Source organism: Pseudophryne corroboree, chromosome 5 (assembly GCF_028390025.1).
Source record: "Pseudophryne corroboree isolate aPseCor3 chromosome 5, aPseCor3.hap2, whole genome shotgun sequence".
NCBI lineage: Eukaryota > Metazoa > Chordata > Amphibia > Anura > Myobatrachidae > Pseudophryne > Pseudophryne corroboree.
In genome coordinates this window covers 22,001,778-22,073,866 of record NC_086448.1, presented here as the reverse complement: position 1 = coordinate 22,073,866, position 72,089 = coordinate 22,001,778, and the positions used below count along the sequence as shown (strand labels likewise).

Sequence of the window (72,089 nt, the reverse complement as noted above, 5' to 3'; positions counted from 1 at the left end):
CAGTCACACCGGGCATTGCATGGAGAAAGTCAGGAGACAGAATATACTACTGTGCCGATATCAACACCTTGCGGCGATATGTAACTGACATATTCCCAAATCCCAAGTAAAACTATATAAACTTCGGCCTTTACTGAAATAACAAAGTAGAACATGGGAAAAGTCGTCAGGGTTTAATTATTTGTGTGGTACATGGGGGCCTATTTCTCATTAAATATTTGTACTATATTCCCGCAAAATAGACGTTTTTACTGGGTACCCGCAAATATTAAGCATCTTGCAGATGTACTATGGAGAGATCGCAACAAATATCACCAGTGGCTGCACACTGCACAGTGGTTGTAGGCCAAAGGCGTTTCTATAATGGGCTCCGTGTGTGGTGCGCATGGGCCCTTGGGTCAAGGGGAGCCACGCTGCTCACTCTGCACCCATATATTATACTTAGCCCTCCAGAGACTTACGGCGGCGGCTCAGCAGTGCAGACACAAATCACTTGGAAAATGTCTGCTGCGGCCATTTCCTAGAGATTTGCGCATGCGCAGCGAACATGTGACTGGGAACAAGGCACGGCCACCATGTTCCCGAAAACCTGCACATGCGCAGTATCCACAGTCTACCTGATGCCAGTAAGGAGGGAGCCTGCAATGGAGGCTGCATGCTGGTACCCTCCTCTCTTAAAACGCCCCTGCTGTGGGCATAGCCAGATTAAAGGGGGATGCAGGGCATACTGTACCCCGGGCCCCCTGTGTCAGGGGGCCCACTGGCCGGGGCACAGTGACATCACTAGCTCTCCAGTAGCAAAACCAGGGTTTCAAGAAAGTGAGCAGACAATATGCAGTGCAGGCAGAGACACAGGAGTATTACAGTTCATGAGCTACCGACAGAGCTTTCTGACCAGAGGAGAGATAGGAGGGTGGAGAGAGCTGTAATTGACACAGGGATCCCAGCTTCTCTTCCTCCCCGCCTGGGTCTTTTGTAATCTGTTATATAATGAGAGCATCTGGGTCTAGAGAGAGAGAGATACACACACACAGAGAGAGTCCTCCTGATTCCTATCCCAGTGTGTAAGTAGTACAGAGGCTGCTGCTATTCTACACGTGACACCATAGATGTAAGATTTTATTTTTCTATGTGCATTTTATGGTTGTTTAAGTTGTCTTTGTTCCACTACAAGAAAACTTTCTAAATAGTTGTCTCTCAGTTAGGTGGATTTATAACCAGTACCAGAGCCGGCCCTACCCAATATGATTCCCTAGGGAAGATTTTGGCTGGTGACCCCTAGCACCAACGCTAGTTCCGCCTCTGACCCTGCACCCTTTCCCAACACCATCACCCCTCACCCATAGCAGTCCTTATTTTGGTTTTCCTACCACCTGTAATTTAAATAAGAACAGTGTGCACATACGGCGCACAGCCCAAAAAGATATGTGTTTTTGCTGGGAAGGGGCATGGCCACACAATAGTACCCCCAATTCAAATTATGCCACACATTACTGCAACTTTGTTCGCAATTTATCATGCGATAGTGTCCCTTATTCACATTACATAACACAGTAGTACCACTTTACCTTATATACGTTACTCCTCTCTGTAGTGCCCCTCATTCACATAACATCACACTGAATTGCTCCTTATTCACATTACACCACACCCTATTGCTCTTTATTCACATTACACCACACAGTAGTGCCCTTTCTATACGTTACGCCACACAGTAGAGCACCTTATATACATAATGCCACACATTAGTAATTCATTTATACACATAATACCACACAGTAATGCCCATTGCACATATGACACACATTATTGTCCTTATAAACATAATGCACCTTACACATTATGCCAACCCTTATTAATGCCCTTATACACATAATGTCACTTACACATATGCCGCACATTATTAATGCCCTTATACAGATAATGACAGACATAATGTCCCTTACACATATGCTGTACATTACTAGTGCCCTTATACACATAGTGACACACATAGTGCCCCTTACACATATGTCACACATTATTAATGCCCTTATACACATAATGACACACATAGTGCCCTGTACACATTTGCTGCACATTATTAATGCATTTATACACATGAAACACATAATGACCCTTACACATATGCTGAACACTATTGCACAACCAACCCACTCACACACACACACACACACACACACACACACACACACACACAGCACTCACATGGCCGCTAACACTGTGACCTCTGCCTCTGCTTGGATACAGATGTGTCCTCATAAATCTTGCCTCCATACACCATGCAGCAGGAGATGCCTGGCGTGAGTCAGCTGGTAGCTCTGCTAATGTCAGGTGCCTATTTTTGATGAAAATGCATCTTATTTGCATTGCTATGTCGCTAGGATGCACAAGAAGCTTCTCCTGATTGAAATGATATGCGGCATGCCTATATACTGTGTGTGACTGTGGCTGTATCTGCATACGAAATGCTACACACACACAATATAGGCATGCCGCATATCATTTTAATCAGCAGGAGCTGCTTATGCCCCTAGGCATACCAGATGCCTTAGGCAATTGCCTAGTTTGCATATGCCTAGGGCCGGCTCTGGGCAGTACTCAGGTATTATTACACTATTCGTTTAAATCTAATATACACCATTGGTTTAAATTTAATATACACAATCTATACCTCCACCATGACCCATTCCAGGAGGGACAAAACGCTCTCTACCTGGACTTGCCTCTTAATTTATGATTGGCATCACCTGTGTTGAAGTTCCTTTCTTATCAATGAAATAGTTCAACACAGGTGACACCAATCATATATTAAGAGGGAAGTCCAGGTAGAGATCATTTTGTCCCTCCTGGAATGGTTCATGTTGGGATTTAATCTTATATACACTCCCCCCCCCTCCCACCGGGGCCCCCCTGTCTTAAGTGCCACCAAGGCTTAATATGGCCCTAGCTGTGGGCTGCATCGGGTTGGTTCACCCGGGATCTGCTTCTGGTGCATTTATGCTGGGACAGTGGTTAGAGGCACCTAGTTCTCTGCACTCGCACTTGCAATCACCTGCGATGCAGGCAGCAGGTGTAAAGAGCTGGGTGCTTCTAAACATTGCACCGGCATAAATGGACCGGAAGCGGATCCTTGGTCAGCCAGTATGTCGACGGCTGCCGGTGTCCCTAACCAGGAAGCAGAATGATTGTGTTATGCTATCACTAGGATGGCTCTTATCGGAGCCCGTCTCCTGGCAAGAGAAGCCAAAATATTCATTTACATGTCATGAATTTATCTAAGAAATAAATATACCCCATAATATACTGAATTATCAACTGTGCAATTATTGCTTCACAAATATAGATTTAGCTAGAGACAGAGGCGTAACTAGGGTTTTTGGAGCCCAGGGCAAGATCAATAATGGCGCCCCCCCCCCCCCTCCCCCCAAAAAAATAAACATTTTTATATAAATAATAAATTAATAAAATGATAATAAAAAAAATACAAAAGGAAAGTATGTGCAGACGCCACCGGTGTCACTGCATATAAAGATGTCAGGGTGTGTATGTATGTGTATGTAGGTGCAGTGGTCGAAGTTGAATTTTTGAAGGTGGAATGAAAGAGTGCAGATAGCAATTATGCGAGCGCCGCAGGCGCGCGCGCCCCGGAAAAGGGGCGTGGTCACTCAAAAGGGGCGTGTCCTTCAGTGTAGTAGGACCCCTTATACTATCTAGTACTGGTGCCCCTTTCACATTATAGCACACAGTATGAGCCGAAATTCACATTATAGCACACAGTGTGAGCCGAAATTCACATTACCCCACATGATATGAGCCAAAATTCACATTATAGCACACGGTATGAGCCGAAATTCACATTATAGCACATGGTATGAGCCAAAATTCACATTACCCCACATGGTATGAGCCGAAATTCACATTATAGCACATGGTATGAGCCAAAATTCACATTACCCCACATGGTATGAGCCGAAATTCACATTACAGCACACGGTATGAGCCGAAATTCACATTACAGCACACGGAATGAGCCAAAATTCACATTACCCCACATGGTATGAGCCAAAATTCACATTATAGCACACGGTATGAGCCGAAATTCACATCATAGCACATGGTATGAGCCAAAATTCACATTACCCCACATGGTATGAGCCGAAATTCACATTATAGCACATGGTATGAGCCAAAAATAAGAATTTACTTACCGATAATTCTATTTCTCGTAGACCGTAGTGGATGCTGGGAACTCCGTAAGGACCATGGGGAATAGCGGCTCCGCAGGAGACTGGGCACAAAAGTAAAAGCTTTAGGACTACCTGGTGTGCACTGGCTCCTCCCCCTATGACCCTCCTCCAAGCCTCAGTTAGGATACTGTGCCCGGATGAGTGTACACAATAAGGAAGGATTTTGAATCCCGGGTAAGACTCATACCAGCCACACCAATCACACCGTACAAGCTGTGATCTGAACCCAGTTAACAGCATGATAACAGAGGAGCCTCTGAAAAGATGGCTCACAACAATAATAACCCGATTTTTGTAACAATAACTATGTACAAGTATTGCAGACAATCCGCACTTGGGATGGGCGCCCAGCATCCACTACGGACTACGAGAAATAGAATTATCGGTAAGTAAATTCTTATTTTCTCTGACGTCCTAGTGGATGCTGGGAACTCCGTAAGGACCATGGGGATTATACCAAAGCTCCCAAACGGGCGGGAGAGTGTGGATGACTCTGCAGCACCGAATGAGAGACCTCCAGGTCCTCCTCAGCCAGGGTATCAAATTTGTAGAATTTAGCAAACGTGTTTGCCCCTGACCAAGTAGCTGCTCGGCAAAGTTGTAAAGCCGAGACCCCTCGGGCAGCCGCCCAAGATGAGCCCACTTTCCTTGTGGAATGGGCTTTTACAGATTTTGGCTGTGGCAGGCCTGCCACAGAATGTGCAAGCTGAATTGTACTACAAATCCAACGAGCAATAGTCTGCTTAGAAGCAGGAGCACCCAGCTTGTTGGGTGCATACAGGATAAACAGCGAGTCAGATTTTCTGACTTCAGCCGTCCTGGAAACATATATTTTCAGGGCCCTGACTACGTCCAGCAACTTGGAGTCCTCCAAGTCCCTAGTAGCCGCAGGTACCACAATAGGCTGGTTCAAGTGAAACGCTGAAACCACCTTAGGGAGAAATTGAGGACGAGTCCTCAATTCTGCCCTGTCCGTATGAAAAATTAGGTAAGGGCTTTTATAGGATAAAGCCGCCAATTCTGAGACACGCCTGGCTGACGCCAGGGCTAACAGCATTACCACTTTCCATGTGAGATATTTTAAGTCCACAGTGGTGAGTGGTTCAAACCAATGTGATTTTAGGAACCCCAAAACTACATTGAGATCCCAAGGTGCCACTGGAGGCACAAAAGGAGGCTGTATATGCAGTACCCCCTTGACAAACGTCTGAACTTCAGGAACTGAAGCCAGTTCTTTCCTCTGTAGGGGCCTTCCTGGCCTCACACCACGCAACATATTTACGCCAAATACGGTGATAATGTTGCACGGTTACATCCTTCCTGGCTTTGATCAGGGTAGGGATAACTTCATCCGGAATGCCTTTTTCCTTCAGGATCCGGCGTTCAACCGCCATGCCGTCAAACGCAGCCGCGGTAAGTCTTGGAACAGACAGGGTCCCTGCTGGAGCAGGTCCTTTCTTAGAGGTAGAGGCCACGGGTCCTCCGTGAGCATCTCTTGAAGTTCCAGGTACCAAGTCCTTCTTGGCCAATCCGGAGCCACGAGTATAGTCCTTACTCCTCTCCTTCTTATGATTCTCAGTACCTTGGGTATGAGAGGCAGAGGAGGGAACACATACACTGACTGGTACACCCACGGTGTTACCAGAGCGTCCACAGCTATTGCCTGAGGGTCCCTTGACCTGGCGCAATATCTGTCTAGTTTTTTGTTGAGGCGGGACGCCATCATGTCCACCTTTGGTTTTTCCCAACGGTTCACAATCATGTGGAAGACTTCTGGGTGAAGTCCCCACTCCCCCGGGTGGAGGTCGTGTCTGCTGAGGAAGTCTGCTTCCCAGTTGTCCACTCCCGGAATGAACACTGCTGACAGTGCTATCACATGATTTTCCGCCCAGCGAAGAATCCTTGCAACTTCTGCCATTGCCCTCCTGCTTCTTGTGCCGCCCTGTCTGTTTACGTGGGCGACCGCCGTGATGTTGTCCGACTGGATCAACACCGGCTGACCCTGAAGCAGAGGCCTTGCTTGACTTAGGGCAATGTAAATGGCCCTTAGTTCCAGGATATTTATGTGAAATGACGTTTCCATGCTTGACCACAAGCCCTGGAAATTTTTTCCCTGTGTGACTGCTCCCCAGCCTCTCAGGCTGGCATCCGTGGTCACCAGGACCCAGTCCTGAATGCCGAATCTGCGGCCCTCTAGAAGATGAGCACTCTGCAACCACCACAGGAGAGACACCCTTGTCCTTGGAGACAGGGTTATCCGCTGATGCATCTGAAGATGCGATCCGGACCATTTGTCCAGCAGATCCCACTGAAAAGTTCTTGCGTGGAATCTGCCGAATGGAATCGCTTCGTAAGAAGCCACCATTTTTCCCAGGACCCTTGTGCATTGATGCACTGACACTTGGCCTGGTTTTAGGAGGTTCCTGACTAGCTCGGATAACTCCCTGGCTTTCCCCTCCGGGAGAAACACCTTTTTCTGGACTGTGTCCAGAATCATCCCTAGGAACAGCAGACGTGTCGTCGGAATCAGCTGCGATTTTGGAATATTTAGAATCCACCCGTGCTGTCGTAGTACTACTTGAGATAGTGCTACTCCGACCTCTAACTGTTCCCTGGACCTTGCCCTTATCAGGAGATCGTCCAAGTAAGGGATAATTAAGACGCCTTTTCTTCGAAGAAGAATCATCATTTCGGCCATTACCTTGGTAAAGACCCGGGGTGCCGTGGACAATCCAAACGGCAGCGTCTGAAACTGATAGTGACAGTTCTGTACCACAAACCTGAGGTACCCTTGGTGAGAAGGGCAAATTGGGACATGGAGGTAAGCATCCTTGATGTCCAGAGACACCATATAGTCCCCTTCTTCCAGGTTCGCTATCACTGCTCTGAGTGACTCCATCTTGAATTTGAACCTTTGTATGTAAGTGTTCAATGATTTCAGATTTAAAATAGGTCTCACCGAGCCGTCCGGCTTCGGTACCACAAACAGCATGAAATAATACCCCTTTCCCTGTTGTAGGAGTGGTACCTTGATTATCACCTGCTGGGAATACAGCTTGTGAATGGCTTCCAATACCGCCTCCCTGTCGGAGGGAGACGTTGGTAAAGCAGACTTCAGGAACCGGCGAGGGGGAGACGTCTCGAATTCCAATTTGTACCCCTGAGATACTACCTGCAGGATCCAGGGGTCCACTTGCGAGTGAGCCCACTGCGCGCTGAAATTCTTGAGATGACCCCCCACCGTACCTGAGTCCGCTTGTAAGGCCCCAGCGTCATGCTGAGGACTTGGCAGAAGCGGGGGAGGGCTTCTGTTCCTGGGAAGAGGCTGCCTGCTGCAGTCTTTTTCCCCTTCCTCTGCCCCGGGGCAGATATGAGTGGCCTTTTGCCCGCTTGCCCTTATGGGGACGAAAGGACTGAGCCTGAAAAGACGGTGTCTTTTTCTGCTGAGAGGTGACCTGGGGTAAAAAGGTGGATTTCCCAGCCGTTGCCGTGGCCACCAGGTCCGATAGACCGACCCCAAATAACTCCTCCCCTTTATACGGCAATACTTCCATATGCCGTTTGGAATCCGCATCACCTGACCACTGTCGCGTCCATAACCCTCTTCTGGCAGAAATGGACAGCGCACTTACTCTTGATGCCAGAGTGCAAATATCCTTCTGTGCATCTCGCATATATAGAAATGCATCCTTTAAATGCTCTATAGTCAATAATATACTGTCCCTGTCCAGGGTATCAATATTTTCAGTCAGGGAATCCGACCAAGCCAGCCCCGCACTGCACATCCAGGCTGAGGCGATTGCTGGTCGCAGTATAACACCAGTATGTGTGGATATACTTTTTAGGATATTTTCCAGCTTCTTATCAGCTGGCTCTTTGAGGGCGGCCGTATCAGGAGACGGTAACGCCACTTGTTTTGATAAGCGTGTGAGCGCCTTATCTACCCTAGGGGGTGTTTCCCAACGCGCCCTAACCTCTGGCGGGAAAGGGTATAATGCCAATAATTTTTTAGAAATTAGCAGTTTTTTATTGGGGGAAACCCACGCTTCATCACACACCTCATTTAATTCATCTGATTCAGGAAAAACTACGGGTAGTTTTTTCACACCCCACATAATACCCTTTTTTGTGGTACTTGTAGTATCAGAAATGTTCAAAGCCTCCTTCATTGCCGTGATCATGTAACGTGTGGCCCTACTGGAAAATACGTTTGTTTCCTCACCATCGACACTGGAGTCAGTGTCCGTGTCTGGGTCTGTGTCGACCATCTGAGGTAACGGGCGCTTTAGAGCCCCTGGCGGTGTTTTAGACGCCAGGACAGGTATTAACTGTTTTTCCGGCTGTCTCATGTCGTCAACAGTCTTTTGTAAAGTGCTGACGCTATCACGTAATTCCTTCCATAAGACCATCCAGTCAGGTGTCGACTCCCTAGGGGGTGACATCACTATTACAGGCAATTGCTCCGCCTCCATACCATTTTCCTCCTAATACATGTCGACACAACGTACCGACACACAGCACACACACAGGGAATGCTCTGATAGAGGACAGGACCCCACTAGCCCTTTGGGGAGACAGAGGGAGAGTTTGCCAGCACACACCAGAGCGCTATATATATACAGGGATAACCTTATATAAGTGTTTTTCCCTTATATAGCTGCTGTATTTATTAATCTGCCAAATTAGTGCCCCCCCCTCTCTTGTTTTACCCTGTTTCTGTAGTGCAGGACTGCAGGGGAGAGCCAGGGAGCTTCCCTCCAACGGAGCTGTGAGGGAAAATGGCGCTTGTGTGCTGAGGAGATAGGCTCCGCCCCCTTCTCGGCGGCCTTTCTCCCGCTTTTTTAAGGAAAAACTGGCAGGGGTTAAATGCATCCATATAGCCCAGGAGCTATATGTGATGTATTTTTAGCCATCTAAGGTGTTTTTATTGCGTCTCAGGGCGCCCCCCCCCAGCGCCCTGCACCCTCAGTGACCGGAGTGTGAAGTGTGCTGAGAGTAATGGCGCACAGCTGCGGTGCTGTGCGCTACCTTATTGAAGACAGGACGTCTTCTGCCGCCGATTTCCCGGACCTCTTCTGTCTTCTGGCTCTGTAAGGGGGCCGGCGGCGCGGCTCTGGGACCCATCCATGGCTGGGCCTGTGATCGTCCCTCTGGAGCTAATGTCCAGTAGCCTAAGAAGCCCAATCCACTCTGCACGCAGGTGAGTTCGCTTCTTCTCCCCTTAGTCCCTCGGTGCAGTGAGCCTGTTGCCAGCAGGACTCACTGAAAATAAAAAACCTAATTTAAACTTTTACTCTAAGCAGCTCAGGAGAGCCACCTAGTATGCACCCTTCTCGTTCGGGCACAAAAATCTAACAGAGGCTTGGAGGAGGGTCATAGGGGGAGGAGCCAGTGCACACCAGGTAGTCCTAAAGCTTTTACTTTTGTGCCCAGTCTCCTGCGGAGCCGCTATTCCCCATGGTCCTTTCGGAGTTCCCAGCATCCACTAGGACGTCAGAGAAATTCACATTACCCCACATGGTATGAGCCAAAATTCACATTACAGCACACGGTATGAGCCGAAATTCACATTACAGCACACGGTATGAGCCAAAATTCACATTACCCCACATAGTATGAGCCGAAATTCACATTATAGCACACGGTATGAGCCAAAATTCACGTTACAGCACATGATATGAGCCAAAATTCCCATTATAGAGTTAGGGGATCCTACCCCCAGAATTAACATGGCCTGTGGGGCACTATGATGAGGGGAGCCCACCCCCTTAATAGACTAATTGCAGAGTTTAGCAGCGGAAGGGCTGCAGCGGTTTCTCACCCCAAGCTGCGGCGCTTCTGCCACCTCCGACACTCCACATCTTCGGCACCACCCGGGATGCAGAGCACCGCGCCAGGTATGCACCCTTTTCAGTGTGGTCTGCTGCGCTCCGAAGGGGTTCTTGTTTCATGCTGCAGGATCCCGATGTGCGCCTTCCTCCCCGCTGTTACTGTCACGGTAAGCATTAGTATCGTTTACCGCAGAGGCCATTTTCTGAGGCATATGTGTTAAACCTCAGGAACTGAGATGCCCTTCTCACCATACAGCTGTGTGGCCGAGCCGGGCGGGGGGACAGCCAGCAGCAGCATGCCGGATATCAGCAGCAGAGGGTGCGGGCTGTACATACTTGAGGCAGCTGGATATTCAACAGTGCTGAAAGCCTCCGGAGCCCGCACCCCCGGAGCTGCAGTACACCGGCAGAGGACACCCATCCCCCGAACCCTGCGTAGCCCAAAGCCGGAGATCAGCAGCATGTTGAACGCGGAAGCAGAAGCTGCTTATTGCCGGTCAACATGCTGCTGATCTCCGGCTTTGGGCTCCGCACGTGCATTACAGCCCCTACCCTCGGCTGCTGATATCCGGCATGCTGCCCCTGCTGCTGGCTTTCCGCCCGCCCGGCTCGCCCACCCAGCTGGATGGTGAGTGAGAAGGGCATCTCAGTGCCCGTGGTTTAATACATATCTCTCTTCGGTAAATTGCCATTAGCACATCCCACACACACTGATTACACACACACAGACTGGCCACCCCCAAATCCTACACACACCCACTCAGACTACACACACACATTCTCATACTTTCCTCTCCCCCACACACACACTGGACTGCAAAAATTTACACACACTGACACTGTTCCACACACACACAATTAACACACACTCACACTGTCCCACACACACAATTAACACACACGCACACTGTCCCACACACCAGTGGCGTGCGGTGAGGTCAGTGGCGTGCGGTGAGGCACTACAGCCATAATGTCTGCCGAATCCTGCCGATGACCCCTACCGCCACCGAGCCAATGCCCGCCACTGCCTCTGAGCCGATGCCCGCTGCCACCACCAATGGCTTACAAACTCGCCCACCATCAACTGACCCAGCCCTCCGCCACTAATTTGCAACTCAGTCCAAAGCCGCCAATGCCCGCTGCATGCCTGCTCATCATACTTGTGATATATTGTACATTTTTATAGAAAAAAATAATGATTTGTGTTTGGGACTGGGAAGGGAGTGGGAGGAGGACATGAATGCAATTTTGTTGTCCAGGGCTTCCATTAACTTAATGGAGAAGGGTCTGAATGGGTTAAAAATGTAAAAAAAAAACTGAGTGAGGTCCCCCCTCCTAAGTATAACCAGCCTCGGGCTCTTTGAGCCGGTCCTGGTTGTTTAAATACTGGGAAAAAATTGGACAGGGGTTCCCCGTATTTAGACAACCAGCATCGGGCTCTTAGTCCGGTCCTGGTTCCAAAAATACGGGGGACAAAAGATGTAGGGGTCCCCCCGTATTTTTAAAACCAGCACCAGGCTCCACTAGCCAGGGACATAATGCCACAGCTGGGGGACACATTTATGTAGGTACCTGCGGCCGTGGCATTACCCCCCCAACTAGTCACCACTGGCCGGGGTTCCCTGGAGGAGTGGGGACCCCATAAATCAAGGGGTCACCCCCCCTCCAGGCACCCAAGGGCCAGGGGTGAAGCCCGAGGCTGTCCCCCCCATCCGTGGGCTGTGGATGGGAGGCTGATAGCCATGTAAGTAAAAAAAGAATATTGTTTTTTGTTGTGGAACTACAAGGCCCAGAAAGCCTCCCCCGCTTGCTGGTACTTGGAGAACCTCAAGTACCAACATGCAGGGAAATAACGGGCCCGCCGGTACCTGTAGTTCTACAACAGAAAAAATACCCAAATAAAAACACAACTCACACACCGTGACAGAAAAAATTTATTAAAACACACTGACACACTCACACATACTTACCTATATCCCACGCCGGTCACGTCCACTTGTCCAGTAGAATCCAATAGGGGTAGCTGTAAAAATGAGAGACAGATTACTTACCTACATCCCACGCTGGTCACGTCCACTTGTCCAGTAGAATTCAACAGAGGTACCTGTAAAAATGAGAGACAGATTACTTACCTACATCCCACGCCGGTCACGTCCACTTGTCCAGTAGAATCCAATAGGGGTACCTGTAAAAATGAGAGACAGATTACTTACCTACATCCCACGCTGGTCACGTCCACTTGTCCAGTAGAATTTAATAGGGGTACCTGTAAAAATGAGAGACAGATTACTTACCTACATCCCACGCCGGTCACGTCCACTTGTCCAGTAGAATCCAATAGGGGTACCTGTAAAAATGAGAGACAGATTACTTACCTACATCCCACGCCGGTCACGTCCACTTGTCCAGTAGAATCCAATAGGGGTACCTGTAAAAATGAGAGACAGATTACTTACCTACATCCCACGCCGATCACGTCCACTTCTCCAGTAGAATCCAATAGGGGTACCTGTAAAAATGAGAGACAGATTACTTACCTACATCCCACGCCGATCACGTCCACTTCTCCAGTAGAATCCAATAGGGGTACCTGTAAAAATGAGAGACAGATTACTTACCTACATCCCACGCCGATCACGTCCACTTCTCCAGTAGAATCCAATAGGGGTACCTGTAAAAATGAGAGACAGATTACTTACCTACATCCCACGCCGGTCACATCCACTTGTCCAGTAGAATCCAATAGGGGTACCTGTAAAAATGAGAGAGAGATTACTTACCTACATCCCACGCCGGTCACGTCCACTTGTCCAGTAGAATCCAGTAGGGGAATCTGTAAAAATGAGAGACACATTACTTACCTACATCCCACGCCGGTCACGTCCACTTGTCCAGTAGAATCCAATAGGGGTACCTGTGAAAATGAGAGACAGATTACTTACCTACATCCCACGCCGGTCACGTCCACTTGTCCAGTAGAATCCAATAGGGGTACCTGTAAAAATGAGAGACAGATTACTTACCTACATCCCACGCCGGTCACGTCCACTTGTCCAGTAGAATTTAATAGGGGTACCTGTAAAAATGAGAGACAGATTACTTACCTACATCCCACGCCGGTCACGTCCACTTGTCCAGTAGAATCCAGTAGGGGAATCTGTAAAAATGAGAGACAGATTACTTACCTACATCCCACGCCGGTCACGTCCACTTGTCCAGTAGAATCCAATAGGGGTACCTGTAAAAATGAGAGACAGATTACTTACCTACATCCCACGCCGGTCACGTCCACTTGTCCAGTAGAATCCAATAGGGGTACCTGTAAAAATGAGAGACAGATTACTTACCTACATCCCACGCCGGTCACGTCCACTTGTCCAGTAGAATCCAGTAGGGGTACCTGTAAAAATGAGAGACAGATTACTTACCTACATCCCACGCCGATCACGTCCACTTCTCCAGTAGAATCCAATAGGGGTACCTGTAAAAATGAGAGACAGATTACTTACCTACATCCCACGCCGGTCACATCCACTTGTCCAGTAGAATCCAATAGGGGTACCTGTAAAAATGAGAGAGAGATTACTTACCTACATCCCACGCCGGTCACGTCCACTTGTCCAGTAGAATCCAGTAGGGGAATCTGTAAAAATGAGAGACACATTACTTACCTACATCCCACGCCGGTCACGTCCACTTGTCCAGTAGAATCCAATAGGGGTACCTGTGAAAATGAGAGACAGATTACTTACCTACATCCCACGCCGGTCACGTCGTCTTGTCCAGTAGAATCCAATAGGGGTACCTGTAAAAATGAGAGACAGATTACTTACCTACATCCCACGCTGGTCACGTCCATCCAATAGGGGTACCTGTAAAAATGAAAATGATACTTACAAACTTCAATCCACAGGAGGAGAGAGAGAGAGAGAGGGGGGGGGGGAGGAGGAGGGGGGGAGGGAGAGACTAACCTGCTGCTGCTGCTGGGGAGACCGGCACACACTGCCGGGCCACGATGGGAGGACGGAGCCGGCGGAGGAGGGGGAGAGCCGCACACCGCCGCTCCTGTCAGCGGCAGCGGAGGAGGAAGGGGCGCACACTACAGACGCCAATAACCGCCGGGACAATTAACACACACACACACACACACAATTAACACACGCACACTGTCCCACACACACACACACAATTAACACACACGCACGCACACTGTCCCACACACACAAATAACACACACGCACACTATCCCACACACACACACAATTAACACACACTCACACTGTCCCACACACACACACACACACACACACACACACACACACACACAATGAACACACCCACACAATTAACACACATTCACACTGTCACACACACACACACACACACACACACACACACACACACACACACACAATTAACACACTCACACTGTCCCACACACACAATTAACACACACTCACACTGTCCCACACACACAATTAACACACATTCACACTGTCCCACACACACACAATTAACACACATGCACACTGTCCCACACACACACAATTAACACACACACACTGTCCCACAAGAACAATGTCCCACATACACACACTTAACACACACACACAATGTCCCGCACCCCCTTCCCTCCCCTGTCCCGACACTGCAGGAAAGTATAAAGTTTACCCCGGCCCGCTCACCTGAGGCTGCACTGTTCAGGGGCCGCGCACCCCCCCCCCCCCGAGGACGCGCACGCGCATGCGCGCACCCCCCCCCCCTGAGGACGCGCATGCGCGCACCTCCTGCTGTGCCAGTCTATTGTGACAGGCACAGCAGCCGGGGAGACAGGGAAAGCGCCGCGGGTAGCGTCGGCGGAATCCCTGACGCATGGGGCGAGTGGACCGTGCTGGTGCCGGTGGCGCCCCCCTCTGTTGGGGCTGCCATGGCGCCCCGTGCTAGATACGCCTCTGGCTAGAGATGTCCGGTTTGGACCTCCAGAAATCCTAATTCACCTGAATTTTGTGGATCCGAACTCAATCTGGATCCCCAGAGAATATCAGATACGGAACAAGCTGGGATTTTAATCTTCCCGTGGTTCGGAATTGATTTTAAAACCGAATTTGGGTTTTGGATTGTAATAATTACATGATTTTAGCTGATTAATTTGATTTTTGTCCGTGATTAATGATTTTGTATTGATTATAAACGAAAACGAAATCTGAATCCGAACCAAAAACACTTGAGGGTGGTTCTGCCAAATCCAAAACTTGGGGTCCGTGTCTCTGCATTAATTACAATGTATCTGTAGTAGAGTCTCCGCATTAATTACAATGTATCTGTAGTAGAGTCTCTGCATTAATTACAATGTATCTGTAGTAGAGCCTCTGCATTAATTACAATGTATCTGTAGTAGAGTCTCTGCATTAATTACACTGTATCTGTAGTAGAGTCTCTGCATTAATTACAATGTATCTGTAATAGAGTCTCTGCATTAATTACAATGTATCTGTAGTAGAGTGTCTGTACTAATTACAATGTATCTGTAGTAGCGTCTCTGCATTAATTACAATGTATCTGTAGTAGAGTCTCCACATTAATTACAATGTGTCTGTAGTAGAGTGTCTGCATTAATTACAATGTATCTGTTGTAGAGTCTACGCATGAATTACAATGTATCTGTAGTAGAGTCTGCATTAATTACAATGTATCTGCAGTAGAGTCTCTGCATTAATTACAATGTATCTGTAGTAGAGTGTCTGTACTAATTACAATGTATCTGTAGTAGCGTCTCTGCATTAATTACAATGTATCTGTAGTAGAGTCTCCACATTAATTACAATGTGTCTGTAGTAGAGTGTCTGCATTAATTACAATGTATCTGTTGTAGAGTCTACGCATGAATTACAATGTATCTGTAGTAGAGTCTGCATTAATTACAATGTATCTGCAGTAGAGTCTCTGCATTAATTACAATGTATCTGTACTAGCGTTTCTGCATTAATTACAATGTATCTGTAGTAGAGCGTCCTCATTAATTACAATGTATCTGTAGTAGAGTCTCCGCATTAATTACAATGTATCTGTAGTGAAGCCTCTGCATTAATTACAATGTATCTGTAGTAGAGTCTCTGCATTAATTACAATGTTTCTGTAGTAGAGTCTCTGCATTAATTACAATGTATCTGTAGTAGCGTCTCTGCATTCATTACAATGTATCTGTAGTAGAGTGTCTGTATTAATTACAATGTATCTGTTGTAGAGTCTACGCATTAATTACAATGTATCTGTAGTAGAGTCTCTGCATTAATTACAATGTATCTGTAGTAGAGCCTCTGCATTAATTACAATCTATCTGTAGTAGAGTCTCTGCATTAATTACACTGTATCTGTAGTAGAGTCTCTGCATTAATTACAATGTATCTGTAATAGAGTCTCTGCATTAATTACAATGTATCTGTAGTAGAGTGTCTGTATTAATTACAATGTATCTGTAGTAGCGTCTCTGCATTAATTACAATGTATCTGTAGTAGAGTCTCCACATTAATTACAATGTGTCTGTAGTAGAGTGTCTGCATTAATTACAATGTATCTGTTGTAGAGTCTACGCATTAATTACAATGTATCTGTAGTAGAGTCTGCATTAATTACAATGTATCTGCAGTAGAGTCTCTGCATTAATTACAATGTATCTGTACTAGCGTCTCTGCATTAATTACAATGTATCTGTAGTAGAGCGTCCTCATTAATTACAATGTATCTGTAGTAGAGTCTCCACATTAATTACAATGTATCTGTAGTAGAGCCTCTGCATTATTTACAATGTATCTGTAGTAGAGTCTCTGCATTAATTACAATGTTTCTGTAGTAGAGTCTCTGCATTAATTGCAATGTATCTGTAGTAGCGTCTCTGCATTCATTACAATGTATCTGTAGTAGAGTGTCTGCATTAATTACAATGTATCTGTAGTAGAGTATCCACATTAATTACAATGTATCTGTAGTAGAGTGTCTGCATTAATTACAATGTATCTGTAGTAGAGTCTCCGCATTAATTGCAATGTATCTGTAGTAGAGTCTCTGCATTAATTATAATTTATCTGTAGTAGAATCTCCGCATTTATTACAATATATCTGTAGTAGAGCCTCCGCATTAATTACAATGTATCTGTAGTAGAGTCTCTGCATTAATTACAATGTATCTGTAGTAGAGTCTCTGCATTAATTACAATGTTTCTGTAGTAGAGTCTCTGCATTAATTACAATGTATCTGTAGTAGCGTCTCTGCATTCATTACAATGTATCTGTAGTAGAGTGTCTGCATTAATTACAATGTATCTGTAGTAGAGTCTCCGCATTAATTACAATGTATCTGTAGTAGAGTGTCTGCATTAATTACAATGTATCTGTAGTAGAGTCTCCGCATTAATTACAATGTATCTGTAGTAGAGTCTCTGCATTAATTATAATGTATCTGTAGTAGAATCTCTGCATTTATTACAATATATCTGTAGTAGAGCCTCCGCATTAATTACAATGTATCTGTAGTAGAGTGTCTGCATTAATTACAATGTATCTGTAGTAGAGTCTCCGCATTAATTACAATGTATCTGTAGTAGAGTCTCTGCATTAATTTTAATGTATCTGTAGTAGAATCTCTGCATTTATTACAATGTATCTGTAGTAGAGCCTCCGCATTAATTACAATGTATCTGTAGTAGAGTCTCTGCATTAATTACAATGTATCTGTAGTAGAGCCTCTGCATTAATTACAATGTATCTGTAGTAGAACCTCTGCATTAATTACAATGTATCTGGCATGTCTCCAGCGAGACTGTATAATGAGGTTTAGATACACATTAATGCAATGTTGTGAGAACCCACAAACTCCCAGCAGTAGTTCTCTTACTTTGTGAGTGTGAATTGGTGCAATGTCATCACTGGAGAAAGTGCTAGCAATTCACAGAATGCCCGGAAAGACCCTCACGCGTTTCTCGGCCACGTGTAACGAGTCATTTCTCGGCCATGTGTAACGAGTCAATGTTTTTTTTCTGGCTGAGCAAGGGGCTGCGTTATCCCTCACTTGCTCCAGAAGCACGGGGGCTCTGCCCTCTCACCTATGTGGGTGGGATTGAGAATGCAATGCAGGTTACCCAGCTGCAGCACTCTGTCCCATGTGCTGCATGCAGGTGTGAAGATGGAGGGGAGAGCAGTGGCACATGCAGTGGTTGGGGGAGGGTGTTGAGTACTCAGAACCCCCCCCCCCCCCCCACGAGTTGGGCTGAACCTTGAGAGTGATGTAGCCGTTGTCACATGTGCAGCACTTGTCATTCTGTGGCCATTATAACTACTTGCTGTATCATATAACATATTATTCCTGAATCATTACTTCTGCACATGAGCAGAAAATCCCTGAGCACTCCTGCAGCGCATTCATTACACAGTGTGTACGCACAAAGGCCATGTTTCTTTCAGGACACGTGGTAACAGACATGTTACCATGGCGGTAATGGGGAAATGGCTACAGAGACACACGGAGATGCTCCATCTTATGAGGGTGTAGCGAGAGAGGTAGGAGGTGCGTTGCTGAAGTGTTTGCGTACACAGATGCTCAATCGATCACATAGGGCAGGTACGAGTTTCGATGGTGCGACAGACAGTGGTGTCTAAAGATGCAGAAGACGGTATGCATGCGTGTAGGGATACTTATAGTTCATATACTGACGCATGTACACCAGGGAAGGGCTGTGTAGCAGCATTTGCATAAAGACGCAGACGGACGGCCACCATAAGATTGGGGGGGTCATTCCGTCACACCATTAGCTCCCATCACACTTTTCTTGTCACACGATTATCTACCCTCACACTAAGGGGGTGATTCCGAGTTGTTCGCTCGCTAGCTGCTTTTAGCAGCATTGCACACGCTAAGCCGCCGCCCTCTGGGAGTGTATCTTAGCTTAGCAGAATAGCGAACGAAAGATTAGCAGAATTGCGAATAGAAATTTCTTAGCAGTTTCTGAGTAGCTCCAGACTTACTCCTACACTGCGATCAGTTCAGTCAGTTTCGTTCCTGGTTTGACGTCACAAACACGCCCTGCGTTCGCCCAGACACTCCCCCGTTTCTCCAGACACTCCCGCGTTTTATCCTGGCATGTCTGCGTTTTTCCGCACACTCCCAGAAAACGCTCAGTTACCACCCAGAAACGCCCACTTCCTGTCAATCACACTCCGATCACTTCAACGATGAAAAATCTTTGTTCGGACGTGAGTAAATCTACTAAGTTTTGTGTTAAAATACTTAGCACATGCGCACTGCGTACCATGCGCATTTTAGCCTTAATAGCTCCGTTGCGAAAATCGTCAATGACCGATCAACTCGGAATGACCCCCTGGGTGTATCAGGCTCGGTGATCACCAATCCAGAAAAAAGAGGGTGTCTTCCTGACCGAGGAAAAAGAAAATGTGTTGTGGAACAGATACATGTGGAATTGACACCTACGTACTGTAGCACCTGTCCTGCGCCCAGGTCACACTGCAGAGAGAGGGAGGTGGTTTGTGCGCAGTGACGTAGCGCCTCTATATCTGCGCTGTGTGAGCAATCAGCTTCTCGCTGCTGCCTGTCAGGGGTGAGCGTAGTTTTCTTTAGTGTGCAATATCTGGAAGTTATAAATGATCCTGTCAAAATGTCCTGAATGGCTGAGAGCATGAATTAGTTATTATCTTTCCATCTCGCACATCTTACTTATCAAATACAGCCAGCGCTCTCCCCAAGTGGAACCATTTGTAAACAATAGCAATTAGAGTTTGCACTGCTCGGAGCTCCAGGACGCCACGCCGCAGCCATTGAGTTCCGAGAGGGGATTCATAAATTATGAATGACAGTCTCTAATAAAACCATTATCTAACAAAGCACTAAAGAAAGGAAAGAAATGATTATTTTTAAGATGCTACTAAATCAAAAAAACACCAATATATTCCAAAGTATGATAAACGTGCATTCGGTTAATATTAACTATGAAGTTCGCTTCTCCAGACTCAGAACAACTTTCTATTAAGCTGATTATATGGTACAAGTGGTGCTTTGCTACTCCCGGGACACTTCTGTGTTATGTCTTAGTTTACGGTAAATGTGTGGTCAGTAAATCACCTTTCTGTAGGGAGTTACCTAATATACCATTAGTGAATGAAATCATTATACCAAGACAGCCAACATAAAATCTTCTGTAGCCATCCTTATATCACAGTGGACCAAATAGTTTTAATTAATTAATTGAAACCCCTTTTTTGTTAATGATTTTTTTTAATGGGGCAAAGTGTATGGGGGAATGGATAGGCACTCATTGTTATTACTTTACCTGATCCTTTGTATAAATGTGTTAAAGGGATGTGGCCACTTCATTTGCTGTGGTGCCCTGGCATGACTGCGTCCCCGCAGGCAGGTCTGGATTAAGCCTTGGGGGGCCCTTAAAACAGGGGGGCCTGGGGAAAGGGGAGGGGGGGGTGTATATTAGATTGTGCATTCCCCCAACATGATCCATTCCAGGAGGGACAAAATACTCTAAAGGGACTTCCCTCATACTATATGAGTGATGTCATCTGTGTTGAACTATTTAATTGATAAGAAAGGTGTTTCAACATAGGTGATTTTTGGGAGGGAGGTATGGATTCTGTATATTAAATTCAAAACAATGATATATATTAGATTTAAACTAACAGTTTAATAATGCCTGGGTACTGTTTATAGCTCCACCTAATTGAGAGAGAGACAACTATTTTATAAAGTTTTCTTGTAGTGGAACAAACACAACTTAACCTTAACATACACATAGAGAAATAATATCTATACTTTATCTTGTCACATGCAAGAAAAGCAGCAGCCTCTGTGCTACTTACACACTGGGACAGGACTCAGGAGGTCTCTGTGTGCATGCCTCTTTCTCTAGACCCTAATGTTCTCATTAGATGACAGGTTACATGGGACCCAGACGGGGAGGAGGAGTAGCTGGGATTCCTGGTTCACTTCCAGCTCTCTCCACCCTCCTATCTCTCCTCTGGTCAGGAAGTTCCATAGGTAGCTCATGAAACCTGATACTCCTGTGTCTTTTCCTGCACTGCATATTGTCATGCTTGCATTCTGAGTGCCTGGTTCTGCTGCTGCACAAGAGGGAGAGCTAGTGACATCAGTGTGCTCCAGGCCAGGGGTCCCTGACAGAGGGGGCCCCGGGTACAGTGAGTACACACGCCCACCCAGTTCAGCTGTCAATCACTGCCGGCTGCCCCGGCATGTGTACGGGCGGTCAGCCGACTGCTCGTACAGACACAGCGATGCGCCAATATATCAGTAGATGTATTGGCTGCCGGCTGTGCTGCGGGGTCGACGTGATATGTCTGTGAACGACGGAGTTCACAGACATATCACCCGTACACACTGGCCGACGGACCCGTGATATATCGGGCGTTCAAGAGAACGGCCGATATATCGGCCAGTGTGTACCCACCATAAGAATGTCTGTTAACAAAAATAAATGTGAATATGAAACACATGGTATAAATAACATTGTAGATAGCTTCACTACGGGATGAGGATGGTAAATTAGAATGATAGTTGTTCGTTAATTTACGTTGGTTGGAGATCTAGTATATAGGCATATCTTGCTTCCCTGATGCACTTTGTGTAGTGGCCGGACCCCTTTTTGGTCCCCCAAGGGACCCTGCTCTTCCCACTATACAACTCTCAGTCTGTGGCTTCCTGCTGCCTCCATTCCCCTCCTCACATCATGTCACTGCCCCTGTCACATGCAGCCCTGTCCTCACTGACACATCACTCATCTCCTGATATACTCTGTGCTGCTGGGGACCCTGCTCCTCACACTATATAACTCTCAGTCTGTGGCTTCCTGCTGCCTCCATTCCCCTCTTCACATCATGTCACTGCCCCTGTCACATGCAGCCCTGTCCTCACTGACACATCACTCATCTCCTGATATACTCTGTGCTGCTGGGGGACCCTGCTCCTCCCACTATATAACTCTCAGTCTGTGGCTTCCTGCTGCCTCCATTCTCCTCCTCACATCGTGTCACTGTCCCTGTCACATGCAGCCCTGTCCTCACTGACACATCACTCATCTCCTGATATACTCTGTGCTGCTGGGGACCCTGCTCCTCCCACTATATAACTCTCAGTCTGTGGCTTCCTGCTGCCTCCATTCCCCTCCTCACATCATGTCACTGCCCCTGTCACATGTAGCCCTGTCCTCACTGACACATCCCTCATCTCCTGATATACTCTGTGCTGCTGGGGACCCTGCTCCTCCCACTATATAACTCTCAGTCTGTGACTTCCTGCTGTCTCCATTCTCCTCCTCACATCATGTCACTGCCCCTGTCACATGCAGCCCTGTCCTCACTGACACATCACTCATCTCCTGATATACTCTGTGCTGCTGGGGACCCTGCTCCTCCCACTATATAACTCTCAGTCTGTGACTTCCTGCTGTCTCCATTCTCCTCCTCACATCATGTCACTGTCCCTGTCACATGCAGCCCTGTCCTCAATGACACACCACTCATCTCCTGATATACTCTGTGCTGCTGGGGACCCTGCTCCTCCCACTATATAACTCTCAGACTGTGGCTTCCTGCTGCCTCCATTCCCCTCCTCACATCATGTCACTGCCCCTGTCACATGCAGCCCTGTCCTCACTGACACATCCCTCATCTCCTGATATACTCTGTGCTGCTGGGGATTCCTGGTCCTCCCACTATATAACTCTCAGTCTGTGTGTAATACCCTGCTAAAGCCTCCTTCGTGCGTTATCTATATATATAATGCTTAGTAATGTTATTATTAAATGCATGTGGTACTAGTATGAATAACATAAGTTAATATTTATATGCAAATGCCCTCATAAAGGGATATTAGAATAGTTATTATAGTTGCTCTCATGGAAAGCAGTTATGTGGGGTAATATCCCCCTCACAGAGGGGAGTTGAAACTGTCAGCCTCTGTCTAGGCTTAAGAGACTGTTCCACTGCCTCTCATAAAAAGGGGTGCTGGCATGAGACTATGGTTGTATAGGCCAGCTCGTGGCAGTTACGTCTGGCGGGACTGATCCGGGTACCCTGGGGGGAGGTTATATATAGAGGACTGAAGAAAAACCGTTAGTGGTGCCTGGCGCTGAGAGACCGAGAAGGAGCTACGCACGGCCAGGAAGATTTCTTCAAAAACTGCGACACACCCGAGTAGCCTGCTTACCGTGGGGAGACTGACAGAGATTCCCGGTGACTCCGGTGAAGTGAGTGATGGAGCTCCAGCGGAGATGTCCAGCCGTGGGCGGCGGCAGCAGCATCAGTACCTCCCTCAGGGCGGATCGGTGGAGGCGGCCAGGAACAGTGCACAGTCCGGCTGTGGGCGGCGGCAGCGGCATCCTCCCTCAGGGAGAACCAAAGGAGGCCTTAAGTGGTGAGTGGCAGCGGGAGGTGAGCCTGAAAGCCTCCATTAGTCAGCGCTACGATTTAAACTAAACCCACCTCAGGGAGGAGATAGCGGCCAGGGGTGGCTACGAGAGGCGGGACCAGAACACCTTGTAAGGTACCTTTTATTCAACTCCCGCAATAGTGCCCCTGTCAGAGACACAGCCAAGCATATTGAGCAGACACCAGGTACAGTGTTACACATTCTCCTCAATACATTGTTACTGTCAGTCAGGTCCTGACAATCTCAGTGAACATTTAATGAACTGATGCTTGTGAAGCCTAGTGCCAGTACGATTAACCCTACACAGTGCAGGCAGGATTATTGACAGGCTATATTAACAGGACTCTTTATAAATGCTCATTGGAAAATCCTTGGCAGCTTAAATAATCCTGAATGTTTACCTGTACGCTTTCATCCCACTAAATACACTGCTTTCAACAAAGACGCTACTAATTGCTACATTGCCGGCTAGACAGCTACTAATTGCATGTTCTCCCTTTTACGCTATTAGACGGCTAATACAACTAGAACAGGATTACCAATCGGCTACGTCGTTGGCATTACAGGACACTACTCCTCTGTACAAGTTACTTTGAGAAGATAGGAATTTGGGATTAGGTGCAAACGCCACGGTTAAGAACCCACAGAGACTAATATCTAAGGTAGAAACAGGAAGATATAACTTGACGTCATAAGCGAGAGTGACTCATCTCACTGGTACCACAGCGTCCCCATCTTATGTGCACCAACGAGGTAGTAAGAGTACTCAGACTAGATTATCAGAGTGTTAGGGGAACCCCTTCCCTTATGGGTACCATTAACCAATCATATATGTATTATTCCAATTATTGCTATTTGGTAAAAATGTGTTCAGAGCGATATGAAATATGTTGTCATACTAACTGTTTGGCTTAGGTTGTTCTGCTGACTGTTGTGGAAGGAAGAGGACGAGTTCGAGTTGTTCCAGTGAAATAAAATTATTTTATTGCAGTTACAATACAAATTTCGTGAATTGTATGTGAAAAGGTTTATTTAATTAAATGTGCAATGCACGGCGCGTGTACTCCTGATGACTGAGGAATCGGTAATTCACAGACCAAGTCATACAGAAGAGAAGAGCCGGAACTTCAGAACAAGAGACGAGCAGGTATATTCTTAGTGATCCATCACCTACCTGAGTATAAAATATACTGTCACATGTGTCTTCCTGCTGCCTCCATTCCCCTCCTCACATCATGTCACTGCCCCTGTCACATGCAGCCCTGTCCTCACTGACGCATCACTCATCTCCTGATATACTCTGTGCTGCTGGGGACCCTGCTCCTCCCACTATATAACTCTCAGTCTGTGGCTTCCTGCTGCCTCCATTCCCCTCCTCACATCATGTCACTGCCCCTGTCACATGCAGCTCCATCCTCACTGACACATCACTCATCTCCTGATATACTCTGTGCTGCTGAGGACCCTGCTCCTCCCACTATATAACTCTCAGTCTGTAGCTTCCTGCTGCCTCCATTCCCCTCCTCACATCATGTCACTGCCCCTGTCACATGCAGCCCTGTCCTCACTGACACATCACTCATCTCCTGATATACTCTGTGCTGCTGGGGATCCTGCTCCTCCCACTATATAACTCTCAGTCTGTGGCTTCCTGCTGCCTCCATTCCCCTCCTCACATCATGTCACTGCCCCTGTCACATGCAGCCCAGTCCTCACTGACACATCAGTCATCTCCTGAAATACTCTGTGCTGCTGGGAACCCTGCTTCTCCCACTATATAACTCTGTCTGTGGCTTCCTGCTGCCTCCATTCCCCTCCTCACATCATGTCACTGCCCCTGTCACATGCAGCCCCGTCCTCACTGACACATCACTCATCTCCTGATATACTCTGTGCTGCTGGGAACCCTGCTCCTCCCACTGTACAACTCTAAGTCTGTGGCTTCCTGCTGCCTCCATTCCTCACATCATGTCACTGCCCCTGTCACATGCAGCCCTGTCCTCACTGACACATCATTCATCTCCTGATATACTCTGTGCTGCTGGGGACCCTGCTCCTTCCACTATATAACTCTCACCCTGTGGCTTCCTGCTGCCTCCATTTCCCTCCTCACATCATGTCACTGCCCCTGTGACATGCAGCCCTGTCCTTACTGACACATTACCCATCTCCTGATATACTCTGTGCTGCTGGGGACCCTGCTCCTTCCACTATAAAACTCTCACCCTGTGGCTTCCTGCTGCCTCCATTCTCCTCCTCACATCATGCCACTGCCCCTGTCACATGCAGCCCTGTCCTCACTGGCACATCACTCATCTCCTGATATACTCTGTGCTGCTGGGTACCCTGCTCCTCCCACTATATAACTCAGTCTGTGTCTTCCTGCTGCCTCCATTCCCCTCCTCACATCATGTCACTGCCCCTGCCACATGCACCCCGTCCTATCACATCAGTCATCTCCTGATATACTCTGTGCTGCTGGGGACCCTGCTCCTCTCACTATATAACTATCAGTCTGTGGCTTACTGCTGCCTCCATTCCCCTCCTCACATCATGTCACTGCCCCTGTCCCATGCAGCCCTGTCCTCACTGATACATCACTCATCTCCTGATATACTCTGTGCTGCGGGGGACCCTGCTCCTCCCACTATATAACTCTCAGTCTGTGGCTTCCTGCTGCCTCCATTCCTCTCCTCACATCATGTCATTGCCCATGTATCATACAGCGCTGTCCTCACTGACACATCACTCATCTCCTGATATATTCTGTGCTGCTGGGGACCCTGCTCCTTCCACTATATAACTCTCAGTCTGTGGCTTCTTGCTGCCTCCATTCCCCTCCTCACATCATGTCACTGTCCCTGTCACATGCAGCCCTGTCCTCACTGACACATCACTCATCTCCTGATATACTCAGTGCTGCTGGGGGACCCTGCTCCTCCCACTATATAACTCTCAGTCTGTGGCTTCCCGCTGCCCCCTTCCTCTCCTCACATCATGTGACTGCCCCTGTCACATGCAGCCCTGTCCTCACTGACACATCCCTAATCTCCTGATATACTCTGTGCTACTGGGGACCCTGCTCCTCCCACTGTATAACTCTCAGTCTGTGGCTTCCTGCTGCCTCCATTCCTCTCCTCACATCATGTCACTGCCCCTGTCACATGCAGCCCTGTCCTCACTGACACATCATTCATCTCCTGATATACTCTGTGCTGCTGGGGACCCTGCTCCTTCCACTATATAACTCTCACCCTGTGGCTTCCTGCTGCCTCCATTCTCCTCCTCACATCATGCCACTGCCCCTGTCACATGCAGCCCTGTCCTCACTGACACATCACTCATCTCCTGATATACTCTGTGCTGCTGGGAACCCTGCTCCTCCTACTATATAACTCTCAGTGTGTGGCTTCCTGCTGCCTCCATTCCCTTCCTCACATCATGTCACTGCCCCTGTCACATGCAGCCCTGTCCTCACTGACATATCAGTCATCTCCTGAAATACTCTGTGCTGCTGGAAACCCTGCTCCTCCCACTATATAACTCTGCCTGTGGCTTCCTGCTGCCTCCATTCCCCTCCTCGCATCATGTCACTGCCCCTGTCACATGCAGCCCTGTCCTCACTAACACATCACTCATCTCCTGATATATTCTGTGCTGCTGGGGACCCTGCTCCTTCCACTATATAACTCTCAGTCTGTGGCTTCTTGCTGCCTCCATTCCCCTCCTCACATCATGTCACTGTCCCTGTCACATGCAGCCCTGTCCTCACTGACACATCACTCATCTCCTGATATACTCTGTGCTGCTGGGGGACCCTGCTCCTCCCACTATATAACTCTCAGTCTGTGGCTTCCTGCTGCCCCCTTCCTCTCCTCACATCATGTGACTGCCCCTGTCACATGCAGCCCTGTCCTCACTGACACATCCCTAATCTCCTGATATACTCTGTGCTACTGGGGACCCTGCTCCTCCCACTGTATAACTCTCAGTCTGTGGCTTCCTGCTGCCTCCATTCCTCTCCTCACATCATGTCACTGCCCCTGTCACATGCAGCCCTGTCCTCACTGACACATCATTCATCTCCTGATATACTCTGTGCTGCTGGGGACCCTGCTCCTTCCACTATATAACTCTCACCCTGTGGCTTCCTGCTGCCTCCATTCTCCTCCTCACATCATGCCACTGCCCCTGTCACATGCAGCCCTGTCCTCACTGACACATCACTCATCTCCTGATATACTCTGTGCTGCTGGGAACCCTGCTCCTCCTACTATATAACTCTCAGTGTGTGGCTTCCTGCTGCCTCCATTCCCTTCCTCACATCATGTCACTGCCCCTGTCACATGCAGCCCTGTCCTCACTGACATATCAGTCATCTCCTGAAATACTCTGTGCTGCTGGAAACCCTGCTCCTCCCACTATATAACTCTGCCTGTGGCTTCCTGCTGCCTCCATTCCCCTCCTCGCATCATGTCACTGCCCCTGTCACATGCAGCCCTGTCCTCACTAACACATCACTCATCTCCTGATATATTCTGTGCTGCTGGGGACCCTGCTCCTTCCACTATATAACTCTCAGTCTGTGGCTTCTTGCTGCCTCCATTCCCCTCCTCACATCATGTCACTGTCCCTGTCACATGCAGCCCTGTCCTCACTGACACATCACTCATCTCCTGATATACTCTGTGCTGCTGGGGGACCCTGCTCCTCCCACTATATAACTCTCAGTCTGTGGCTTCCTGCTGCCCCCTTCCTCTCCTCACATCATGTGACTGCCCCTGTCACATGCAGCCCTGTCCTCACTGACACATCCCTAATCTCCTGATATACTCTGTGCTACTGGGGACCCTGCTCCTCCCACTGTATAACTCTCAGTCTGTGGCTTCCTGCTGCCTCCATTCCTCTCCTCACATCATGTCACTGCCCCTGTCACATGCAGCCCTGTCCTCACTGACACATCATTCATCTCCTGATATACTCTGTGCTGCTGGGGACCCTGCTCCTTCCACTATATAACTCTCACCCTGTGGCTTCCTGCTGCCTCCATTCTCCTCCTCACATCATGCCACTGCCCCTGTCACATGCAGCCCTGTCCTCACTGACACATCACTCATCTCCTGATATACTCTGTGCTGCTGGGGACCCTGCTCCTCCCACTATATAACTCTCAGTCTGTGGCTTCCTGCTGCCTCCATTCCCCTCCTCACATCATGTCACTGCCCCTGTCACATGCAGCCCTGTCCTCACTGATACATCACTCATCTCCTGATATGCTCTGTGCTGCTGGGGACCCTGCTCCTCCCACTATATAACTCTCAGTCTGTGGCTTCCTGCTGCCTCCATTCCTCTCCTCACATCATGTCATTGCCCCTGTATCATACAGCGCTGTCCTCACTGACACATCACTCATCTCCTGATATACTCTGTGCTGCTGGGAACCCTGCTCCTCCTACTATATAACTCTCAGTGTGTGGCTTCCTGCTGCCTCCATTCCCTTCCTCACATCATGTCACTGCCCCTGTCACATGCAGCCCTGTCCTCACTGACATATCAGTCATCTCCTGAAATACTCTGTGCTGCTGTAAACCCTGCTCCTCCCACTATATAACTCTGCCTGTGGCTTCCTGCTGCCTCCATTCCCCTCCTCGCATCATGTCACTGCCCCTGTCACATGCAGCCCTGTCCTCACTAACACATCACTCATCTCCTGATATACTCTGTGCTGCTGGGGACCCTGCTCCTCCCACTATATAACTCTCAGTCTGTGGCTTCCTGCTGCCTCCATTCCCCTCCTCACATCCTGTCACCGCCCCTTTGTGCTTCTGTGTGCTGTGAGCAGGTGTGTGCAGAAGAGCTCCATCAGTGGTAGCTGTGATATTGTGCTACAGGGAGTTTTCCTGCTGGCTTCCCCAGGGGGATGGATCCTACTGGGGGAGAGAGCTCCCAGAGTGCAGGCCATGGCTCGGGCCCTAAACCAACAGCAAGACTAAATACTTCCGGTGCCCATACAGATTGTGCGGCTGGCCAGTCGGGGACATCCAGAAGAGGCAGCAGTGGCAGTGCTAATGGTGCGGATTCAGTGAAGCAACTGGAGCCGCAGTCAGTTCCCCTTAACATACCGGAGGGTGCTGCTCTCCTGTGTGAGGAAACACAGGATCAAATGGTGGTGGCTGCTACTAGCCCTGTCAGTGTGGCTCTAGTGAAGGAACTAGAGCCTTCAAATCCCCCCAAACTGTCCGAGGGTGCTCCCACATGTGCCATAACATGGGGTGGAGTGGCAGCAGCCGCTGTCTGCCCTATGGACAGTGAAGTAGTGGGGGAGGGGATGAAGCCCTTTGATGCCAAAGAGAATGTTCCTGAGTCTCCTGGAAGTACTGATGATGAGGAAGAGACTTTTGATAGCCTCAGTGTGGAGGAGCTGCAGAAAGAATCAAAAAGAATAAGTGCAAGAATCGCTGATAAGAAAAAGAGAAGATACTCTTGCTTTAAATGGGAAAGACCTGTGCTAAGAGAGGCCATCAAGTCACTTTCTAAAGACCTGGAAAAGGTAAAAAGCAAGCTGCATGAAAAGCGGCAAGAGAGAAAAGACAAAGAAATGGCAGCACAAGCAGCAGTGCAAGAGTTACCTGATCAAGCAGCAGTGCATGAGTTACCTGATCAAGCAGCAGTTCAGGTGTTGCAAGTATCTATGCAGATGAGCTCTCAGGAATCAGAAGGGTGTGGTGTCCAGAGCATGATCACAGAGGCTCCAGTGAGGACAGAAAGCAGTGCACACCCCGGCCTACTGACTGATCTGGAGACTGACAGTGGTGTGCAGGAGAATGCAGGTATGCCGGTCCATGCGGGATCAGAGGTGCCTACCACATCAGCAGCAGCTCAGCTTGGTCCTGCTCCCCCAGCAGTGGGGCCTCCTACTGTAGTGATGGCTACATTAGATGACCTTGAGGAAGAGGAAAAGTGCACAGACTTCCAATTGTGCATGGAGGTAATTAAAGCAGAACTAATGTTGGCCAAAAATTCAGAAAAAATAAAGTTAAAGTCCGGTGTACAAAGTAAATCAGTGAATGTCAGTAATGTGCCAGTGACTGGGGAGGCTCTGGGGGTTAATGCTGGTGGGGACACTGCAATCCTGCAGTACAACACAGGGTATGCCAGCACTAGACAAAAGTACTCTATCAGACGGTGGTAAAGACATTATTCAGTCTGTATATGGACAGATGGCTGCCCCAGCCAGGGCCAAGGCTGCTGTTGAATTGATTAGCCAGGAGCAAAAGAGGCGCGAAGGGTTAAGCAATATAAATGTGGTTAATGCAAATGCTATTGGAAATGTGAATGAACAGCCTGTTCCCGGTACAATGTCTTATGCTAACGTGGCTGCAAGGCCAAATGTTATTAATAATGTGTCACCTGTAATGGTCGGGCCTGGTCAGGTCAGTAAAAGAAGAAATCTTTTACAGTTTAAATGGACAGGAACAGGTGAAGTTCCCACTAAAGAAGTGTTCCTGGAAATGATTTTCAGCCTTGGGTTCCATGCCTCGGATCTGTATGCCTGCATCCATCCAGTTAAGACTCCAGATTTTGATGTAAGCTTCCTGTCCTATCAGGGACTGCAGACATTTTGGACGAAGTGGCAGGCATGCAGATCCGTGGCACCCTACAGTAGCTACAAAACAAACTTAGTTACTAAACAGGATAAAGTTAAACTGACAATCTTGGTCAGGAATGAGTCAATTCCTGCCCAGGATATATTGTTCTGGTTATCCAGATTCTGTACTGTACAGTCCAACTTGATCAAGGTTGGTTTTACAATGGGAGTTTGGGGGGGAGCGTGGTCAGCCATGGTCCAATTAAAAAGTACAGACAGAGGTTTTATACATGTGCCTTCTGCTGCGTATATAGGCCGAGACCGTGTTCAATGTTTTTATTCAGGGCAACCCCGCACCTGCTTCAAATGCGGGGATTTTCGACACATGAGCAGTGATTGTAATGTTACCAAATGTACATTATGTGGGAAAATCGGACATGTCTCCAGGGATTGCAGTAATGTCAAATGTAATTTGTGTGGTGAGGATGGCCATCCTTACAGCAGGTGCCCCTGGGCAAGTCACAATATGGGAAGTGAGAGCGAGCAGAGGGAGGAAGTAACTAGGAATGAGAAAGAAGGTCAGGGAAAAGAACAGGAACCAGTTTTTGTGGGAGTAAGGACAAGGAGTTCTGTAGACAAGGAAGATGCCTTTCAAATGGTGAAAAACGGTAATAATAATAAAAAGAGGAAAGGTGATGATGAGCAGGTAATCCTTACCAACAGATTTGATGTGCTTTCCACTGATGAGGAAGAGGAGGGTGAGGTGGTAAGGAATGGTGGGGAACCAATTTTTGTACCCAGAGTGAGCAAAAGAAAAGCAAAACAGAAAAAAAAAAACATCTGAAGGGGTAACTATTGAAAAGGGTAAAAGTAAAAGAAGGAAAAAGAAAGAACAAGTACTGGTAGAAGATGATAGTGGAGAAAGCGGAGGGGAGGAGGTACAGGAGGGTCTAGAATGGGACCCCATGGGCACAGAGTTGGTGGAAAAAGAGGTGGCCAGGGATTCAGAGGTTGGAAATGGGCATACTCCTAGTGATGAAATGGTAATAGAGGAGACTCAAGAGGTGGAGGAAGAAGAGATTAACATGGACTCTTCTGGTTCAATAATTAAACCAAGTGGGGCACCTGCATGTGATTCACTGGGGGTTCCAGGCTTGACACACAGGTCTGAGCGTAAACCACCAGATCCTGGACCCTCACAGAGTAAGGATGGCCTGTCCCAAGGGTTGGGCAAGGGGGATGGCATGTTGGGTGTCATTGGGGAGAGGGAAACCCCTCCCAAAGGGAAAGAGACACGAGGATCCGGGTCTTCAAATATGGGGTCAGGGAAAGATGTAAAGGAAAAGTGAGCAAGGTTCTGCTTCTATAACCAAAAGAAACATGGATCCCCAACCCATACGATGTGCCACCATTAATGTGGCTTCCGTAATTTCCGAACGTGCTCGTTTTTTTTTTTCAATACGATTGAGATTGACTTTTTATTTTTGCAAGAGACTAGAATTACTAAGTTGGACACCCTCCACAAGTTGAAGCGTGAGTGGAGGCGTGGGCCTTCTTACTGGTCTCTTGCGGCCGAGCCGTACGGTGGGGTGGCAGTAGTTTTTACTGGTATGGTAACCGTGCACAAGGTTATAGAATTACAGGCAGGAAGGTGTATGATTTTGGATGTCAACCTGAGGGGACATGACCTGAGACTCATTAACATTTATGGGCCACAGTCTTCATGGGACAGGAAATGTCTCTTCAGGGAGATAAAACCGTTCCTTTTTACGGCCCAGCAGATTGTCTTTGGAGGTGATTTCAACACCATTATCAGGCCAAAAGACAGGGGAGGTTCAAGGACAACACTGGGTCCTGATTCCAATTTTTTAGTTAGCATGGTTAGACAGGCCGGTCTGGTGGATGTGCATGTTCGCCATTTCCCAGACCTCACGGGTTACACCTATTTTAGTGGTAGTCGTAGGTCTAGGGTAGACAGGTTTTTTGTTAAGGGAACTTCGAAAACTTTGCCTCCAGAGGTAAAGCTAGTAGAGTTCTCTGATCACGCTTTTCTCTCTATTACTTTGAATGCTTCAAAAGCTACTCAGAAAGGACGGGGCCTATGGCGCTTGAGCTCTGAGCTCCTAAAGGAAGAAAGGGTTAGACAATCCTTTAGAGACTTCTTTCAATCCCAGGAAACACTTTTGGAGGCGGGTTGGAGTAGATCTGAGTGGTGGGAAGATACTAAAAAGAGAATTCGGAGACTCTTCCGTAGGCTGGTAGCAAAAAAGAACTTGATAAGACGGAATATCTATCAGAACCTGAGAAGGAAATTAGATTTCTTAATCTCTGAGTGTGGAGATAGTGGGGAAATCTCCCGGGTGAAGGCTCAGATGAAGGAATATCAGTATAACCGGCTGGATTCCTTGGTTCTGGAGAGGGATTTTGGAAAGTACCACTCACCTGATCCCTACCAGAGCTGTGGAAAATCAGTTGAGGTGAAGGAGGTGAGGGGTCTGTATGACAAACAGGGTGTCCTTCAAGAGGACAAGGAAGGCATCCTGAATGTTATTGGATCCTATTACTCCGATCTTTTGTCTGAGCAGCCACTTATCAGAGAAAGGATGGAAACATTTCTGAGGGAGACTCCTGGTCTTCGTAACCCAGATGCCTCTTTTGAAACTTTGGGTAATAATGTGACAGCAGAGGAAATCAGGAAGGCGATTGATGGGTTAAATTTAAAGAAGTCTCCAGGCCCAGATGGGTTAACATCTGAGTTTTATATAGCTTTTGCAGACCTCTTGATTCCCCGCCTTGTAGAAGTATATAATGAGTGCCTGGTCGAGGGAATTCTCCCTCCTTCTCTGAGGTTATCTGCTCTCATATTGTTGTCCAAAGGTAAGGATCCATCTCGCATTGAGAACTGGCGCCCCATTGCCCTTCTCAATACAGATAGAAAGATTTTGGCAAAAGTACTTTTTAATAGGTTGTTGAAATTTTCTGAACAACTGCTTTCTCCATCTCAGCACTGTACTGTGAAGGGCCGCAGCACCTTTAGTGCAGTCCTTGGCGTCCGGGAGGCCATAGAGCAGTGCCGTGCTGAGAAATGGGGAAAGTACTTGCTGGCATTAGATCAGTCTAAGGCTTTTGACGGAGTAAATCATGAGTACCTGTGGGCCTTGCTTGAAAGGTATGGTTTTCCAGTCAGGGTGGTGAATTGGCTAAGAACAATATACAGTCAGGCCGAGAGCTTCCCAGTTGTTAATGGTTGGGTAGGTCCTACCTTTGGCGTGAGCTCTGGTGTTCGTCAGGGATGCCCCCTGAGCCCCCTTCTATATGTATTCGCGATCGATCCCTTCATCAGACGGGTAGAGAACGGTGCAGTGGGAGGAGTGCAGCTGGGACCGGAGTTCCCTCTGAAGGTAGTGGCTTACGCAGATGATGTCACAGTGGTTTTGTCATCAGTGGCAGAGGCACGTGAAGTAGAAAATCTCATCTGTGAATACTCTGAAGCTTCATGCTCCAGAATAAACCACGAGAAGTGTGACGTTTTCTGGATGGGGGAGGAAGGCGAGGAATTCTGCCTTCCGGACAGCCTCCCCCCGGCCAGTTCACAGATAAAGATTTTAGGCATCTGTTTCGACCATGGTGACTATGCCACTCTAAATTGGGAGAGAACTCTGGAAAATGCTGCCCGGAAAGTAGAGAGCTGGAAGAGATGGAAATTCTCTTACAGGGAAAAGGTTGACTTGTGCAAAACCTACCTGATCCCGATATTTCTGTATGTTAGCTATGTGTGCTTCTTGCCTCAATCTTTATGGACCAAATTGAACTCTCTGTTCTTTATGTTACTTTGGGGGAACAGAATAAATATAGTGAAGAGGGGCATCACTTATAAGTCGAGGAAAGACGGGGGTTTGAGTATGGTCAATCCTGTGGTCTTTTTTGTAACAACCTTTGTAAAACTTAATTTTGGGAGCCTACTGTTAGAGACTCCCCCTCGATGGGTAAGTGGCTTTGAGATCTGGGTGTCTCCCTTCCTCAGGTTTTGGTTAGAAGGAGGCCAAGTGAAGAGTCCCCAAATTCGGCATGGGTATCTCCCGATCTACGTTATCCAGTGCTTGAAAGTGATAAAGCGTTGGGGACTGGAAGTGGGGGAAGTCAAAAGTCTTTCCAGGAAGGAGTTGGGGGAGAGGATTTTGCGAACCCACTTTCATGTTCCGCTGTCACTAAGGGATTGCCCGAGTGATGTCGCTTCAGCAGGGTTGGCTCTGATTAATTCGGAGAGAATACCGCTGAAGTTCAGAGATATTGCTTATAAAGAAAAAGGAGATCCCCCGCGCTTACTCTATACAAAGTTCAGGCACACATAACTTTGTTAAAAGAATTTTTTATTTTATTGTGAATGGTTCATAGGGTTTTCCAAAATAAAAGTTTTTTTTAAACTTTAAGTTCATATAAAAATTTTTTTTTGAAACTATAAATTCATATATATAAAAAAATTCATATATCTAAAAAATTCCTTCTATATAAGAAAAACTTCATATATGTATATATAGAGGAAACCTAATACCGGTATACACAACAGACATATAAGACAATACAAGATAGTAAGAAAATGGAATAAATGGAATATATGATTCTCTAGACAGATACGCTTCAGCGTTTTACTCTGTCTATATTCTTATTGTGCTTATGTCATTAAGCACAATAACGCTCTTAGCGTCTAGATAATTGTTGCAATCCACTGGCTTCATAAAGGTCTTAGTTTCGATCTTGTTGTCATAAATGAAAATGGTAAGGTCCAGAAAATTTATGCTGTTTCGACTCACCTCCTGTGTGAATTCCAGATTGACATTATTTTGATTAATGTCTTCCAGAAACTCATTGAGGTTTTCTTCTGTACCGTCCCAGATAAGGAGTACATCATCTATGTACCGTGTCCAAATAATTAGATTTGAAAGATATTTGTTGTTGGTCCATATTCTCTCATTTTCCCATTGTGCAAGGAACAGATTCGCATATGACGGCGCAAAATTCGTCCCCATTGCGGTTCCTTGTGTCTGATTGTAAAAATGGCCACCAAACCAAAAATAGTTATGGGTCAGGATGAATCTAATCCCTTCTATGATGAAGTTAGTTTGTTGAATTCGTAGATCTGATTCCTCCTCTAGGATTTTTTGGACATTTCTACAGCCGTCTTCGTGTAGACACCAACATCCTCTGGACGATTTGAGACACAAGTCTCCAGCACGGGAAGACACCTACAAGGTTAGTGGGGAAAGAAGATTTTTTACAATATACCCCCTAACCCACGGAGAACCTTTACACATCAGTCTATTTTCCCTTCACTAGAGGGACATCCCCTTCCGCATAAGGACGAGCTGAGCACCTTTTATAAAGACTTGTGTATACACACGGATTGATATACAAGTACAATAGAGACATACAAACGGTGCACTTTGGGACATAAACACAATAAGAATATAGACAGAGTAAAACGCTGAAGCGTATCTGTCTAGAGAATCATATATTCCATTTATTCCATTTTCTTACTATCTTGTATTGTCTTATATGTCTGTTGTGTATACCGGTATTAGGTTTCCTCTATATATACATATATGAAGTTTTTCTTATATAGAAGGAATTTTTTAGATATATGAATTTTTTTATATATATGAATTTATAGTTTCAAAAAAAATTTTTTATATGAACTTAAAGTTTTAAAAAAACTTTTATTTTGGAAAACCCTATGAACCATTCACAATAAAATAAAAAATTATTTTAACAAAGTTATGTGTGCCTGAACTTTGTATAGAGTAAGCGCGGGGGATCTCCTTTTTCTTTATATATCATTTACAGATAGGGGGAGTGGAAAACCCCCTTTTCTCCCAGCTGCTACTTTATAAACAAAGTGGTATTAGCGCAGCCCCCAACCCCCAAATATCTATCACAGAGATATTGCTTGGCTTTCTTTCCACGGGAAGCTTTACGTAAAGGGGAACATGATGTGGAGAAATGCCAGTGATCGTGGTTGTCCACGGGAGGAATGTCTAGGGGAGGTGGAGACAATGGACCATTTCTTGATCAGGTGCCCCTTTAACGTAGAAATTTACAAGAGAGTTTCAAGAGCTTTACGTATCCCGTGCCTTTTGGGGCTTAGTTACCCTGAGTGGGCTTATGGAGCATTCAAAAGATATGGTAGATTTAATTTGACCACCATTTTTTTAGTCAGTTTAGCAGTTAAATATCATACTTGGATGGCACGGTGTCAGGTGTCCATAAGAAATAAAGTCCTTCCCTGTGAAGTGGTGGTGGATTTAAATCTGCACGAGGTGGAAAGGATGATGGTTCTGGATAAGGAGAGGATGGATGCTGTCAGGTGGTCTCGTTGGTGGGGCCACCTGAAACCCCCTTGAGTGGGTGGTAGAAGTCCTCTCTAAATCTAGCTTTAGGGTCTTTTCTTCATTTCACATCCCATAGATTTTGAGTACTTTCATTTTTTATGGAATAGGTTTGCATACATTTAACTAGCTTTGCTCAGTTTTTCTTAAACATAAGTGTGTAGATTTGGGTGGAGTGTTGGTGAGGGTGGTGGTTGGTTTGGAGTATTATTTCTGAATATTTATATATATATAGTGTATATTATTTATTCAAGGAATGTAAATTTGAGTTCTGTTTGTTAATCATTATTATTTTTTTTTTTTTGTATAATGTATTTATTTATTTGTTTTATTCTGTATATATTGTAAATTTTGATGCAAGTTTTAAATAAATGAAACATTTCCTGATATACTCTGTGCTGCTGGGGACCCTGCTCCTCCCACTATATAACTCTCAGTCTGTGGCTTCCTGCTGCCTCCATTCTCCTCCTCACATCATGACACTGCCCCTGTCACATGCAGCCCTGTCCTCACTGATACATCACTCATCTCCTGATATACTCTGTGCTGCTGCGGACCCCGCTCCTCCCACTATATAACTCTCAGTCTGTGGCTTCCTGCTGCCTCCATTCCTCTCCTCACATCATGTCATTGCCCCTGTATCATACAGCGCTGTCCTCACTGACACATCACTCATCTCCTGATATTCTCTGTGCTGCTGGGGACCCTGCTCCTTCCACTATATAACTCTCAGTCTGTGGCTTCCTGCTGCCTCCATTCCCCTCCTCACATCATGTCACTGCCCCTGTCACATGCAGCCCTGTCCTCACTAACACATCACTCATCTCCTGATATACTCTGTGCTGCTGGGGACCCTGCTCCTCTCACTATATATCTCTCAGTCTGTGGCTTCCTGCTGCCTCCATTCCCCTCCTCACATCATGTCACTGCCCCTGTCACATGCAGCCCTGTCCTCACTAACACATCACTCATCTCCTGATATACTCTGTGCTGCTGGGGACCCTGCTCCTCCACTATATAACTCTCAGTATGTGGCTTCCTGCTGCCTCCATTCCCCTCCTCACATCCTGTCACCGCCCCTTTGTGCTTCTGTGTGCTGTGAGCAGGTGTGTGCAGAAGAGCTCCATCAGTGGTAGCTGTGATATTGTGCTACAGGGAGTTTTCCTGCTGGCTTCCCCAGGGGGATGGATCCTACTGGGGGAGAGAGCTCCCAGAGTGCAGGCCATGGCTCGGGCCCTAAACCAACAGCCAGACTAAATACTTCCGGTGCCCATACAGATTGTGCGGCTGGCCAGTCGGGGACATCCAGAAGAGGCAGCAGTGGCAGTGCTAATGGTGCGGATTCAGTGAAGCAACTGGAGCCGCAGTCAGTTCCCCTTAACATACCGGAGGGTGCTGCTCTCCTGTGTGAGGAAACACAGGATCAAATGGTGGTGGCTGCTACTAGCCCTGTCAGTGTGGCTCTAGTGAAGGAACTAGAGCCTTCAAATCCCCCCAAACTGTCCGAGGGTGCTCCCACATGTGCCATAACATGGGGTGGAGTGGCAGCAGCCGCTGTCTGCCCTATGGACAGTGAAGTAGTGGGGGAGGGGATGAAGCCCTTTGATGCCAAAGAGAATGTTCCTGAGTCTCCTGGAAGTACTGATGATGAGGAAGAGACTTTTGATAGCCTCAGTGTGGAGGAGCTGCAGAAAGAATCAAAAAGAATAAGTGCAAGAATCGCTGATAAGAAAAAGAGAAGATACTCTTGCTTTAAATGGGAAAGACCTGTGCTAAGAGAGGCCATCAAGTCACTTTCTAAAGACCTGGAAAAGGTAAAAAGCAAGCTGCATGAAAAGCGGCAAGAGAGAAAAGACAAAGAAATGGCAGCACAAGCAGCAGTGCAAGAGTTACCTGATCAAGCAGCAGTGCATGAGTTACCTGATCAAGCAGCAGTTCAGGTGTTGCAAGTATCTATGCAGATGAGCTCTCAGGAAGCAGAAGGGTGTGGTGTCCAGAGCATGATCACAGAGGCTCCAGTGAGGACAGAAAGCAGTGCACACCCCGGCCTACTGACTGATCTGGAGACTGACAGTGGTGTGCAGGAGAATGCAGGTATGCCGGTCCATGCGGGATCAGAGGTGCCTACCACATCAGCAGCAGCTCAGCTTGGTCCTGCTCCCCCAGCAGTGGGGCCTCCTACTGTAGTGATGGCTACATTAGATGACCTTGAGGAAGAGGAAAAGTGCACAGACTTCCAATTGTGCATGGAGGTAATTAAAGCAGAACTAATGTTGGCCAAAAATTCAGAAAAAATAAAGTTAAAGTCCGGTGTACAAAGTAAATCAGTGAATGTCAGTAATGTGCCAGTGACTGGGGAGGCTCTGGGGGTTAATGCTGGTGGGGACACTGCAATCCTGCAGTACAACACAGGGTATGCCAGCACTAGACAAAAGTACTCTATCAGACGGTGGTAAAGACATTATTCAGTCTGTATATGGACAGATGGCTGCCCCAGCCAGGGCCAAGGCTGCTGTTGAATTGATTAGCCAGGAGCAAAAGAGGCGCGAAGGGTTAAGCAATATAAATGTGGTTAATGCAAATGCTATTGGAAATGTGAATGAACAGCCTGTTCCCGGTACAATGTCTTATGCTAACGTGGCTGCAAGGCCAAATGTTATTAATAATGTGTCACCTGTAATGGTCGGGCCTGGTCAGGTCAGTAAAAGAAGAAATCTTTTACAGTTTAAATGGACAGGAACAGGTGAAGTTCCCACTAAAGAAGTGTTCCTGGAAATGATTTTCAGCCTTGGGTTCCATGCCTCGGATCTGTATGCCTGCATCCATCCAGTTAAGACACCTGATTTTGATGTAAGCTTCCTGTCCTATCAGGGACTGCAGACATTTTGGACGAAGTGGCAGGCATGCAGATCCGTGGCACCCTACAGTAGCTACAAAACAAACTTAGTTACTAAACAGGATAAAGTTAAACTGACAATCTTGGTCAGGAATGAGTCAATTCCTGCCCAGGATATATTGTTCTGGTTATCCAGATTCTGTACTGTACAGTCCAACTTGATCAAGGTTGGTTTTACAATGGGAGTTTGGGGGGGAGCGTGGTCAGCCATGGTCCAATTAAAAAGTACAGACAGAGGTTTTATACATGTGCCTTCTGCTGCGTATATAGGCCGAGACCGTGTTCAATGTTTTTATTCAGGGCAACCCCGCACCTGCTTCAAATGCGGGGATTTTCGACACATGAGCAGTGATTGTAATGTTACCAAATGTACATTATGTGGGAAAATCGGACATGTCTCCAGGGATTGCAGTAATGTCAAATGTAATTTGTGTGGTGAGGATGGCCATCCTTACAGCAGGTGCCCCTGGGCAAGTCACAATATGGGAAGTGAGAGCGAGCAGAGGGAGGAAGTAACTAGGAATGAGAAAGAAGGTCAGGGAAAAGAACAGGAACCAGTTTTTGTGGGAGTAAGGACAAGGAGTTCTGTAGACAAGGAAGATGCCTTTCAAATGGTGAAAAACGGTAATAATAATAAAAAGAGGAAAGGTGATGATGAGCAGGTAATCCTTACCAACAGATTTGATGTGCTTTCCACTGATGAGGAAGAGGAGGGTGAGGTGGTAAGGAATGGTGGGGAACCAATTTTTGTACCCAGAGTGAGCAAAAGAAAAGCAAAACAGAAAAAAAAAAAAACATCTGAAGGGGTAACTATTGAAAAGGGTAAAAGTAAAAGAAGGAAAAAGAAAGAACAAGTACTGGTAGAAGATGATAGTGGAGAAAGCGGAGGGGAGGAGGTACAGGAGGGTCTAGAATGGGACCCCATGGGCACAGAGTTGGTGGAAAAAGAGGTGGCCAGGGATTCAGAGGTTGGAAATGGGCATACTCCTAGTGATGAAATGGTAATAGAGGAGACTCAAGAGGTGGAGGAAGAAGAGATTAACATGGACTCTTCTGGTTCAATAATTAAACCAAGTGGGGCACCTGCATGTGATTCACTGGGGGTTCCAGGCTTGACACACAGGTCTGAGCGTAAACCACCAGATCCTGGACCCTCACAGAGTAAGGATGGCCTGTCCCAAGGGTTAGGCAAGGGGGATGGCATGTTGGGTGTCATTGGGGAGAGGGAAACCCCTCCCAAAGGGAAAGAGACACGAGGATGCGGGTCTTCAAATATGGGGTCAGGGAAAGATGTAAAGGAAAAGTGAGCAAGGTTCTGCTTCTATAACCAAAAGAAACATGGATCCCCAACCCATACGATGTGCCACCATTAATGTGGCTTCCGTAATTTCCGAACGTGCTCGTTTTTTTTTTTTCAATACGATTGAGATTGACTTTTTATTTTTTCAAGAGACTAGAATTACTAAGTTGGACACCCTCCACAAGTTGAAGCGTGAGTGGAGGCGTGGGCCTTCTTACTGGTCTCTTGCGGCCGAGCCGTACGGTGGGGTGGCAGTACTTTTTACTGGTATGGTAACCGTGCACAAGGTTATAGAATTACAGGCAGGAAGGTGTATGATTTTGGATGTCAACCTGAGGGGACATGACCTGAGACTCATTAACATTTATGGGCCACAGTCTTCATGGGACAGGAAATGTCTCTTCAGGGAGATAAAATCGTTCCTTTTTACGGCCCAGCAGATTGTCTTTGGAGGTGATTTCAACACCATTATCAGGCCAAAAGACAGGGGAGGTTCAAGGACAACACTGGGTCCTGATTCCAATTTTTTAGTTAGCATGGTTAGACAGGCCGGTCTGGTGGATGTGCATGTTCGCCATTTCCCAGACCTCACGGGTTACACCTATTTTAGTGGTAGTCGTAGGTCTAGGGTAGACAGGTTTTTTGTTAAGGGAACTTCGAAAACTTTGCCTCCAGAGGTAAAGCTAGTAGAGTTCTCTGATCACGCTTTTCTCTCTATTACTTTGAATGCTTCAAAAGCTACTCAGAAAGGACGGGGCCTATGGCGCTTGAGCTCTGAGCTCCTAAAGGAAGAAAGGGTTAGACAATCCTTTAGAGACTTCTTTCAATCCCAGGAAACACTTTTGGAGGCGGGTTGGAGTAGATCTGAGTGGTGGGAAGATACTAAAAAGAGAATTCGGAGACTCTTCCGTAGGCTGGTAGCAAAAAAGAACTTGATAAGACGGAATATCTATCAGAACCTGAGAAGGAAATTAGATTTCTTAATCTCTGAGTGTGGAGATAGTGGGGAAATCTCCCGGGTGAAGGCTCAGATGAAGGAATATCAGTATAACCGGCTGGATTCCTTGGTTCTGGAGAGGGATTTTGGAAAGTACCACTCACCTGATCCCTACCAGAGCTGTGGAAAATCAGTTGAGGTGAAGGAGGTGAGGGGTCTGTATGACAAACAGGGTGTCCTTCAAGAGGACAAGGAAGGCATCCTGAATGTTATTGGATCCTATTACTCCGATCTTTTGTCTGAGCAGCCACTTATCAGAGAAAGGATGGAAACATTTCTAAGGGAGACGCCTGGTCTTCGTAACCCAGATGCCTCTTTTGAAACTTTGGGTAATAATGTGACAGCAGAGGAAATCAGGAAGGCGATTGATGGGTTAAATTTAAAGAAGTCTCCAGGCCCAGATGGGTTAACATCTGAGTTTTATATAGCTTTTGCAGACCTCTTGATTCCCCGCCTTGTAGAAGTATATAATGAGTGCCTGGTCGAGGGAATTCTCCCTCCTTCTATGAGGTTATCTGCTCTCATATTGTTGTCCAAAGGTAAGGATCCATCTCGCATTGAGAACTGGCGCCCCATTGCCCTTCTCAATACAGATAGAAAGATTTTGGCAAAAGTACTTTTTAATAGGTTGTTGAAATTTTCTGAACAACTGCTTTCTCCATCTCAGCACTGTACTGTGAAGGGCCGCAGCACCTTTAGTGCAGTCCTTGGCGTCCGGGAGGCCATAGAGCAGTGCCGTGCTGAGAAATGGGGAAAGTACTTGCTGGCATTAGATCAGTCTAAGGCTTTTGACGGAGTAAATCATGAGTACCTGTGGGCCTTGCTTGAAAGGTATGGTTTTCCAGTCAGGGTGGTGAATTGGCTAAGAACAATATACAGTCAGGCCGAGAGCTTCCCAGTTGTTAATGGTTGGGTAGGTCCTACCTTTGGCGTGAGCTCTGGTGTTCGTCAGGGATGCCCCCTGAGCCCCCTTCTATATGTATTCGCGATCGATCCCTTCATCAGACGGGTAGAGAACGGTGCAGTGGGAGGAGTGCAGCTGGGATCGGAGTTCCCTCTGAAGGTAGTGGCTTACGCAGATGATGTCACAGTGGTTTTGTCATCAGTGGCAGAGGCACGTGAAGTAGAAAATCTCATCTGTGAATACTCTGAAGCTTCATGCTCCAGAATAAACCACGAGAAGTGTGACGTTTTCTGGATGGGGGAGGAAGGCGAGGAATTCTGCCTTCCGGACAGCCTCCCCCCGGCCAGTTCACAGATAAAGATTTTAGGCATCTGTTTCGACCATGGTGACTATGCCACTCTAAATTGGGAGAGAACTCTGGAAAATGCTGCCCGGAAAGTAGAGAGCTGGAAGAGATGGAAATTCTCTTACAGGGAAAAGGTTGACTTGTGCAAAACCTACCTGATCCCGATATTTCTGTATGTTAGCTATGTGTGCTTCTTGCCTCAATCTTTATGGACCAAATTGAACTCTCTGTTCTTTATGTTACTTTGGGGGAACAGAATAAATATAGTCAAGAGGGGCATCACTTATAAGTCGAGGAAAGACGGGGGTTTGAGTATGGTCAATCCTGTGGTCTTTTTTGTAACAACCTTTGTAAAACTTAATTTTGGGAGCCTACTGTTAGAGACTCCCCCTCGATGGGTAAGTGGCTTTGAGATCTGGGTGTCTCCCTTCCTCAGGTTTTGGTTAGAAGGAGGCCAAGTGAAGAGTCCCCAAATTCGGCATGGGTATCTCCCGATCTACGTTATCCAGTGCTTGAAAGTGATAAAGCGTTGGGGACTGGAAGTGGGGGAAGTCAAAAGTCTTTCCAGGAAGGAGTTGGGGGAGAGGATTTTGCGAACCCACTTTCATGTTCCGCTGTCACTAAGGGATTGCCCGAGTGATGTCGCTTCAGCAGGGTTGGCTCTGATTAATTCGGAGAGAATACCGCTGAAGTTCAGAGATATTGCTTATAAAGAAAAAGGAGATCCCCGCGCTTACTCTATACAAAGTTCAGGCACACATAACTTTGTTAAAATAATTTTTTATTTTATTGTGAATGGTTCATAGGGTTTTCCAAAATAAAAGTTTTTTTTAAACTTTAAGTTCATCTAAAAAATTTTTTTTGAAACTATAAATTCATATATATAAAAAAATTCATATATCTAAAAAATTCCTTCTATATAAGAAAAACTTCATATATGTATATATAGAGGAAACCTAATACCGGTATACACAACAGACATATAAGACAATACAAGATAGTAAGAAAATGGAATAAATGGAATATATGATTCTCTAGACAGATACGCTTCAGCGTTTTACTCTGTCTATATTCTTATTGTGCTTATGTCATTAAGCACAATAACGCTCTTAGCGTCTAGATAATTGTTGCAATCCACTGGCTTCATAAAGGTCTTAGTTTCGATCTTGTTGTCATAAATGAAAATGGTAAGGTCCAGAAAATTTATGCTGTTTCGACTCACCTCCTGTGTGAATTCCAGATTGACTTTATTTTGATTAATGTCTTCCAGAAACTCATTGAGGTTTTCTTCTGTACCGTCCCAGATAAGGAGTACATCATCTATGTACCGTGTCCAAATAATTAGATTTGAAAGATATTTGTTGTTGGTCCATATTCTCTCATTTTCCCATTGTGCAAGGAACAGATTCGCATATGACGGCGCAAAATTCGTCCCCATTGCGGTTCCTTGTGTCTGATTGTAAAAATGGCCACCAAACCAAAAATAGTTATGGGTCAGGATGAATCTAATCCCTTCTATGATGAAGTTAGTTTGTTGAATTCGTAGATCTGATTCCTCCTCTAGGATTTTTTGGACATTTCTACAGCCGTCTTCGTGTAGACACCAACATCCTCTGGACGATTTGAGACACAAGTCTCCAGCACGGGAAGACACCTACAAGGTTAGTGGGGAAAGAAGATTTTTTACAATATACCCCCTAACCCACGGAGAACCTTTACACATCAGTCTATTTTCCCTTCACTAGAGGGACATCCCCTTCCGCATAAGGACGAGCTGAGCACCTTTTATAAAGACTTGTGTATACACACGGATTGATATACAAGTACAATAGAGACATACAAACGGTGCACTTTGGGACATAAACACAATAAGAATATAGACAGAGTAAAACGCTGAAGCGTATCTGTCTAGAGAATCATATATTCCATTTATTCCATTTTCTTACTATCTTGTATTGTCTTATATGTCTGTTGTGTATACCGGTATTAGGTTTCCTCTATATATACATATATGAAGTTTTTCTTAAATAGAAAGAATTTTTTAGATATATGAATTTTTTTATATATATGAATTTATAGTTTCAAAAAAAATTTTTTATATGAACTTAAAGTTTTAAAAAAACTTTTATTTTGGAAAACCCTATGAACCATTCACAATAAAATAAAAAATTCTTTTAAAAAAGTTATGTGTGCCTGAACTTTGTATAGAGTAAGCGCGGGGGATCTCCTTTTTCTTTATATATCATTTACAGATAGGGGGAGTGGAAAACCCCCTTTTCTCCCAGCTGCTACTTTATAAACAAAGTGGTATTAGCGCAGCCCCCAACCCCCAAATATCTATCACAGAGATATTGCTTGGCTTTTTTTCCATGGGAAGCTTTACGTAAAGGGGAACATGATGTGGAGAAATGCCAGTGATCGTGGTTGTCCACGGGAGGAATGTCTAGGGGAGGTGGAGACAATGGACCATTTCTTGATCAGGTGCCCCTTTAACGTAGAAATTTACAAGAGAGTTTCAAGAGCTTTACGTATCCCGTGCCTTTTGGGGCTTAGTTACCCTGAGTGGGCTTATGGAGCATTCAAAAGATATGGTAGATTTAATTTGACCACCATTTTTTTAGTCAGTTTAGCAGTTAAATATCATACTTGGATGGCACGGTGTCAGGTGTCCATAAGAAATAAAGTCCTTCCCTGTGAAGTGGTGGTGGATTTAAATCTGCACGAGGTGGAAAGGATGATGGTTCTGGATAAGGAGAGGATGGATGCTGTCAGGTGGTCTCGTTGGTGGGGCCACCTGAAACCCCCTTGAGTGGGTGGTAGAAGTCCTCTCTAAATCTAGCTTTAGGGTCTTTTCTTCATTTCACATCCCATAGATTTTGAGTACTTTCATTTTTTATGGAATAGGTTTGCATACATTTAACTAGCTTTGCTCAGTTTTTCTTAAACATAAGTGTGTAGATTTGGGTGGAGTGTTGGTGAGGGTGGTGGTTGGTTTGGAGTATTATTTCTGAATATTTATATATATATAGTGTATATTATTTATTCAAGGAATGTAAATTTGAGTTCTGTTTGTTAATCATTATTATTATTTTTTTTTGTATAATGTATTTATTTATTTGTTTTATTCTGTATATATTGTAAATTTTGATGCAAGTTTTAAATAAATGAAACATTTCCTGATATACTCTGTGCTGCTGGGGACCCTGCTCCTCCCACTATATAACTCTCAGTCTGTGGCTTCCTGCTGCCTCCATTCTCCTCCTCACATCATGACACTGCCCCTGTCACATGCAGCCCTGTCCTCACTGATACATCACTCATCTCCTGATATACTCTGTGCTGCTGGGGACCCTGCTCCTCCCACTATATAACTCTCAGTCTGTGGCTTCCTGCTGCCTCCATTCCTCTCCTCACATCATGTCATTGCCCCTGTATCATACAGCGCTGTCCTCACTGACACATCACTCATCTCCTGATATTCTCTGTGCTGCTGGGGACCCTGCTCCTTCCACTATATAACTCTCAGTCTGTGGCTTCCTGCTGCCTCCATTCCCCTCCTCACATCATGTCACTGCCCCTGTCACATGCAGCCCTGTCCTCACTGACACATCCCTCATCTCCTGATATACTCTGTGCTGCTGGGGGACCCTGCTCCTCCCACTATATAACTCTCAGTCAGTGGCTTCCTGCTGCCTCCATTCCCCTCCTCACATCCTGTCACTGCCCCTGTCACATGCAGCTCTGTCCTCACTGACACATCACTCATCTCCTGATATACTCTGTGCTGCTGGGGACCCTGCTCCTCCCACTATATAACTCTCAGTCTGTGGCTTCCTGCTGCCTCCATTCCCCTCCTCACATCATGTCACTGCCCCTGTCACATGCAGCCCTGTCCTCACTGATACATCACTCATCTCCTGATATACTCTGTGCTGCTGGGAACCCTGCTCCTCCCACTATATAACTCTCAGTGTGTGGCTTCCTGCTGCCTCCATTCCCCTCCTCACATCCTGTCACCGCCCCTGTCACATGCAGCTTTGTCCTCACTGACACATCACTCATCTCCTGATATACTCTGTGCTGCTGGGAACCCTGCTCCTCCCACTATATAACTCTCAGTGTGTGGCTTCCTGCTGCCTCCATTCCCCTCCTCACATCCTGTCACCGCCCCTGTCACATGCAGCTCTGTCCTCACTGACACATCACTCATCTTCTGATATACTCTGTGCTGCTGGGGACCCTGCTCCTCCCACTATATAACTGTCAGTCTGTGGCTTCCTGCTGCCTCCATTCCCCTCCTCACATCATGTCACTGCCCCTGTCACATGTAGACCTGTCCTCACTGACACATCCCTCATCTCCTGATATACTCTGTGCTGCTGGGGGACCCTGCTCCTCCCACTATATAACTCTCAGTCAGTGGCTTCCTGCTGCCTCCATTCCCCTCCTCACATCCTGTCACTGCCCCTGTCACATGCAGCTCTGTCCTCACTGACACATCACTCATCTCCTGATATACTCTGTGCTGCTGGGGACCCTGCTCCTCCCACTATATAACTCTCAGTCTGTGGCTTCCTGCTGCCTCCATTCCCCTCCTCACATCATGTCACTGCCCCTGTCACATGCAGCCCTGTCCTCACTGATACATCACTCATCTCCTGATATACTCTGTGCTGCTGGGAACCCTGCTCCTCCCACTATATAACTCTCAGTGTGTGGCTTCCTGCTGCCTCCATTCCCCTCCTCACATCCTGTCACCGCCCCTGTCACATGCAGCTTTGTCCTCACTGACACCTCACTGACCTCCTGATATAATCAGTGTTGCTCGTCAACATCTAGGGGTGTCTTCCCCCCACAGTGTTTGTTCCCAGTGTGTAAGTCATATGTGTACCAAGTTTTGAGTACATTGCTCCTGCAAATCCGGAGTTTTGCTGTCTCCTGACATACTCTGTGCTGCTGTCCCACCCCTAGGGGTGCTAGGGATTTCAAATTGTATTAGTTGCCTCCGCCGTGTTTTAATACGCTCTTTTGTAAAATTTCATGATCTTCGCTTGTAAACTGTGGATTAGTATAGAAGGACAGACTTTCACTTTTATATAGTGGATAGTTATGACACTAATGCTTCTAATACTATTTGCTGAAGGGGTTAACGATACACAATCAGCCAATCAGAAGCGGTTAGCTAATTCTGCTTATTATCATTATCATCTTTGCCTGTGATTTCAGCAGCTGTCCAGCACTGACAGGAAACATGCCTCCTTATAGGTGCACTGTATATACTGTATACTATATGTGCCTGAGTCACACTCACATCAGAACGTTTCATATTATGGGTGAGGCAGTGACCTCTTCAGTGGTGTGACTTTATGTTAATGCTGCAGACGGTGGGCTTCCTACTGAGGCATCCACCAGCTGTGCCTCTAATCGGCCGCAGTGCATTGAAAGTCCCCACCCCCCGTCTCCCGAGAGTTTACAGCCATGGTAGGTGAGAGATCCCACGGTACATTACAGCCGCAGCCTCCCTACAGCCCTCTTTAGCAAGCCACACCCTTCGCAAACCCCCCACTGTGTCAAATCAGAGGACCAGCCAGAATATTGGCAGTTGTGGGAGGGGAATGGTGGCACAGATATAGGGTTATATAGTGGGAAGAGCAGGGTCCCCAGCAGCACAGAGTATATCAGGAGATGAGTGATGTGTCAGTGAGGACAGGGCTGCATGTGACAGGGGCAGTGACATGATGTGAGGAGGGGAATGGAGGCAGCAGGAAGCCACAGACTGAGAGTTATATAGTGGGAGGAGCAGGGTCCCCAGCAGCACAGAGTATATCAGGAGATGACTGATGTGATAGGACGGGGTGCATGTGCCAGGGGCAGTGACATGACATGAGGAGGGGAATGGAGGCAGCAGGAAGCCACAGACTGAGAGTTATATAGTGGGAGGAGCAGGGTCCCCAGCAGCACAGAGTATATCAGGAGATGAGTGATGTGTCAGTGAGGACAGAGCTGCATGTGACAGGGGCAGTGACATGATGTGAGGAGGGGAATGGAGGCAGCAGGAAGCCACAGACTGAGTGTTATATAGTGGGAGGAGCAGGGTCCCCAGCAGCACAGAGTATATCAGGAGATGAGTGATGTATCACTGAGGACAGGGCTGCATGTGACAGGGGCAGTGACATGATGTGAGGAGGTGAATGGAGGCAGCAGGAAGCCACAGCCTGAGAGTTATATAGTGGGAGGAGCAGGGTGACCAGCAGCACAGAGTATATCAGGAGATGAATGATGCGTCAGTGAGGACAGGGCTGCATGTAACAGGGACAGTGACATGATGTGAGGAGGGGAATGGAGGCAGCAGGAAGCCACAGACTGAGAGTTATACAGTGGGAGGAGCAGGGTCCCCAGCAGCACAGAGTATATCAGGAGATGAGTGATGTGTCAGTGAGGACAGGGCTGCATGTGACAGGGGCAGTGACATGATGTGAGGAGGTGAATGGGGGCAGCAGGAAGCCACAGTCTGAGAGTTATATAGTGGGAGGAGCAGGGTCCCCAGCAGCACAGAGCTTTGATTTCCTATTTCTATGAAAGTGGTGTCAGACATAATCTGTAAAACGTTCATGCATTAATTTTGTTTTTTTGAGTAAACAAAGTAGCTTTGACTGATGAAAGTTCCTATAATGCAGATTACATTGTACTAAAGTATTGGACAATCGTTAATAAAATCCCCCAATGTTGACAGCAGATAAGGACCAGTTCACCAATCCTGCCTGTCTGTTTTATTCTGTAAATCAAGAGCTAATTCTGCATTTATCCTGTGCTTTGCTTACATACTTTTAATGATTGTCCTGAATGTCTGCAGCGACTGTCCGTGATGCTGGGTCTCTATTGTAGGATACCTCTCCGTGCAGGAATCAGAGAAATGGTCTGACACCGGGTGGTGTGGAGGGATTTACATGTAATGTACATGGTTAATGTATGTAACATAAAACCGCACGCTTGTCAGGCTGATAGCGCACCCTGTAACTCAAGTTAATGTTCTATTGAGACGTTACTTTCATGTTTGTACTCGCATCATTTCCGATAAGAAATTAATGGAATGTGTTTTACTATTAATTACTTTTTTGCTTGGTAGGAGTCCGATATGGTCTCACGGTGGAACATCATTCAGATATGAAAAGGAAATAAGATGACGTATTTCTCAGTGATACGAATGGGATGAGAAGGAAGCAAAACGCAGCTCAGAAAGGGATTGCATGTACGTCAGTACTCCCGTCTGGAATATTCCCCATGTCCCTCCCAAGAGCGTCTTTCTCGCTCACAATGTGCTTCTTATTTGCATAAATAAAACAACTTGGAGTGACAACATTACATAGATCACATTGATTATCATGTGCGCATTAGTCTGAGTCTCCTTACAAAGCTCTGCGATGCTGCTTTTCTCTTGCCGTGTTCCGCTGTGCTCTACTGTAAATGTCTTTATGTCTACTCAGATGCTCTATCGCTTGTAATTATCTGTGGACAGAGTATGTGAAGATTGTTCAAAGTCCCACACTGAGCTACTGCTATCTGCTATCACCCAGCTCCTGCTATCACTCAGCACCTGCTATCACCCAGCTCCTGCTATCACTCAGCTCCTGCTATCACCCAGCACCTGCTATCACCCAGCACCTGCTATCACTCAGCTCCTGCTATCACTCAGCTCCTGCTATCACCCAGCACCTGCTATCACCCAGCACCTGCTATCACCCAGCACCTGTTATCACCCAGCACCTGCTATCACCCACCACCTGCTATCACCCAGCTCCTGCTATCACCCACCACCTGCTATCACCCCGCTCCTGCTATCACCCAGCTCCTACTATCACCCAGCTCCTGCTATCACCCAGCTCCTGCTATCACCCAGCTCCTGCTATCACCCAGCTCCTGCTATCACCCAGCGCCTGCTATCACCCAGCACCTGCTATCACCCAGCTCCTGCTATCACTCAGCTCCTGCTATCACCCAGCTCCTGCTATCACCCAGCACCTGCTATCACACAGCACCTGCTATCACCCAGCACCTGCTATCACCCAGCACCTGCTATCACCCAGCTCCTGCTATCACCCAGCTCCTGCTATCACCCAGCACCTGCTATCACCCAGCACCTGCTATCACCCAGCACCTGCTATCACCCAGCTCCTGCTATCACCCAGCACCTGCTATCACCCAGCACCTGCTATCACCCAGCACCTGCTATCACCCACCACCTGCTATCACCCAGCTCCTGCTATCACCCAGCTCCTGCTATCACCCACCACCTGCTATCACCCCCCACCTGCTATCACCCAGCTCCTGCTATCACCCAGCTCCTGCTATCACCCAGCTCCTGCTATCACCCAGCTCCTGCTATCACCCAGCGCCTGCTATCACCCAGCTCCTGCTATCACCCACCGCCTGCTATCACCCAGCTCCTGCTATCACCCAGCTCCTGCTATCACACAGCACCTGCTATCACCAAGCTCCTGCTATCACACAGCACCTGCTATCACCTAGCTCCTGCTATCACCCAGCTCCTGCTATCACCCAGCTCCTGCTATCACTCAGCTCCTGCTATCACCCAGCTCCTGCTATCACCCAGCACCTGCTATCACCCAGCACCTGCTATCACCCAGCACCTGCTATCACCCAGCTCCTGCTATCACTCAGCTCCTGCTATCACCCAGCACCTGCTATCACCCACCACCTGCTATCACCCACCACCTGCTATCACCCAGCTCCTGCTATCACCCACCACCTGCTATCACCCCCCACCTGCTATCACCCAGCTCCTGCTATCACCCAGCTCCTACTATCACCCAGCTCCTGCTATCACCCAGCTCCTGCTATCACCCAGCACCTGCTATCACCCAGCACCTGCTATCACCCGGCTCCTGCTATCACCCAGCTCCTGCTATCACCCAGCTCCTGCTATCACCCAGCTCCTGCTATCACACAGCACCTGCTATCACCCAGCTCCTGCTATCACCCAGCACCTGCTATCACCTAGCTCCTGCTATCACCCAGCTCCTGCTATCACCCAGCTCCTGCTATCACACAGCACCTGCTATCACCAGCTCCTGCTATCACTCAGCTCCTGCTATCACCTACCACCTGCTATCACCCAGCACCTGCTATCACACAGCACCTGCTATCACTCTGTGCCTGCTATCACCCAGCACCTGCTATCACCCAGCTCCTGCTATCACTCAGCTCCTGCTATCACCTACCACCTGCTATCACCCAGCTCCTGCTATCACCCAGCTCCTGCTATCACCCAGCACCTGCTATCACCCAGCTCCTGCTATCACCCAGCACCTGCTATCACCCAGCGCCTGCTATCACCCAGCGCCTGCTATCACCCACCACCTGCTATCACCCACCACCTGCTATCACCCACCGCCTGCTATCACCCACCGCCTGCTATCACCCACCACCTGCTATCACCCACCACCTGCTATCACCCAGCGCCTGCTATCACCCAGTGCCATTTACATTTACCCCTTGGAGAGAGATAGAGTAGACAAGTTGCCCAAATCAACCAATCAGCTCCTATCTGTTGCTTATATAACGCAGTCTATGAAGCTGATGGGTGCTTTAGGCAACTACAGCACCCCACTTTATCTCTCTCCTAGGCTTGGTACATCTCCCCTACAGAAGGTAACAGAGAGGTGGGGATAAGGGAGAAGGTGATTAGAGTGTAAGTCACTGGCAGCGAAGACCCATGACACTGTGGGAGAATCCAGTGTAAGTGGGTCATACCGGAGTGCAGAATATCACCGTGCAGTGAGGATAAGCCTGCCTAGACTCAGCGACAGTAGTTGCCGCTTCTCTTATTCCTTCCTTGGTCCATCACAGGAGTCAAACACTTTCCACGCAGACTTTTCCTTACCTCAAAAGGACATCAAGGTTTACACCCATCTCAGGTGATTGAAATTAGAGATGTGCCATTTGGTTCTGCAGAGATCTGAATCCACCCAAATTTTGAGCATGCAAACCAAACCAAAACCCAGTCCGGATCTCCCGAGAGAATCCAATCTAAGTTCCGGTTCGGCTCTTCATGAGGTTCGGAATTTGGATTTTAACTTCGAATTTGGGGATTTGGTTTGCAAAAATTGTCATGAATTTAGCTGTTTCTATCAATTTTTATCAATATTTTTTTTTTACAGAACGAAAAAACTGAATCCAAACCAAAATGCTTGAGCAAGGTTTCTGCAAAGGCAAAACCATAACATGAGGATGAAATTAGAACCAAAATAAAAAACAATAGTTTAAAATTAGAAAATAAGAACACATGTAGGAAACCCTTTTCAAAACGCAGGAGAAGATATAAACGCCACAAAGACGGTTGGAACCATACCAGCAATGCTAACTACTGTGCTACCCGGTAATGGGATGCACTGTGCCTTTTGCACCTGCTGTTGGAGAACACATTTCTAGTCATTCAACCAATAATCGTTTGTTGCTGTGGTAACAGCGCAGTGTCGTCAGTGCACTAATATTGAATTCCCCCACCATGTAATGGGATCCGGTCTCTAGGTCGACAAGACTTGTCAACCTATTTACTGTTAACCAATAGTGGTCGACCTAGACGCTGTCGACCTAAGTCTAGTCTATCTAACATACCACACCCCCATGTAACAACCCCGCTGTTTTATACCTGGTCCTCAGCAACCAATCAAATCTTTGCTTTTATTTTATGAACGGCGCCATGAAAATGAGAGCTCCAATCTGACTGGCTGCAGTGTTTTTTGCGACTGTTTTCCTCCCCCTCTGCTTATTTCTAAACAAAACAACTGCACAAAAATGTTTCTTTTGTGCTTTATCAGAGTAATTAATTCTGTTATCCCCAGTTTCCAATTTTTTTATTTTTTATTTTTTTTATTCATGTCTTTCTGTCTTCTTCGATAAGGAAAAATAATTATAGAGAACATTGCTGTAAACAAATTACATCCTTGTAAAAATGCAGAGCTTACAATTGATGGAGAACTTGTTTCTGTAATCAGAAGCCCGTAACAATCCCTGAGCTTTGATGTCATATTTAAGCCTCCCACCGAGCACCAATTATCAGCTGAAATTTGTCTCCGAACTACAGAAACTCCTGTCTATTGTACTATCCTGGAAAACATGAAAAGGATTAGATTATTAAAGGAGAAGTTTTTCTTTTTAATACAGTAGAAGGTATTTAAATAATTGGTAATTGTTATGTATTGCTACAATGTCAGTATTATCCAGGCACCTTTTAGGGTAATTTGACAAAGAGAAGGACACCTACTATAGTGGCCTACAAAATGCAGGTTCCTGGCTTGGTACATACCATTGGTGCAAGTAGAAATGTGTTCTTAGTGGTACTGATAGTAAAAATGGGTGTGAGGGGGCGTGGTGACATGAAAGTAGGGGAGTGGCTACATGACAATAGGGGCATGGCCACATTATGCCACACACCATAATGCTTATTACACATCATGCCACACACCATAATGCCCATTACACATTATGCCAGACACCGTTAACACCCATTACACATTATGCCACACACTGTAATGCCCATTACACATTATGCCACACACCGTAACACCCATTACACATTATGCCACACACCATAATGCCCATTATGCCACACACCATAATGACCATTACATATTATACAAACACACTGTAATGCCTATTACATATTATGCCAAACACAGATATGCCACTGACACCTTTTATGTCCCACACACAAAAATGCCCTTTATAAATTATGCCCCAGCGGTGGGCTGGTGGTATGCATTTCTTAATGGTACTCCGTACCACCCCAAACCACCCTACTTTCAGCACTGGTACATACAGACCTGCAGAAGATGAGGAGGGAAAGAGTAAAACAGCCTTCACATACTGTAGTCAGTGCATTCAAATGTTAACAGAAGCACAGAGAATTTCAGCTCATCCATTTGTCAGGCTCTAACCAGCATAGTAACGATGTAAGGCTGTCATCACACTGCAGCAGGAAGATTGTGGCATCAAAATATTGTATATTTAATTATAAACATTTACTTAAATAGCGCCAGCATAGTCCATTGCGCTTTACCACTGATATACAGGTATGAGACGTTCACACCTACATCCAAACAGGGGAGCCACAACCTTTATGGATGGGGAAGCACAAGATATAATTTCATTTTGGCGCCCCTAAATCGCTGAATGTCGCCGCCTCAAGGGCAGCTGGACTTACCCATCATAACACCGACCTATTGACAGAACTGGGAAACAGGGAAAGCACAGCGGTTATCTTGGATATCTTACGCAGAACCCCTGTAATAGTTTCAGAGGATACTTACATTTTAAAGGGTATACCGATTTTTCGGGTGATTTCACAAAATGTGTATAATAATAAAAAAGTAATAACGGTAACATGAGTGACTTTATGTAGAAGACGAAGAAACAGGATCCACACATAGCTCACACCCTGGCCGAGGCTGTGCATGGGAGGTAATGAGACTTTACAGGGTACAGTTTCAGCTGAACCTGGTTAAAAGTGTGGGGGGAGAGGTCCAGGGGTGCAACGAGGGAAGGGGGTGGGAGGACAAAGGGGAGCAGACGGGGGGAAAGGGGAGGAGCATACAAAGTTGGAGATGAGAAGGATACAGGGATGTCCCCAAAGGAGGGGCCAGCCCACAGTAACTAGCCATACACTGTAGGGATTGGAGCTGGGTCCTGGGGGGAGTAGTGCCCTGGAGGCAGGCGGAGAAGGGCTGTGGGGATTGAGGAGCTGGATCAGCTGAAAAGGGTATTATCTCCCTCCTGACATTACCCCCCTGAATGTGTTTGGGGTGGCATTGCTAAGTGGGAGGGTGTGAGCCAGCCCAGTTAGTGAACTGTAAAGAAGCTATGCCCCGTGCACTGAGGAAGGTGCCTTGGCACCATCTTGAGGGGCTTACACTTGCCCGGCAAGCCATCTTTGCTTTGTGTGCTCCATGTGAAGCCATGTCAAAAGTGCACTAGTGGTTTAAGTGTAACTTTCATGCATTGATCACTGCTCTTGTATACAGAACTTCAGGGTTGTTAGACTCAGATGTTCTGACCTGATAAAATTACACCTTAGTGTCACACACCTTAAAGTGGAAAGTAGCAGACTGGGATTTCTATTAAACTGGCTGCCAATTATTTTGCCCATAGGAGCCAGTAATTGGGAACGCAGCTGATGCAAAGATGTCCGAATAACATCCAAATCACAGATGCAATTTGCATCCACTAAAACAGACAGAACTATTGCACCATATGCAAAGTGACAGCTATCTTACCTGCAAGATGCTAACATGGTACATGGTTTACACCAGACATACGTCATATAGACTTACAGTACACACCACTTGCGCCCATGTTTCTAACTATTTTATTTGCAACACAAATGCATTAGATATTAGGTATTAATATACTGTAACTGCTAAATGTCTGTAATACAGCAGGAACACCTTGCCGCAATGTGTACAAATACTGTAAGGAATTTTTTTTTCTTAAATGCACTCGGAAAACATAATATAACGTGTTGAAAGAAAGTTTAGGGAAATTTGTTGGCGCTCCTATGAAAATCTCTACTACCTCCCGCTTTTAACCTGGATCTATCCCAAAAAGATCCAAAGAAAATACAGAAACAGTGGTAAAGGTGGTAAAAAGAAGGGTGGCGCTGAGATAAAATAAATGGATGATACTTATCTAGATACTGAGGTATGATGGCCTTATGGTGTATCTTCCTTTTCCTTTTTTATCTTTGGAGGTGTCCTTCCCAAAAAATTTTTTGGGGGAATAGTACATGCAAAAAAGATGGGAATAATTGTAGGTTCTAATGTGATCCCAGTAGAACATATGTTGTTTCTATATGTTGTTTATATAATGTCTATCTCAATGGATGTATCTCGACAAATGGTAACAGGTTGTAGGACCAGTTTTAGATCTCGAAGTAGTATAGGAAATATATACAAGGATGCTTCCTGTAGTGCGTACCTAACTTACACTAGTTAGGTGCAGTGTTTTCATATCAAGGTTTCTTTTCAGAATAATTTGGAGCATGGAGCTTCTCTATTGGACAAAATTCTGAAGTAGACGCGTACCTCAACTTACACAAAGGCACTCGATAGCAGACTTATCAAGGTATCTTTTTAGAATAAACCCAAGATTCAACCATAAATCAGACGGTATAAATAATGCCTAAGAGATGGTATCCCAAATGCATACCTAACTTACACTAGTTAGGTGTAATTTCCTCATATAAAGGTATCTTTTGAGTATAGAAAGTCGTACCAGTACTCACAGACGTTCTTATGTATTCCACACACATCAAGGTATCTTTGTTTTTCAAGTAGATAGAGGCTCGGTTATAAAATATAACAAGGTTTTAATAAGAATCTTAAAAATAATTGCAAAAATATAAACTAAAATATTGGCTGCCGGAGGGCACCGCCCGTGTTGGGGAGTGGAAGGACCAACAATAATTAGCACAAGAGGACCGGTACCATTAGAGCTAAAAAGAAATAAAAGGTGGTTGTACCTGTCTCCCAAAAAGGGGCAGTGTGTTGTCCAGCAGGCAATAGTCCTCATCCAACGCGTTTCGAGTAGGTTACTCTTTATCAAGGCTGCCTTCTTATTAAAACCTTGTTATATTTTATAACCGAGCCTATATCTACTTGAAAAACAAAGATACCTTGATGTGTGTGGAATACATAAGAACGTCTGTGAGTACTGGTACGACTTTCTATACTCAAAAGATACCTTTATATGAGGAAATTACACCTAACTAGTGTAAGTTAGGTATGCATTTGGGATACCATCTCTTAGACATTATTTATACCGTCTGATTTATGGTTGAATCTTGGGTTTATTCTAAAAAGATACCTTGATAAGTCTACTATCGAGTGCCTTTGTGTAAGTTGAGGTACGCTTCTACTTCAGAATTTTGGCCCTCATTCCGAGTTGTTCGCTCGGTATTTTTCATCGCATCGCAGTGAAAATCCGCTTAGTACGCATGCGCAATGTTCGCACTGCGACTGCGCCAAGTAACTTTACTATGAAGAAAGTAATTTTACTCACGGCTTTTTCTTCGCTCCGGCGATCGTAATGTGATTGACAGGAAATGGGTGTTACTGGGCGGAAACACGGCGTTTCAGGGGCGTGTGGCTGAAAACGCTACCGTTTCCGGAAAAAACGCAGGAGTGGCCGGGGAAACGGTGGGAGTGCCTGGGCGAACGCTGGGTGTGTTTGTGACGTCAACCAGGAACGACAAGCACTGAAATGATCGCACAGGCAGAGTAAGTCTGAAGCTACTCTGAAACTGCTAAGTAGTTAGTAATCGCAATATTGCGAATACATCGGTCGCAATTTTAAGAAGCTAAGATTCACTCCCAGTAGGCGGCGGCTTAGCGTGTGTAACTCTGCTAAATTCGCCTTGCGACCGATCAACTCGGAATGAGGGCCTTTGTCCAATAGAGAAGCTCCATGCTCCAAATTATTCTGAAAAAAAACCTTGATATGAAAACACTGCACCTAACTAGTGTAAGTTAGGTACGCACTACAGGAAGCATCCTTGTATATATTTCCTATACTACGTCGAGATCTAAAACTGGTCCTACAACCTGTTACCATTTGTCGAGATACATCCATTGAGATAGACATTATATAAACAACATATAGAAACAACATATGTTCTACTGGGATCACATTATAACCTACAATTATTCCCATCTTTTTTGCATGTACTATTCCCCCAAAAAATTTTTTGGGAAAGACACCTCCAAAGATAAAAAAGGAAAAGGAAGATACACCATAAGGCCATCATACCTCAGTATCTAGATAAGTATCATCCATTTATTTTATCTCAGCGCCACCCTTCTTTTTACCACCTTTACCACTGTTTCTATAATATAACGTGTGCCAGAACACGTAGTAATCAATCACAAGCGGCGGCTAGTGCTGGGGATTGTCATCATCCACTACTGTAAGTACACCTGCCCCTTACTATATATTTGTTTCTAACTTTCCATCAACCACATCTAAAAAGGTCCATCATGGTGGTCTTATCCTTATCCTTTCGGTATCAGATGTAACTATCACAAAGACATTGCATACAGTGCTACAGTATCTGTTACCTTTCCTGAAGTCTCTTCTGCTGACAATTCTACTTTTTGAACAGTAGCGTTACAAAGATTAGCGGCAGCCAAGCTTTCACTCTTTCCAAGGCTTTGGAGTCTATTCATGAAGCAGTGAATGGAGCGGAGAAGTGAGCCAGTGGAGAAATTGCCCGTGGCAACCAATCAGCTGCTCCGTATACTGTTATTGTATAGAATGCACTGGATAAATGTTATTTCAAAGCTGATTGGTTGCCATGGGCAACTTCTTCGCTGGCTCACTTCACCACTCTTCACATCTTCATGAATAGGCCCCGTTGTACGTTCAGTAGTTTGCGAGTTAACAAATAACAGAAATTCTAAAAGTGGCTAATCTAATTCTTTCTACAGTAGGAACCCTATAACTATATATCTAGGGGTTTTGGGTGGGTGACCAGAGGTCGGGATCCCGACCGTCAGCATACCGACACTGGGATCCCAGCTGCCAGGATGTCGGCAGGGAGGTGAGCGTCCCACTCTATTTGTGTTGTGTACACCCACTAGTGGGAATAGCCCTTGGCCCATACTGGCAGCCGGGATCCTGACCTCTGGTCACCTGACTACATCCCATATCTAGATACAACTATAAATATACATCTACAGTAGTTATAACTAGAACTGCAGCATCCAGTACATCGAAGTTACCATTTTATCCCTATGTATCGATTTAATATAAGAAGTTAGAAAGGAAAAGGTTTTATTTTTATTCTCTTGATTTTGTATAACTGTACATTTTCTACATATACTGTATTTGGAAATAAGTTTGCAATTGTATAAATGTAAAGTTCACATGAAGTTGGAAAGTTTATGTAGCTGATCCTTGGGGAATATAAGGAGAGAAGTTGTACCCTGATTTAATTCAATGTGCATTAGAAGGGGAGCCACCCACATAGCAACGTTTGCCCGGTGTGTCCAGATTTCTATGATAACCTTTAGAGAATCTGAAAATATCCGAACAATTCTAAATCAACTATTATTATTATTATTATCCTTTATTTATATGGTGCCACAAGGGATCCGCGGAGCCCATTACACAGTACATAATCAAATGAGCAAACAAGAAAACCGCACTTACAGTACAAGACAATATAGGACAGGTATAGAAAATCCAGGGTTAGGTGCCATCAAAGGGAGTATGGAGTATAAGATAGTGTAAGTAAGAAAAGGAAAGGCACATGAGGAAAGAAGTCCCTGCTCTTGCGAGCTTACAATCTAAACGGTGAGGGGCTAACAGACCGGGTGACACAGAAGGGGTAGACAGTGAGCATAGACAAGAGGGTTAGGAGGAGAGTTGGCTGGGGTTGGTGAAGAAGTGTGTCTTGAGAGCCCGTTTGAAGTTATGTAGAGGTGGAGAGTCAGATGGGGAGAGGTAGAGAATTCCAGAGATAGGGAGCAGCATGTGCAAAATCTTGTAGGTAGGAGAGGGAGGAAGTAATCAGTTGGCAGGAGAGACGGCGTGCATTAGTAGAGTGAAGAGGATGGGTGGGAATGTAAAGAGAGATAAGGTCAGAGATGTAAGAGGGAGAAGAGTGGGTGAGGGCTTTGTAGGTTAGTGTGAGAAGCTTGAATTGGATTCTGAATGGGAAGGGGAGCCAGTGAAGGTCCTGCAAGAGAGGGGATGTGGATGTAGTACGTTTGGTGAGGAAGATGAGATGGGTAGCAGCGTTGAGGATAGATTGGAGTGGAGAGAGGCATTTTTGAGGGAGGCCAGATAGGAGGAGATTGCAGTAGTCCAATATGGAGATGACCAGTGAGTAGATGAGGGTCTTAGTCACATCTTGGGTGAGAAAGGGTCTGATCCTGGAGATGTTTTTGATATGGAAATGGCAGATTTGTGAGAGGTACTGAATATGTGGTTTGAAGGAGAGGGAGGAGTCAAGGATTACTCCAAGACATCGCACTTGGGGGGTAGAGGAGATAGTTGTGCCATCAATGGATAATGAGATTGTGGGAGGTGAGTATATACGGGAGGGAGGGAAGATGATCAGCTCAGTCTTAGACATGTTAAGTTTAAGAAAGCGCTGGGACATCCAGGAGGAGATAGCAGAGAGACAGTTGGAGATACGAGTGAGGAGAGCAGGGAAAAGGTCGGGGGAGGAAAGGTAGATTTGAGTATCGTCAGCGTAAAGATGATATTTTAAGTCAAAAGAGCTTAATGAGCTTACCTAATGAGGATGTGTAAAGAGAGAAAAGGAGAGGCCCAAGAACAGAACCTTGGGGGACACCTACTGGTAGAGGAAATGAAGAGGAGGTGGTCATGATAGGAGACAGAGAAGGAATGGTCAGAAAGACAGAAGGACAGCCAGGAGAGAGTAGCATCACACAAACCAAGGGAGTAAAGGATTTGCAGGAGGAGAAGGTGGTCTACAGTGTCAAAAGCAGCAGAGAGGTCAAGGTGAATAAGCAGAGAGTAGTGGCCCCTGGATTTAGCAGCAAGGAGGTCATTGCAGACTTTTGTGAGGGCAGTTTCAGTATAGTGCTGAGGATTGAAACCAGGCTGGAAAGGGTCAAGCAGTGAGTGGGAAGAAAGAAAGACAGTGAGGCGGTTGTAGACAATACGCTCAAGGAGTTTGGAGGCAAAAGGGAGAAGAGAGATGGGTCGGTGGTTGGAGAGATTGGTTGGATCAAGGGTAGGTTTTTTAAGAATAGGGGAGACAAGTGCATGCCTGAAGGTAGAAGGGACAGTACCTGATGAGAGTGAGAGATTGAGTAGATGGGCAAGATGGGAACTGGCAGAAGAGAGGGAGCGGAGAAGGCGGGAGGGACTAGGGTCAAGTGGGGAGATGGAGGTGGGTGAGGACCAGACGAGGACCATGACTTCTTCTCCAGATACAGGGAAGAAAGATGTCAGAGTGGGTAGGAGGGAAGGAATGTGAGACCCTTAGCAGAGAGAGCAGTGGGAGAAACTATGTGTCAGAGGGGGTAATCCAACTTTCAGTGATGGCTAGGAGATACAAGGAATTTGAGATGAAAAGGTCATGGGTGGGGACCAGTTTATTACAGACAGATCTGACATTCCAGAGGGCACAGGAGAGAGGGAGAGAGTCTGAGGTAGTGATGTGAATGAGATTATCAGGGTTGCTGAGGTGAGATGGATTTAGAAGGCAGGGATACAGAGGGTGTAGTGAGGGTGCTAGCTCCTGGGCTAGTAAGGGACACTGCAGCAGTTGAGCATGGAGGGAGTAAAGTGTGGTACAGAGGGATATGAGGTGAGGTAGGGAGAGGGGGGAGCAGGGCAGAGTGGTGGACGATTGGGCCCAAGGTAGGGTAGAGGTGAATGACAGTGGGGTGTCAGGGGAGGAGTGGAAGTGAGGCTGTGGGGTGGATGGGAGACAGAGGAGGGGAGAGGAGGAAATGTAGGAGACTAGGGGAGAAGGATAGAGGTTGGAGCAGGGGACAGTGATAAGGATAGGGCAGACAAGGAGTGTTGGGGGGTGATAGTGACAGACTAGACATGCTGTAGTGTGGATGAGGTAAGTAGTATGATACATTTGGAAATAGGAATGGTGGTTATAAGATGAACAGAGCAGTAATGCATGTGAAAGGACAGTGTTGGAAGTGTTCAGAGGCATTACAATTTGGTTAAAGCAGAAAATGTATGTAGTTGCAAAATTTGAAGTAGAAGGAGGTGTTAGAGGTGAGAGAACATGAGCGGGTGAGCAAAAAGCAAAAGTAATTCAGACTGGATTTGCAGGTGTGTAAAGACAAAATTATATAGGTTCAGCATGTGCATGAAGATGTTTGTGAATACAGCAAGTAAACATACAAGTAACTGAAGGAGAAATGAAAAATTGTAAGTGCGTCAAAAACATGGAAATACAGTGCTTATTGTGCAGGTTACACAAACAGGAGTTGCTAGGTGTGATAAGAAGGTGATCTCACAATTGTCCCAGTGAAGATCTTTGTGATCCTGATTATGGATGGAAACTTGGGGTGATGTAATAGGATGTGATTTTTAGATTTTTAAGACTTTTAGTCCAATAACTGCCGAAATCGCCTGTTTTGAGTAATTCGCAAATGTAACAGGATGCGAACTGCACTCTAATTCACATTTTCCCAGAGAAAATTGCACATTTTCACCTGTGGTTTTTATTTAGCACTTCAAATCGCATCCAGGTGTTTTCCCATTCAAAAGTATACAAGTCGCAAATGTAATAGTATGCGATTTTGGAAATCACACTTAAAAATTGACTAAAAACTGCACACAAAACAGACCAGGTAGAGCTAGGCAATTTTGAGTACTTCCCACCATCCCCCCCCCCCCCCAAAAAAAAATAGTTACCTTTTGCACGGGTGAGCCATACTTTCATCAGAAACACCCCTACAAATAGCCCTACATCATCCAGAGCACCTGTGAGGGATTGAGCAATGGAGTTTTTGCAGTCAGGCGTTGAGCTGTGTGTATGTGACATTGCACGTTTGGAGGAGCTGCGCAGGAGGAGGGCGCAGGCTGCACACCAGATCCAGGTCCCCAGACCACTTCGTAGTTACCGTGCGAGGGTGTACCCGGACTCCCTATCAGATCTAGAGGTGGTGGAGATGTTTCGGCTGAACCGCACAAACCTCTTGAGCTTATATGAGCAGGTGAGACATGATTTGGAGCCATATGGCTCTGCAAACTATGCAGTGTCTGGGATGCAAAAATGAATGTGTGCCCTGCACTTTTTAGCCACAGGAACCACTCAGACTGTGGGCTCTTGGTCGCTGGGGGTTATACAAGCCACTTTCTCAAGGCATTTAACTCAAGTGTTATATGCCTTGAAGAAGCTGTGGTGCACATATATCACATTCCCAAGTTCTGAGTCCAAGTGGCAGGACCTGAAGGTGGCATTCTATCGGCTCTCAGCATTCCCTAATGTGCTGGGGGCCATAGACTGCACCCACATTGGGATTCGGGCACCACACGTGTGGGGGTATGTCTTTATCAATCGACATGGGCATCACTCCCTCAATGTGCAGGTGGTGTGTGACGCTGACCTTAGAATTCTCAGTGTGGTTGCAGGTTACCCAGAGTCTTGCCATGATGCCTATATCCTGTGTCACTCATCCCTTTGAGAACGCTTCCAGCAGCACACCATGCCTGAGGGATGGCTACTTGGTAGGTACATTCAAGTTATCTTTTAATGTGTTTCCTAATATGTCTTTTAAAAAGTACTGTTTTACTGCCTAACAATGCAGCATGACCCTGGCCCATAATGCTGTGCTCATTTAGTCAGTAACACACTTATTTGTGCCATTAAGTCAACTTACATTACTCTAATTGGTGTGCTTATGTGTAGTAATAACTGACTGTTAGGGTCTGGTAATTAACTATACCTTATTGTGTAACAAATACCTGAAAACAAATGTAATTAATCATTCACAACCACAACTTATGTTTTGCAGGGGATTCAGGGTATGGGTGTCTACCATGGCTCATGACACTGTCAAAGTCAGAAAAATATCACTATGCACACTGCCATATTTGCACCTCATACAGGTCCGCGCTGCGCATGCGTGCGCTCTCCCGTGCGTGCGCATACCCGCTGTTGCGTGCACCCGCAGGCGCACGGTATGCGCATTTACGGTAGAGTTTGTGTGCGCCTAGCGTGCGACTCGATCGTTACATATTTTAACCATATAATGTATTTTGTAGATCATGGTCCCCTTGATAGATTCTGAAAGTTTAGTTAATATAGCATGTTCATGGACAAAGAGATCCCTCTTTGTTTGATACGAAGGGTCAGACATGGGTCATACAGTGGTGTTTAGTATCCATCGGAAGAGTATTTAATTAGCAATATTCCGGTGTTGGTTTAAGCGGATCAATCGCTCGTGCGAATAGTTATGGACATAAGAAGTTTATGTCCATTTACTATTATTTGCACTTACTTATCCATGCGGTGGGAAACCTAGTTTCCCACCCACCTGAGTAGTTGGAAATGGTCTCAGCCCACCTGTATGAATCAACCTATGACCTTTTGTTATAATGCGAAGACGAATTCCTGTGTCCAATGAACAATGAGATTGTAGGGACCATTGAATTGTATTGTGTGTGGGGCATAAATAGATAAGCCGACCTGATCCAGCTCACTCTCTTCAACGGTTCTCATCACTGATAATCGGGAGCTGGATATTCAGAAAGGCGCATGCGATCGTTCCCTTTGTGCGTAAGTTTTCTCCGCAATCATATTGTCTTTATTGTTATTGTGAGCCATATCTCTCTCTCTCTCCTCCTCTTTCTCTCTCATTTTCCCTTAAACGTAATTGTATTGTATTGTATTTCCTGTGTAGTTATCTGGTTAGGTAGTCTATGTTATATTGTAGTGTATGACTTGTATTGTATTATTCTTTTTCAAGTATAACATTCATATAAGGCGTTAGACCCTAAGCCCAGTATTTGTGTATTTCTTATAGTGTTAAGTATTCTCAGAGCGTCGGTGACGCTCGAACAGCTTTTAAGTTAATAAGGTTACACTGTGTTGCATCTACACTCTATCACTACACTAAGGTTTTCCTGTATAATACACTGTTCATGGTTTACACATAAAGGTTTAACATTGTGAGCGTCAGCGCCGCTGGTGATCTCCTCGTGGTCCCGAGCGTCCGCTACGCTATAGCGAACCATTACGTTAGTCGGCAGCCAATAGCGTGCCTGCCTGTGATCTCTTGGCCGTGAGCGAACGTGACGCTTGAGCGTCTCGACTACGGCTAAGCGATTGCTACGCAACGTGCGTACCCTTACGGTATTCCATACGCCAATAGCGTACAGTGTTCTTAGACCTCTTAAAGGGTTTTAAATAAGATAAATATTTAGCTTTATCAATTGGCGGCTCGTCCGTCCTTCACATTTCTCTGCTAGGTAATTTCAGCAGACATTATCCATCAGCAAAGGGCGGGAGATCATATTCCTCGTAGTGCTGCCTGGATAAGCGTCTGCTTCACTTAGTAAAGGGTGCTGAGGGAATCCGGAACCGGAGGTAAGAACAACACGCTAGTGTCTTTTAAAACTGTTTATTTCTGTCTTGCGTACGCACACACGCATATCTGCATTTCTTTTTTCATTCGTGTATTTTCATATATCACTCTCCTGTTTGCCATTTTATAATTGATAAACGTGCTAAGAGAGATTTGTCGCTATTTCATAGTTAAAGTGTAAAAGTAATACATTAAGGGATAAATTGCAAAGCACGCACGCAGCTCTACCTAAAGATACAAGGAGAGATTGGTGTGGTGTTCGGTAGATGATCGAGGATCATCTACATTGATAAACGTGTAAATTGTGTTACGGTGGATATTTGCTTTGTGTACACGTGTCTCTAACAAAGGGCTGAGACTCGCGTACGCAACTCAAAGGCCGACGCACGCAGCGTATATTACGCAACGGAGCGTCCGGGTACGCCAACGTAACTCAAATCACACGCTAGTGTTATTTTAACAGGCGAAAAGGTGGCAACGCGATAAATAGCGCAAATCGATTTTAGTGTCCGAAATTTAGACTAACAGATCCTTCTCCAAATTCACAACACATCTGGTCTAAAGGAAAGAAAATTTCTGCGCAGAAATAGAAATAGAAACAAAAGTGTACATGTGGTGAGTGAGTGTTTGCAATTATATAAGTTCTACAATTTTTGAGGTTGAACCACAAGAAGTCGAGTTCTCGTGAGGTACATGCATGTAAGTGACGTACATGGTGGCTAGGGAGGCATCCCTTGTTAAACATAAAATTTGAGCATTAGAGTGTAGCAGACCAGGAGGTCTTATAACAAGACCAGGAGGTCCAGTTACAGCAGACTAAGAAGTCCGCTATAGAGACAAGTAGCACAACACCAGGAAGGGTTGGTGCGGAACCCATATAGGCCATAAAGCTCTGGCTGAAGGAATTCGCAGCCGTAATTTTCGATTCCACTGGTCGCTCCGCACATAAGATTAGTTGCTTATGTGCAGAACGATTGTACCGCACGTAATTGTGTGCATTAGTTAGTAATCTGACCCAGTGCCATTTGTGTACGAAAGGGGTCATAAACGCTATTTGTACATTCTAACGTGATTTGTGTAATTTTTTTATTTTAAGGGAGGTTCGCCAGTCACTTGGGAACTATCCAGCAACCAATAGTTACTGGAAAGAGTAAGTGCTCTGCGGATCACCCTCACATGTTCCAGTAAATAGCGGTTCAGGTCGCAGGGGCCCTGGGTCGAGTACGCCAGCACTAGGACAGTGTGTAGGTCGTATTGGTCGGCGTGGGCGAGTGAGTGGGGTACTCGGTAAACCGCCACCGTCAGCCTATCTTGAACATTTTGGTTTTGTAAGGGTTCGCTGAAGAAAGCAACACCTACAGGTATGGGGGCCAATTGTTCAGGTAGGGGGCGATCAACCTCGGTTCGGGTTGATTCAGTGAACCGACCAATCGGGTCGGCAAGGTACGTAATGTGTGAAAAGTACGGTTCACACACAGAAGTTTTATGTGATGAATGGGAGAGAATGACGGTGCATGACGGGGAGAAGTTCCCAAGAGTAGGCAGCTTTAGCCCAGAAGTGTTACAAAATCTAAGGAGGAGGATATGTCTCATTAAATCAACAAAGAGACGGATCAAACATTATGATTATTTGCAGTTATGGCAACAGGAGGGTGAAATACAGAGAGGATTGGCTCAGGAGGCGGGATCTAACCCTATCAAGAAACTGATAGCCACGGCCCCGCCGCCACCTTACATATCGGGAGAGAAATTGGTTGCGGAGAATGACGCACTAGGGTGTAACAAACAAACACTTAGCAACTGTGTAAATGTTAATAAGTTAACCAATGCAAGTATTAACCCGTGCAAGTTGTACCCTGTTTTGAACTTTCCCCAGGAGTGTGATCAAGAGGACGAATCGGCAACAATATCGGCGCTCTCTCTAGCAGCCACCATATCAGAAACTACAGTAGGCACGGCCCAACCCTTAAGATTAGTAACAAAGGCCCCTAGCGGAGGGACAGGTGAGGTCGTATCTACGGGTAAGTACGGCACCATACACTATGCTGAAACCATTTCACCACAGGCTGTAGAATCTACACAGAATGATGTTGCTAGACTTAATCCTGTTAGGGTAATAGCAGTGCCAAATGGAAAAACTGACACCACAGGAGTCACTCCCATTAGGAACATTGCCATGTACAGCCCATTTTCCCGAATGGAATTAAGAACCATAGTGACTGAATTCCCTGACCCTAGGAAAGACTTAGTTGCTAGCCAGAAATACATCAGAGACCTAGGGAACACTTTAGAGCCCAATAACAAAGACTGGCAGGTATTGCTGAGGGCTTGTTTACCCTCCAATGTCGACTCAGCTCAATTTTTAGCTGACTGTGGATTGGATCAGGATGTACCTCTTACAGATGTGTACAACAAAGACAACGTAAAAAGAATACATTTACAGTTAAAGGAGTATTTTCCAGCTGTAGTTAAATGGAACAAGATTTTCTCCATTAAACAAAAAGAGTCGGAAACAGCTGCAGAGTATTTTCACAGGGCACTATTGGAAATGGCTAAATACACAGGCATAGAGGACATTAAAACCAACATAAACCATAGAGAAGTAGCAGTATCTGTGTTAATGGATGGTTTGAAAGAAGCATTAAAAACAAGGGTACAGACCACGCAACCATGTTGGCGAGGTCTGTCGGTGGCTACTTTGAGAGAGACAGCTATTGATCACGATCGGAATATCACCAGACACAGGGAATCACAAGGTGATAAATTAATGGCCGTAAGTATACAGGCCCTGACCACAAGGCAGCCTTTGTATAAATCACCAAACCCTGTGGGTAAGTCAAATGTGATAACTTGTTATTCTTGTCATAGACAGGGACACATGGAACGAGACTGTAGAGTGAAAAATTCACAAAAATCATACCAACCCCCTAGACCACGACATGACACACGAAATTGGGATCAGGGTCCACAAAGACGGAGTTATGAGCCACATGCAGGGGAAACAAAAAGATACCCCCCGAACAGAGACTGGCAAGCCTCTGCTAGTTCCCAGTTAACTCCTTCACAAATAGTTGCTGCCAGCGGGATTCAGGGAGGTCACCATACCCAATAGGGGTGTGGCCATACCTGTAATCTGCAGCCAGTAAAATTGATTGCAAGTCTTGGAAGTGAACCCGAAATTGCAATTAATGTAGCTGGTAAATCATTAAACTTTCTTGTAGATACGGGGGCGGCCAAATCAGTGATAAATTCGACAGTGGGCATGAGAACCACTGGTAAGACAATTCCAGCCATGGGAGTAACGGGAGTAGTCCAGCATTACCCTGTTAGCAAACCAGCCGAGATTACAATAGGGCCTTTACATACCAAGCATTCCTTTTTGCTGGCTGCATCGGCACCGACTAATCTCCTGGGAAGAGACTTATTGTGTAAAATGGGGTGCGTCATTTATTGTACTCCTGAAGGTGTATTCTTGGACATACCTGAGAATCACGCTCAGGAAGTGCGAGACATGTTAGACTCCCCATCAAAATTAATGTCACATACCATTATGACAAATAGGACTCCCTCCCAAGTAGAAGAAATGACATCCCAGATACCAGAGTCACTTTGGACTAAAGATGGACAAGACACTGGATTAATGGCAAACGTAGCTCCAGTAGTTGTACAAGTAAAAGATGGTAGGATAGCTCCAAAAATCCCACAATACCCTCTGAAGCCAGAGGTGGAGTTAGGAGTGTATCCCGTAATAGAGCGCTTGCTACAACAGGGCATTCTGGTAAGAACATCCAGCACAGCCAATAGTCCCATCTTCCCTGTGAAAAAGAGTGGGGGGAGGGGTTACCGGCTAGTGCAGGATCTAAGGGGGATTAACAAAATAGTTGAGAGTCAGTTCCCCGTAGTGCCAAATCCAGCTGTCATCCTTATGCAAATCCCTCCCACTGCGAAATTTTTCACTGTAATTGACCTCTGCTCCGCTTTCTTTTCGGTACCTCTGCACCCTGACAGCCAATATTTGTTTGCATTTACATACAGAGGAGTCCAATACACCTGGACTCGATTACCACAAGGTTTCATAGACAGTCCAAGTATATTTTCCCAGGCTTTGCATGATTGTTTACAGTCTTTCCAACCAGAGAATGGATCAATATTGATACAGTACGTGGATGATTTACTACTGTGTTCAGATTCATTGGAAGCGTCCCTGAAAGATACGAAACAGCTCCTGTTTCATCTTTCAGACACAGGACACAAGGTTTCCAAAGACAAGTTGCAAATATGCCAAACTAAAGTAAAATACTTGGGACACTGTCTAACACAAGGACTGAGACACCTGACCGCTGATAGAATTCAAGCAATTAGAGACATGACTCTGCCTCAAACCCAGCAACAGATCAGAACGTTTTGTTATGCACACCAGTGCCTGCAAGAAAGTACTGGTGTCAGAACTGTTATGCACTCCAGTGTCTGCAGGAATGTACTGGTGTTTGAACTGTTATGCAAAACAAATGGACTCACAGACAAACTGGGGAATATGACATAACGTACACAGAAGGTGATAGGGTAACAAAATACACACAAAGTGAACAGAGAAGCCCAGAGGCTAAGGAACTGGGTATCTCCCTTGTATTAGAACTGCTCAGATAGAAAAAGCAAGATGTTGTGTTTTAATACGTAAAGAACCCGAAATGCTGTTGCTAAGGGCAACAGCAAAACCCTAAAGGGTTACCAACGGGTGTGGCAGTAAACTCCTTGGTCAGAGATGGAATGATAGACACAAGGAGAGTCTCCACAATCTTAATTCTCACTTGCAGTGCACAGGTTTTAGCTTACTGCCACTAAACTGACCCCTGACACCTAGCACAGTGAGACAGGATTAGACAGGCAAGTCTTAGAATGCAGCCGCAAACTTGCTAAGTTCACAGAGTAGTAACAGAACCCCAGCAAGCTAAACGACTGACTCCAGTCTTACTGCTAGGTCTGGATTGGCAGAGTGTAATACCAAATCCCCAGGCCTATTTGCAGTAAG

The 72,089-nt window shown here is 46.2% G+C and overlaps 1 long non-coding RNA gene across 1 annotated transcript; it reads left to right on the top strand.

Annotated features, from left to right (window-relative positions):
- The first annotated feature begins 23,089 nt into the window (after positions 1–23,089).
- Positions 23,090–51,305, top strand: LOC134928748 (uncharacterized). The gene is made up of 3 exons (XR_010177982.1): positions 23,090–23,526; positions 24,637–24,688; positions 51,082–51,305. It is a non-coding gene; the product is annotated as an uncharacterized LOC134928748 (long non-coding RNA).
- Positions 51,306–72,089: the final 20,784 nt, after the last annotated feature.